We start from the raw sequence: 72,089 nt of genomic DNA on the forward strand, positions 1-72,089 counted from the left end.
CTGGACATGGTTCGTCAGGACTTCAAACAGCCGAAGCTAAGTAACATTAACATGATGCCTTCTAATTGCAGTCGTTGTACTTATAATATACAGGAGAACGATCGCCTTACGGCAAGGATAGCTGTGCTGCAAGCCCAGCTTCAGACGCGATCGTTAGGCAAGGGTAATTTCAGTGTAGGAAAGGATGAAACAGCGTCTGTGCCACCAGTAAGTACAGATAGTAACGTTAGTATAAACCCCCTCGCACGGGCTCCGCAGCCGGACATCTTTCTCATGGCTTCTGGAGGGAAACGCTGTAGGAATGCTCAACCGGTGTCGCTTATTCAGCCGACAGAAACTTTCAACCGGTTCTCCCCATTAAGCGAGTCGGAGTCGGAGGCCGAGACTTCTCTGGTCTCTACTCCTCCCGTTGTGGAGTCTGAGACGCCGACGGCTCCCACCATTAGCTCTGACAAATTGAAAACCCTAGTCATTGGCGACTCCATTGCCCGCAGTATTAGACTTAAAACTAATCATCCAGCGATCATACACTGTTTACCAGGGGGCAGGGCTACCGACGTTAAGGCTAATCTAAAGATGGTGCTGGCTAAAGCTAAAACTGGCGAGTGTAGAGAGTATAGAGATATTGTTATCCACGTCGGCACCAACGATGTTAGGATGAAACAGTCAGAGGTCACCAAGCGCAACATAGCTTCAGCGTGTAAATCAGCTAGAAAGATGTGTCGGCATCGATTAATTGTCTCTGGCCCCCTCCCAGTTAGGGGGAGTGATGAGCTCTACAGCAGAGTCTCACAACTCAATCGCTGGTTGAAAACTGTTTTCTGCCCCTCCCAAAAGATAGAATTTGTAGATAATTGGCCCTCTTTCTGGGACTCACCCACAAACAGGACCAAGCCTGGCCTGTTGAGGAGTGACGGACTCCATCCTAGCTGGAGGGGTGCTCTCATCTTATCTACGAACATAGACAGGGCTCTAACTCCTCTAGCTCCACAATGAAATAGGGTGCAGGCCAGGCAGCAGGCTGTTAGCCAGCCTGCCAGCTTAGTGGAGTCTGCCACTAGCACAGTCAGCGTAGTCAGCTCAGCTTTCCCCATTGAGACCGTGTCTGTGCCTCGATCTAGGTTGGGCAAAATTAAAAATGGCGGTGTTCGCTTTAGCAATCTCACTAGTATAAAGACCTCCTCCATTCCTGCCATTATTGAAAGAGATTGTGATACCTCACATCTCAAAATTGGGTTACTTAATGTTAGATCCCTCACTTCCAAGGCAGTTATAGTCAATGAACTAATCACTGATAATAATCTTGATGTGATTGGCCTGACTGAAACATGGCTTAAGCCTGATGAATTTACTGTGTTAAATGAGGCCTCACCCCCTGGTTACACTAGTGACCATACCCCCCGTGCATCCGGCAAAGGCGGAGGTGTTGCTAACATTTACGATAGCAAATTTCAATTTACAAAAAAAAACAATGACGTTTTCGTCTTTTGAGCTTCTAGTCATGAAATCTATGCAGCCTACTCACTCACTTTTTATAGCTACTGTTTACAGGCCTCCTGGGCCATATGCAGTGTTCCTCACTGAGTTCCCTGAATTCCTATCGGATCTTGTAGTCATAGCAGATAATATTCTAATTTTTGGTGACTTTAACATTCACATGGAAAAGTCCACAGACCCACTCCAAAAGGCTTTCGGAGCCATCATCGACTCAGTGGGTTTTGTCCAACATGTCTCTGGACCTACTCACTGCCACAGTCATACTCTGGACCTAGTTTTGTCCCATGGAATAAATGTTGTGGATCTTAATGTTTTTCCTCATAATCCTGGACTATCGGACCACCATTTTATTACGTTTGCAATTGCAACAAATAATCTGCTCAGACCCCAACCAAGGAGCATTAAAAGTCGTGCTATAAATTCTCAGACAACCCAAAGATTCCTTGATGCCCTTCCAGACTGCCTCTGCCTACCCAAGGACGTCAGAGGACAAAAATCAGTTAACCACCTAACCGAGGAACTCAATTTAACCTTGCGCAATACCCTAGATGCAGTTGCACCCCTAAAAATTAAAAACATCTGTCATAAGAAACTAGCTCCCTGGTATACAGAAAATACACGAGCTCTGAAGCAAGCTTCCAGAAAATTGGAACGGAAATGGCGCCACACCAAACTGGAAGTCTTCCGACTAGCTTGGAAAGACAGTACCGTGCAGTATCGAAGAGCCCTCACTGCTGCTCGATCATCCTATTTTTCCAACTTAATTGAGGAAAATAAGAACAATCCGAAATTTATTTTTGATACTGTCGCAAAGCTAACTAAAAAGCAGCCTTCGCAAATGGAGGATGGCTTTCACTTCAGCAGTAATACATTTATGAACTTCTTTGAGGAAAAGATCATGATCATTAGAAAGCAAATTACAGACTCCTCTTTAAATCTGGGTATTCCTCCAAAGCTCCATTGTCCTGAGTCTACACAACTCTGCCAGGACCTAGGATCAAGGGAGATACTAAAGTGTTTTAGTACTATATCTCTTGACACAATGATGAAAATAATCATGGCCTCCAAACCCTCAAGCTGCATACTGGACCCTATTCCAACTAAACTACTGAAAGAGCTGCTTCCTGTGCTTGGCCCTCTATCCACCGGATGTGTACCAAGCTCACTAAAAGTGGCAGTAATAAAGCCTCTCTTGAAAAAGCCGAATCTTGATCCAGAAATTATAAAAAACTTTCGGCCTATATCGAATCTTCCATTCCTCTCAAAAAATTTTGAAAAAGCTGTTGCACAGCAACTCACTGCCTTCCTGAAGACAAACAATGTATACGAAACGCTTCAGTCTGGTTTTAGACCCCATCATAGCACTGAGACTGCACTTGTGAAGGTGGTAAATGACCTTTTAATGACGTCAGACCGAGGCTCTGCATCTGTCCTCGTGCTCCTAGATCTTAGTGCCGCTTTTGATACCATCGATCACCACATTCTTTTGGAGAGATTGGAAACCCAAATTGGTCTACATGGACAAGTTCTGGCCTGGTTTAGATCTTATCTGTCGGAAAGATATCATTTTGTCTCTGTGAATGGTTTGTCCTCTGACAAATCAATTGTAAATTTCGGTGTTCCTCAAGGTTCCGTTTTAGGACCACTATTGTTTTCACTATATATTTTACCTCTTGGGGATGTCATTCGAAAACATAATGTTAAATTTCACTGCTATGCGGACGACACACAGCTGTACATTTCAATGAAACATGGTGAAGCACCAAAATTGCCCTCGCTAGAAGCCTGTGTTTCAGACATAAAGAAGTGGATGGCTGCAAACTTTCTACTTTTAAACTCGGACAAAACAGAGATGCTTGTTCTAGGTCCCAAGAAACAAAGAGATCTTCTGTTGAATCTGACAATTAATCTGGATGGTTGTACAGTCGTAGGACCTCGGCGTTACTCTGGACCCTGATCTCTCTTTTGAAGAACATATCAAGACTGTTTCAAGGACAGCTTTTTTCCATCTACCTAACATTGCAAAAATCAGAAATTTTCTGTCCAAAAATGACGCAGAAAAATTAATCCATGCTTTTGTTACTTCTAGGCTGGACTACTGCAATGCTCTACTTTCCGGCTACCCGGATAAAGCACTAAATAAACTTCAGTTAGTGCTAAATACGGCTGCTAGAATCCTGACTAGAACCAAAAAATGTGATCATATTACTCCAGTGCTAGCCTCCCTACACTGGCTTCCTGTTAAGGCAAGGGCTGATTTCAAGGTTTTACTGCTAACCTACAAAGCATTACATGGGCTTGCTCCTACCTATCTTTCCGATTTGGTCCTGCCGTACATACCTACACGTACGCTACGGTCACAAGACGCAGGCCTCCTAATTGTCCCTAGAATTTCTAAGCAAACGGCTGGAGGTAGGGCTTTCTCCTATAGAGCTCCATTTTTATGGAATGGTCTGCCTACCAATGTGAGAGACGCAGACTCAGTCTCAACCTTTAAGTCTTTACTGAAGACTTATCTCTTCAGTAGGTCCTATGATTAAGTATAGTCTGGCCCAGGAGTCTGAAGGTGAACGGAAAGGCTGGAGCAACGAACCGCCCTTGCTGTCTCTGCCTTGCCGGTTCCCCTCTTTCCACTGGGATTCTCTGCCTCTAACCCTTTTACAGGGGCTGAGTCACTGGCTTACTGGTGTTCTTCCATGCCGTCCATGGGAGGGGTGTGTCACTTGAGTGGGTTGAGTCACTGACGTGGTCTTCCTGTCTGGGTTGGCGCCCCCCCTTGGGTTGTGCCATGGCGGAGATCGTTGTGGGCTATACTCGGCCTTGTCTTAGGACGGTAAGTTGGTGGTTGGAGACATCCCTCTAGTGGTGTGGGGGCTGTGCTTTGGCAAAGTGGGTGGGGTTATATCCTGCCTGTTTCGCCCTGTCCGGGGGTATCATCGGATGGGGCCACAGTGTCTTCTGATCCCTCCTGTCTCAGCCTCCAGTATTTATGCTGCAGTAGTTTATGTGGGGGCTAGGGTCAGTCTGTTACATCTGGAGTATTTCTCTTGTCTTATCCGGTGTCCTGTGTGAATTTAAATATGCTCTCTCTAATTCTCTCTTTCTCTCTTTCTGTCTTTCTCTCGGAGGACCTGAGCCCTAGGACCATGCCTCAGGACTACCTGGTATGATGACTCCTTGCTGTCCCCAGTCCACCTGGCCGTGCTGCTGCTCCAGTTTCAACTGTTCTGCCTGCGGCTATGGAACCCTGACCTGTTCACCGGACGTGCTTGTTGCACCCTCGACAACTACTATGATTATTATTATTTGACCATGCTGGTCATTTATGAACATTTTAACATTTTAACATCTTGACCATGTTCTGTTATAATATCCACCCTGCACAGCCAGAAGAGGACTGGCCACCCCTCATAGCCTGGTTCCTCTCTAGGTTTCTTCCTAGGTTTTTGGCCTTTCTAGGGAGTTTTTCCTAGGGAGTTTTTCCTAGCCACCGTGCTTCTTTCACATGCTTTGCTTGCTGTTTGGGTTTTTAGGCTGGGTTTCTGTACAGCACTTTGAGATATCAGCTGATGTACGAAGGGCTATATAAAAATAAATTTGATTTGAAATTTGATTGATCAATTATATTCCAACAATGATTAAAGCATCACTTTCTAAAATATCTCAATTTATTTGTGAACATTCTGTGTACAATCAAGATTAGCAAACAGCTGGATAGGAAACACAGGGAGGTAGGACATGTAGTGAAAACATATGGAGCAGAGCAGAAAGTCGGAAGTGTGTAAAACGCACTAGGGAATTCTTGTCTGAACCCAACACTGTCAACCACAAATTTACTGAGTAAATATGGTCAGCAGTAACATAATGACAGGTTGTATGTTTGGAAAATTATTATCTGGGATAGTTTGTAGGTTACACGTTTCAGGGAGAATTGGAACATAGATATCAATGTATGCCATCTAAATAGCTGATTATGACTTATCACAAAATAATGTGACCATATGTGAATCAGTCATGTTTAGATGGAAGTCATGTAACTTTATTATTGAGATCATGCTAATGTATTTGTTAAAAACCATAGCGTAATCCCGGCAAGTCTGAGAAACAGATTAATTTGTGGGAAATGTGGATTGCCGATGGAATACATATGGGTTGAGTCAACATAATATTATTTGTTGATGTCAAAAGGTGTGCACCATATACCATCCATCATAAAGGCTTAGACGTGGGAAAGAGGAAGAGATCCATCAATACTAACTCCCTTGAATCATCACCCTCCAACTCTCTCCAGGATTACTAAGTGAAACTCGCCTGTGACCACATTCTTGTCTGCCTAGCTCTATGAATTAGGTAATGGACCGAAGTGTTCCTGTTTAGGGGGCGGGGGGAGGGGGTATGGGAAGAAAAAAAAAAGATTAACTTTTCTGCAAATGCTGCAGACCTTGGTTGATCTACTAACGCCACGCCACTGTAGACAATGTGCGTGCCCCCGGAGGATTAGGGTGTCTGCATCACACCCTGTTTGGGCCACTATGCCATTCAGGACCATGTCAGCCCATTCAGCGCTACAGAGTCAGTCAAGAGACAGGGCCTGTACTCACAAAGAGTCTCAAGTGCTGATATAGCATCTGTTTTAGGTTTTAGATCAAAATGAACAAGATTATATAGACAGGGGGGACCTGATCCTTGATCAGTACTCTTACTCTGAGACACTTTTTGAATATGAGTTCACGGCCCTGGTCACAGAATCAATGGCAAGCAGTCTTCCACACAGAATGGAAGATGTGTTTTCTGCAATCGATTATAGCAGGGTAAACTGTGTCAGCACAGACACAATTATTCTTCTCTGTGTCAGATTCAAACATCAAAGCTTTTCCGAGACTGTTGTTTCAAAATAGTAGACCCTGAATTCCATAATTGTATTATTTTTTTGCAAATCCATAATTATAAGATTTCGATGATGTATAATATTCTGGAAAAGCAGTCATGCTGAGATGACAAAATACAGACCAGCTGATTCATTTTTCATCAGTCACACAATGTCTGTTTTGTCTTTTTTAAGCTCCCCAACATTGTAGATGGTGTCCTTCACTCCTTTCTATTCACTTATAGCCCTGCACCTCCACCCATTCCATGACCTTTCATTCTGTCCATGAATATGATATTGGGCTGTGAAAGGAAGGAAGGACAGAAATTTTAGGACTCGATAAGATTCGGAGGAAGAAGAAAGACACAAACATGTCTCCGACATGTAAATATGCGGGTACTCATGAAGATAAACAGACAGCCTAGGAGTCGAGAAGGGTTATAATAAACCAATGATACTGCAGCCAAACTGGTCTAGTGCTCAGCTCTAATAAAAAGGCATTTTATGGACTCACTAGAGAGACATTCAGAGATTCAATCAGTTATCAGGATATCAGGATATCTCAATCATTATTACGCCTAAAACACCAGTAGCTTGGGTCTCTTTCCATCTCTAGGTAAATCAGGTATGCAGGAAGTGCGTTGGCATCTCTGACTCACAGTGGACATGTCTACTTCAATACACCTAGGCTGGGTTTAATCTGAGGTGTGCTATAGAGCAGCTCACTATAACACACTTTTAAAGGTAATTTACACTTCAGCTGGAATGCGCAGTATGAATGAAACTCTGCCATAGTCACTGATCAATGTTGAAATTTGTTTAATAAAATCTATCTAGTCATGCATAAACAAATCCATAACCGAAACCCAATTACTGATTACATGCTCATTACTTTTTTTTATTTTTTATTATCCAATCCACACAATAGCCAGCATCTGCCCTTCACAATCACACCTATCTTTGAAATAGCGAGCGGTGTAAATAGGCTGTACTGTGAGAACGAAATCCTTCCCTCCTACAAAGCCCATGGCAATGCCATTGCATGGTGTAGAGGTTAAACCATCCATTAGTGTCTAATCCAGCCAGATCAGCACTGCATCTGTGTAATTCAAAGTAAGCATGGCAACTGAGCTACAGTTCGTGTGCAATCTGGATATGATGACATGGGATCATGAAGATTTCTGCATCGATGACTGGGCAGATAGCTAGCTAGCTTCACAGTAAGCCTCAGATGTAGTTTTGTCTGTAAATAGGAGACATAAGCAAACAATTTAAGACTCCAAGGGACCTAAATTCATGCAGGTTATACATTTAACACTTTGACAGCCAAATGCAGAAAAACATCACAAGTGAGTAAACCTGTCAAACTCATGTGCCACGTTGGAGGGTACAGTGTAGGCTAAGGAACTATGGCAAAATGGTAGCAGCTCTGAAGGAGTTAAATAATGTATCCAGTCAAGCATACACTCATCATGTGGATGAATGAGCTAGTTGGATATTGAACAGGGTTGGCAAGAAGTGTGAGCTAGGATTAGACTTTTGAAGAGACATGCATGTTTGCATTACTTATGCTTTATTGGTCCCCATTCTCAATAAATTGCCTCGTGCATTGTCTACGATTTTTATCCAAGCTGTCTTTGTCGCCGTTTTAAATATTTCCCAGCCAATACAAACCCTCTAAGCTCCAGCAGCAGTAGGTGTGATGTCCCCTACAGTGGGGAGTTGAAAGCCCAGTTTGTGTCTGATTGAATGAGAGCTGTGTGTTCATTGCATGCAGCAGTGGAAAAGCACATAACTCATTTCAGAGGGCCTTAAGCAAATTTAATGTGGCTGCAAGTGTAGTAAGTGTGCCTAACTGAGATAAAAAATACTCCACTGAACTGATTAGTTCAATCAGACAAGAATGAGACATTCTGGAAGATAGTATTTAAGTAAAGACTTTATCCAAAAACACATTTTTCCCCCACCCAAATAAAAACCTCACAATTTCTTCACAATTATATTGACTTCCATCTAGATTGTTTACTGCTGAATACAATTGCAGCCAACATAAACGTGGGATGTTCTGACTTATTGAGCAACATCTCATATGAACAGAGTATGTAAAACAACCCCCTCTGTTTTCAGTTTTTTGGGCAAAAATATCAACTTAACAACAGCCAGTAGAACATTTATCCATCTACAGTATCAATAATTATTCCCAGCCAGTCCCATCCGTTATGTTTGAAGTGCTCATGATCAAGCAAGGCTTGTCCATGCCCAAAAGGTTAAAGTACTTATGTTAGTACAGTAGTCTGAGAACGGCTATTCTTATATTCTGCATTAGGAACTAGGCATGTTTTTGCTATTACGTGGTGAACAACAGGGACTGTGCTTTATTTCATTTCATTTTTTTCTTTCTTTCCTCTTTTTGGCAACTTAAGTTGATATTATTTTCCTTTGTGTGTGATGGATTTGAAGCACATTGATATATTTTATTTTGACATTCACGTCCCGCTGTTCCGAACAGTCTGATTTTGGAGTCATAAACCTATCATTAGGCATCATTAATCCCCAGGCCCCTCGTTAAAGTAGCTCTGCTACACTCTACCCTGGAGGTATTACGATGACCTTAACTACCGTTGGCTGATAGACTATGACAGAAATTATGACCTTAATAAAGTCTATTTTGTAATATTTGCATGCATAAAAAATATCATATCTGACATAAAAAAAGACTGTCTGACTCGGTTTTAGGGCTCCCTCAGGATGTCTCTTGGCAGGCGGAGCGATATGTGGCACTGCAACTTCGAGAGGGATTGCAGTGGATGTGCGTATGACTAAACGACCATTGCGGTCATTAACAGCGACTTAGAAAGTGCTTAGGGATCTCCGGTCAAACTGGACCCATCACACATGGATTGTGCTGCTTGTTATTTGCTTTCTTTTCCTGTTATACTGTGAAAATAAGTGTTAACTGTAGAAAGTGGTAACATTCCTTCTGATGCTCCAACTGAGATCTTAAATATATGGCTTATAGAGACTGTGTGGTCACCAAATTTAGTGTTCAAGAAAAACACTGTGGTCACATCAAGAATCTATAGACATCCGGGTTGGTGGGTTCAAATGATGGCATTAACTTATTCTAATCTTTGACATGTTACAATTTGACATAGAAGGTGCCAAATTATAGTAAAATTAAAAGTTGGCTTTGAATATGTCGAATAAACAATAAGAAGCTGATCAAGATGGTTGTTTGTTACTAGTGCTCTGCTATACAGTGTCAATATGTATGCTTTGGTACATAATAGATTCACCTATTACAAAAACAGGCAAACTAAAATCAAACGACTTGTACATAAGGTCCAAAAAGCCATAGGCATGCCATTTTGGACCAAATGTATGTAAATTGAAAGCTCCTAATAAGAATTTGCCCCCAACGTGTGCTTTGGAATGTGTACAGAGTTCTCGTTTTCCAAATTTAGATGTTTAATAGAACAACTGTAAAGAAAGTACAACAATAAAGCATGGCTATTATACTGTAAAACAGAACATGAGGGTGCGCCATGCTGTCTATATACACTACCGTTCAAAAGTTTGGGGTCACAGAAATGTCCTTGTTTTTGAAAGAAAAGCAATTTTTTTTGTCCATTAAAATAACATCAAATTGATCAGAAATAAAGTGTAGACATTAGAGGTCGACCGATTAGGATTTTTCAACACCGATACCAATTATTGGAGGACCAAAAAAAGCCCATAGCGATTAATCGGCCGATTTTTATATATATATATATTTGTAATAATGACAATTACAACAATACTGAATGAACACTTATTTTAACTTAATATAATACATCAATAAAATCAATTTAGTTTCAAATAAATAATGAAACATGTTAAATTTGGTTTAAATAATACAAAAACAAAGTGTTGGAGAAGAAAGTAAAAGTGCAATGTGTGCCATGTAAAAAAGCTAACGTTTAAGTTCCTTGCTCAGAACATATGAAAGCTGGTGGTTCCTTTTAACATGAGTCTTCAATATTCCCAAGTAAGAAGTTTTAGGTTGTAGTTATTATAGGACTATTTCTCTCTATACCATTTGTATTTCATATACCTTTGACTATTGGATGTTCTAATAGGTACTTTAGTATTGCCAGCTTAATCTCGGGAGTTGATAGGCTTGAAGTCATAAACAGTGCAATGCTTGAAGCAGAACGAAGAGCTGCTGGCAAATGCAGGAAAGTGCTGTTTGAATGAATGCTTACGAGCCTGCTGCTGCCTACCACCGTTCAGTCAGACTGCTCTTTCAAATCATAGACTTAATTATAATATAATAGCACACAGAAATACGAGCCTTAGGTCATTAATATGGTCAAATCCGGAAACTATCATTTCGAAAACAAAACGTTTATTCTTTCAGTGAAATACGGAACCGTTCCGTATTTTATCTAACAGGTGGCATCCCTAAGTCTAAATATTGCTGTTACATTGCACAACCTTCAATGTTATGTCATAATTATGTACAATTCTGGCAAATTAATTACGGTCTTTGTTAGGAAGAAATGGTCTTCACACAATTCGCAACGAACCAGGCTGCCCAAACTGCTGCATATATCCTGACTCTGCATGCACAGAATGCAAGAGAAGTGACACAATTTCCCTAGTTAAAAGAAATTAATGTTAGCAGGCAATATTAACTAAATATGCAGGTTTAAAAATATATACTTGTGTATTGATTTTAAGAAAGGCATTGATGTTTATGGTTAGATACACATTGGTGCAACGACAGTACTTTTTTCGCAAAGTGCAATGTAAGCGGCCATAATCGGTGTCCAAAAATGCCGATTACCGATTGTTATGAAAACTTGAAATCGGCCTTAATTAATTGGGCATTCCGATTAATCGGTCGACCTCTAGTAGACATTGTTAATAACTATTGTAGTTGGAAACTGCAGATTGTTTATGGAATATCTGCATAGGCGTACAGAGGCCCATTATCAGCAACCATCACTCCCGTGTTCCAGCGTTTATCATTTTAAAAGGCTAATTGATCATTAGAAAACCCTTTTACAATTATGTTAGCACAGCTGAAATCTGTTGTGCTCATTAAAGAAGCAATAAAACTGGCCTTCTTTAGACTAGTTGAGTATCTTGGAGCATCAGCATTTGTGGGTTCGATTACAGGCTCAAAATGGCCAGAAACAAATAACTTTCTTTTGAAACTCGTGAGTATTGTTCTGAGAAATGACGGCTACTCCACGCGAGAAATTGCCAAGAAACTGAAGATCTCGTACAATGCTGTGTAATACTCCCTTCACAGAACAGTGCAAACTGGCTCTAACCAGAATAGAAAGAGGAGTGGGAGGCCCCAGTGCACAACTGAACAAGAGGACAAGTACATTAGAGTGTCTAGTTTGAGAAACAGATGCCTCACATGTCTTCAACTGGCAGCTTCATTAAATAGTACCCGCAAAACACCAGTCTCAACGTCAGCAGTGAAGAGTCGACTCCGAGATGCTGGCCTACAATGCTTGTTTTGTCACATTGACTGAAATTAAGTGAACTATTAGAATTTAAGCAACCAGGAAATGGTAGAGCAATTTCTGCATAATGCACCTTTAATTTTTTGTGCGAGGCCTCTTTTATTGGTTATAAAGCAATTATTCTGTTTGGCATCAGTTCAGCTTTTGAACTCCAGTCTTCTCTCAGACAACATGAAGGGTCTGGACTGGGCACCGGTGCAGAAGAAGGCTCCGGCCATGGAGCAGGACTGGACGGCGTGCCTGGACATCGGCGCAGAGGAAGGCTCCCGCCCTGGAGCTGGACTGGACGCCGTGCCTGGACTGGGCACTGGCGCAGAAGAAGGCTCCGGCCTTGGAGCTGGACTGGACGCCTTGCCTGGAAGCTCCGGACCGTTGACCGTCGCAGGAGGTTCCGGACCGTGGACCGTCGCAGGAGGTTCCGGACCGTGGACCGTCGCAGGAGGTTCCGGACCGTGGACCGTCGCAGGAGATTACGGACCGTGGACCATCGCAGGAGGTTCCGGACCGTGGACCATCGCGAGTGCGAGGAGCAGGCACAGGACGTACCGGACTAGGGACACGCACTTCAGGGCGAGTGCGAGGAGCAGGCACAGGATGTACCGGAGACACGCACTTCAGGGCGAATGCGAGGAGCAGGCACAGGACGTACCGGTGACACGCACTTCAGGGCGAGTGCGAGGAGCAGGCACAGGACGTACCGGACTGGGGAGGTGCACTGGAGGCCAGATGCGTGGAGCCGACACAGGTTTCACCAGACTGCTAACCGGACGTTCTGGTCGAATGTTGAGCAGAACACACTTGCACAACATCTCTCTCATCTCTCTCCCAACTTCTCCATTGCCTCCCTGACAGTCTCTGGCTCTTCCATGTGCCCCCCCCCCCCCCCCCCCCCACGACACGCTCTTCCAGAGTTTGCCATTCGGGCTCTGGCACTCTCCTCAGCTCGACCGGCCACCCCTTGTGCCCCCCCCCCCCAAAAAAAAATCTTGAGGTTGTCCTTGGGCTTTCATTATTACCTTCCGTCTGCCGCCAAGGAAGGGTTTCGCATCCACCCATCACTTCTTCCCATGTCCAAAACTCCTTTACCTGGTGAACATGCTGCTTGGTCCTGGTTTGGTGGGATATTCTGTCACGTTCTTGGAAATGAGCGGACCAAGGCCCATCCTGAGTATAGTTCCACATATTTGTTTAAGTGAAACTAACAAAACTTACAAAGACTGTGAGGACATAGTGCCCAAACACACTAAGAATCAATCAATATCCCACAAAACACAGGTGGGGAAATAACTACCTAAATATGATCCCCAATCAGAGGCAACGATAAACAGCTGCCTCTAATTGGGAACCATATTAGCACCAACATAGAAATAAACATACTAGATCATCCCCTAGCCACGCCCTGACCTACTACACCATAGAGAACCAAGGGCTCTCTATGGTCAGGGCGTCACAGGGGTGGATTTCAGCAATCACAGATTATTAATTTCCTCATAACTGACTGAAAAGAACAGCCTGGTCCACTGAGGAAAACTAGAGGAAAAAAGGACACTCTCTTCAGACTTGCTTCTGAAAGAGTCATTACTGTGTGCAGTTCTTATACAAAACCTTATTAAAAGAAAATTCATATTTTTATTAAGCTTGTCATTTATTCTACGTTTGTCATTTCGTTCTACTCTCACTCTCATTCTCTTATTCTATTGTCAGAAATACTCTGGTTGATTTGATGGGTATCTAAACAATTTTGGTATCTAAACATTCTGCAACACTTAGGTAAGCGAAACAAGTGTGCTGACTGTTATTCATCACTGGGAAAGAGAGCGGGAGAGCGTGAGAGAGATTGATGGAACTATGAGTTTCCTATTACTAAACAACACTTTAAGCATGATCATTCCATGTCATGCAAGATTGGTTTATATGAGGCCAGTTCTGGTGTAAATAATACATCATCTCTTATAGGTGGATTGGTGGGCCAAAACTCATTAGAAAACTTTCCTGCTCCTTATTAGTGAATAGCACAGACTCTCGATCTTGCCCCTCTGCAAAATAGAGAGGTGGTAGGAAGGAAATATGTGGGGAGTGTTAAGAGATACATGACCGAAGTACACAATATTTAGTTTAAAAGGGCCCAGGGTTGTGGAGGTATATATAATATTTGCAACTTTTCTGTTGAGATTGTGTTTATTTTGCTCTCTGACTAGGTTAATTATTGTTCATGACAATAAGTGCAACATTTTGGGAACTCAATGGCTTATTCAACATTTGCTATGACTCCAGGACCACTCTGCCTACTGGCCCACACAGTATAGCCTACATTTAATAATGCCCTTCTGTCACAGTTCTATAACTTTATCCAAAACAGGTGGTTTTAAATACGTTTTTGAACATTAGAAAAGGTAGTACTTTTAGACCATATTATAAAGGGCAGATCATTTTAATTGTATTTTATTTATTTATTTAACCTTTATTTAACTAGGCAAGTCAGTTAAGAACAAATTATTATATACAATGACAGCCTACACCGGCCAAACCCGGACGACGCTGGGCCAATTGTGCGTTGCCCTATGGGATTCCCAATCACAGATAGGCTACCAATTGAGACAAATGAACTAACCTTGCTCTTCGAAGTCATACTGTATGTCCTAGTCATGCCCATGTAGCAGTTGCTTCCATCCCTCCTTGCCTTTTTTTTCTACCTAAAGACAAGGACAATTCATTTAAGATAATGATTGGCAATCAGTGGTGTAAAGTACTTATTTAGAAATACTTTAAAGTACTACCTAAGTCATTTTATGGGGTATCTGTACTTTACTTTACTATTTATATGTTTGACTACTTTTACTCCACTACATTTCTAAAGAAATAATGTACTTTTTACTCCATACATTGTCCCTGACACCCAAAAGTACTCCTTACATTTCAAATGCTTAGCAAGACAATAAAAATGTCAAATTCACACACTTCTCAAGAGAACATCCCTGGTCATCCCTACTACCTCGGATCTGGCGGACTCCCTAAACGTTGGATTGTGCCCTGGCTATCCATAAATGAAATAAAACAAGAATATCATGCCTTCTGGTTTGCTTAATATAAGGAATGTGAAGTGATTTATATTTTTACTTTTGATACTTAAGTATATTTTGGCAATTACATGTACTTTGATACTTAAGTATATTTAAAACCAAATACTTTTAGACTTTTACTCAAGTAGTATTTTACTGGGTGAATTTCACTTTTACTAGAGTCATTTTCTATTGGTATCTTTACTTTTACTCAAGTATGACAATTGGGTACCTTTTCCAACACTGTTGGCAATCAATATTACTTCAGCAAAACTGGACACTTGAAAAGAATCAAACATACTTCGACATATAAAAGACAATATTATTTGTTTGGCATTTTTCACCTTGTTCACACTAGCGGTTCTGGGGGGCAGGGGAGGCCAGTGCCCCTGTGACAACAATTTTGGACTCCCTTGTGGCCCCCCTAAATGTGGAGTATGAAATCATTTTTACATAAATACATTTTGCTATCATTCTTTTTCTTGCATCCGTTATTAGACAGTGGCAACAATGACGGTTATGAACATGGTCTTTTGCCTGCTAATGCCTGCAATGCAGTGAAGAAAACGATATGACAACAATAACGTCTAATGTAACTGGCCCCTCTAACAGTACAACTGGCCCCAGCTTGCCCCCCCCCCGTTTGAAATGGTCTAGAACCGCCACTGCTTGTTTGCACATGGCGCCAAAACGTCCAGTTCTCGCGCTCTTCTTTTGCACACATGTCGGCAAGCACCTGTCAAGGAGAGTTAGTGTTATCAGCTACTGCAAATAAAATGACAGATGCACAACCACCATGGACGATATATTTTGGCTACTATCCTAGATAATAAAAGAAAGGTAGCACTTTCGGTAAGTTACAACTTTTGTATCCTGTATAGCCTAAAGGCTATGAGTAGAACACGTTGCCCCTCAAAGTCATACAGTACTGTATGTACTCTAGTAGGATTTTAGGATAGTAATAGCATAGTCTACCTACTGTAGTAACCAAACGTTTTACCTCAAATCAATACTATTTCATTGAACAATTCCAATTGCCAGTTAATATTAGCCTAACGCAAATATGGCCAATTCAAAAAAAAATAAACAAACAGCTAACTCAACATTTGAATGGTGATTTCGACTTGGGCAAAGTCTACCTTTCTTTTGCATTCTTTGCACGGTCCTTACACTGCGCCAAAACTACACGTTCGCGCCCTGGCAGGAAACACCTGTCAAGGAGAGATATGCATAATCAAATTGATTCAATAGTCTTATTAGTGTAGGCCTAGTTGTCAGTAAAAACGACTAGACCTACGCACAGCCACTGAGGATGGTGTATTTAAATGCAAGGTCAAAATATGTTATCTTAGGAAGAAAAATATTATCATTAGAAAAGTCGTTTGGCCCGTAAAATAAGATTGTAGCCTATCAGTTGTCGTAATAGCCCTAATTTAAATGCCTCACGTTAAGGGTAAACCAATTCAGCTGGGCAAGGCTTGATGGCCGAAAGTTACGGGTATTTTTTCGTGCTTCATTACAACACAGATTAGAGCTAATGGTATTTAACAAGATTTGTTGATAAAAAAGAAACAGCACAACCCAACTGTGTTCCACCTCTGGTTTTTCGTTTCGCAGTCTGTGTGAGTTTGAGGGGTGGGGCCAACTCAACTTCATGCATGCGGAGACTCCTGCACTAAATGGGGTTGGATGCAAATACCCCAGGATTGTGAATGACTTGTCTGGGTTGGAAGGTTTCCGACGCTTAAAATTGGATTTATGTGGAAATTGCATCAAGTGAGTGATTTACTAGCACGAGCCTTCTTATAAATAACTGCGCTGACTGAAAGAAATAGCAAAAGTTATACAAACATTTTTCAGCGGATTGCAATTGAAAGATTAGTTTCTCATTTTATTTGAAATGAGTTGCAGATTTTTGAATTTCCATAAATAATGCACACGGAGAGCTCAAATGTTTGATGGCAACATAAATTGCCAGCTGATAAAATACAACAAAGGGAATGATTTGTTTCTCTATAATGATCTAATATCTCTTTCTCATCTCATGTGAAGGTGTCATGTAGGAGGAGTTCTTTGAAACCAAACAAGTTACGAATTCTCCCTTATAAAAAAGGAAATTGAGACCCGACAACTCACTGGATCTCATCATAAGAGGTTTGCAATGCACAGGTAGGTCGAATTTCCAAGCTGTTATTCTGCTGTGGATTCTGTATGACTGGAAACTGATAATGCATTTTGGAATAGTTTAGATCTCTATAATTCTCGTTTTAGTAATATGGGAAATAAATAAATCTAAATTACTCATTTTGTAGGCCAGCCTATTAGCCTACTATGGCTTAATTAACTTTTAATTAATTACGAATAATAGGCCTACCTCTAATAAACAACCCTTATTTAATTGTCAAAATGAAAGTATTTTTGAAGTGTTATTAATCTTTTTTTTTATTATTAGGTTTTTTTCATTATTGAATGATTTTAGTATTCAACTTTTTAAATGTCAGTGACATTGAAATTGATCTTGTTTTATTTTGTGAAATGCAACATTATGGAATTTGCTGTTATTATGCAGAACCAGGTCAGTGTCAGGAAAAAATTGTTTTTGTCTGAACAATATATTACTGTCATTAACATTCAGAAATGCATGTCGGAAGAGGAATCATCTGATTTCCAGTAACCTGTGTGCATAAGGAACCCCATGATATTTAATAAAACATATTTATCTCACTTTTTCTGGAGAAAAAAAATCTGAAATTTGAGACATCCTAAATGCTCCCGTTTGTATCCATTAGGGGTGCCCTGATTGTACGAAGGCATGCTTTTGGTTCTGCTGGTCGCTTTTCAAGCATATTTAGGGAATAGAGTGTGCAGAAATTGAGCATTTATTTTGGAACTCCACATGTGGCAGCAGCAATTTGGCAGTTAATTAAAACAGCACTGGCTCCTTTTATCTCTCCTCTCTCCCTCTCGCTCGCTCTCCTTCTTGCTCTCTCGTTCTCACTCTCTCGTTCTCGCTCTCTTTCTTTCACTCCGTTTTTCTGTCTCTGTCTGTATCTGTCTGTCTCTGTTTGCTTCTCCGCCAGTCTTACATTAACACTGACCACTTGAGTTCCTCTTCAAAAAGAGAGTGATAGGCAGGTAGGGAGACAGACATTTGTAGACTGAGATTATGGGAGAGAGAGATGCTGGAGTGGACTGGGGCAGGTGGGGATCTCCAATAGATTTTCCTTTCTCCTCAGAAGACCAATGTAGGCAGCTGTAAGTCAGCATGGTGTGCTAGCATGTGCGGCATGCAGACACACAGCGCGGCTAACCCTGACTGCTGGCGCCCCATAGACTATGGGTGCGTTTGAAAGTGCAGGGTGGTGATGGGAACACAGAGGAATTCTCCTCCTTGTACAACTCAGTGGGAGAGATCAGACAAGGAGGTGGAGGAGGAAGGAAGGAAGGAGAGAGATCTACTGTACTGTACAGAGCAGTCAGTCCTATAGTGTTGTAGTCTACATCTGTAGCACATTTTACCCAGCTTTCCCTGCACAGGAAGTGATTACCCAAATGGGCTGTGGAGGCTCCTGAAGCATTCCAGTGGCAGAGCCAGGTGTTTTTCAGCACACGTGCACATGCAGATGCCCTGCATGGTGCTACTACTACCTGCTGCTTTAGATTAGAGAGTGTCAATGGTGCTGAGCAGTCTATGGGGCCTAGAACATGAAGGAGAGTGACTACTGAAAACGCCTTCCTACCACCTATTTTCTCACAATCATTGCCTCACTCACTCTCTCAATTAAATTAAATTCAAAGAGCTTTATTGGCATGGGAAACACATGTTTACATTGCCAAAGCAAGTGAAATAGATAAACAAAAGTGAAATAAACAATAAAAAAACGAACTATATACATTGCACTCATAATGGTGTTTATTCTGCACTTGTTGCCCTTTTCTTGTGGTAACAGGTCACAAATCTTGCTGCTGTGATGGCACACTGTGGTACTTTATCAAAATTGAATTAGTTTTTTAATTCTTTGTGGGTCTGTGTAATCTGAAAGAAATACAGTGCCTTCGGAAAGTATTCAGACCCCTTGACTTTTTCCACATTTTGTTAGGTTACAGCCTTATTCTAAAATTGATGAAATTGTGTCCCTCATCAATCCACACACAATACCCCATAATGACAAAGCAAAAACAGATTTTTAGAAATTGTTGCTAATTTATTAAAAATAAACATCTGAAATATCAAATGTACATAAATATTCAGACCCTTTACTCAGTACTTTGTTGAAGCATCTTTGGCAGCGACTACAGTGTTGAGTCTTCTTGGGTATGACGCTACAAGCTTGGCACACCTGTATTTTGGGAGTCTCTCCCATTCTTCTGTGGATGGGGAGCGTTTCTGCACAGCTATTTTCTCGGTCTCTCCAGACATGTTCGATCAGGTTCAAGTCCGGGCTCTGGCTGAGCCACTCAAGGACATTTAGAGATATATCCCGAAGCCACTCCTGCGTTGTCTTGGCTGTGTGCTTAGGGTCGTTGTCCTGTTGAAAGGTGAACCTGCGCCCTAGTCTGAAGTCCTGAGCGCTCTGGAGCAGGTTTTCATCAAGGATCTCTCTGTAATTTGCTCTGTTCATCTTTGCTCGATCGTGACTAGTCTCCCAGTCCCTGTCACTGAAAAACATCCCCACAGCATGATACTGCCACCACCATGCTTCACCGTAGGGATGGTGCCAGATTTCCTCCAGACAGTGGTGTAAAGTACCACTTAAAAATACTTTAAAGTACTACTTAAGTATTTTTTTTTTTGTATCTTTACTTTATTCTACTATTTTTATTTTTGACAACTTTTACTTTTTAAAATAATGTACTTTTTACTCCATACATTTTCACTGACACCCCAAAGTACTTGTTACATTTGAATGCTTAGCAGGACAGGAAAATGGTCCAATTCACACGCTTATCAAGAGAACATCCCTGGTCATCCCTACTACCTGATCTGGCAGATGAACTAAACACAAATGCTTCGTTTGTAAATGATGTCTGAGTGTTGAAGTGTGCCCCTGGCTATCCGTAAATGAAAAAAAAACAACAACAAGAAAATCGTGCCTCTTGGTCTGCGTAATATAAGGAATTTGAAATAATTTATACTTTTACTTTTGATACTTAAGTACATTTTATCAGTTACATTTACTTTTGATACTTAAATATATTTAAAACCAAATACTTTTAGACTTTTACTCAAGTAGTATTTTAATGGTTGACTTTCACTTTTACTTGAGTCATTTTCTATTAAGGTATCTTTACTTTTTCTCAAGTATGACAATTGGGTACTTTTTCCACCACTGCCTCCAGACGTGACGCTTGGCATTCAGCCCAAAGACTTCAATCTTGGTTTCATCAGACCAGAGAATCTTTTTTCTCATGGTCTGACAGTCTTTAGGTGCCTTTTGTCAAACTCCTAGCGGGCTGTCATGTGCCTTTTACTGAGGAGTGGCTTCAGTCTGGCCACTCTACCATAAAGGCCTGATTGGTGGAGTGTTGCAGAGATGGTTGTCCTTCTGGAAGGTTCTCCCATCTCCACAGAGGGACTCTAGAGCTCTGTCAGAGTGACCATCGGGTTCATGGTTCATGGTCACCTCCCTGATCAAGGCCCTTCTCCCCCGATTGCTCCGTTTGGCTGGGCGGCCAGCTCTAGGAAGAGTCTTGCAGGTTCCAAACTTCTTCCATTTAAAATGTATGGAGGCCACTGTGTCCTTGGTGACCTTCAATGCTACATAAATGTTTGGTACCCTTCGCAAGATCTGTGCCTGGACACAATCCTGTCTCGATGCTCTACAATCAATTCCTTCGACCTCATGGCTTTGTTTTTGCTCTGACATGCACTGTCAACTGTGGGACCTTATGTAGACAGGTGTGTGCCTTTCCAAATCATGTCCAATCAATTTAATTTACCACAGGTGGACTCCAAGTTGTAGAAACATCTCAAGGATGATCAATGGAAACAGGATGCACCTGAGCTCAATTTCGAGTCTTATAGCAAAGGGTCTGAATACTTATGTAAATAAAGAATTTTTGTTTTTAATAAATTTGCTAATATTTCTAAAAACCTGTTTTTGTCTTGTCATTATGGGGTATTGTGTGTAGATTGCTGAGGAAATTGTTTAATTTAATACATTTTAGAGTAAGGCTGTAACATAACAAAATGTGGTAAAAGTCAAGGGGTCTGAAAACCTTCCGAAGGCACTATATGTGTCTCTAATATGGTCATACATTTGACAGGAGGTTAGGAAGTGCAGCTCAGTTTCCACCTCATTTTGTGGGTAGGGTGCACATAGCCTGTCTTTTCTTGAGTGCCAGGTCTGCCAATGGCATCCTCACTCAATAGCAAGGCTATGCTCACTGAGTCTGTACATAGTCAAAGCTTTCCACAATTTTGGGTCAGTCACAGTGGTCAGCTATTCTGCCACTTTGTACTCTCTGTTTAGGGCCAAATATCATTCCAGTTGCTTTGCTTTTGTTCAATTCTTTCCAATGTGTCAAGTAATTATCATATACATTTTTTCATGGTCTAATTGTGTTGCTGTCCTGGGGCTCTGTGGTGTCTGTTTGTTTGTGAACAGAGCCCCAGTACCAGCTTGCATAGGAGACACTTCTCTACGTTAATCACTCTGTAGGTGATGGCTTTGTTATGGAAGGTTTGGGAATCGCTTCCTTTTAGGTGGTTGTAGAATTTAACAGCTCTTTTCTGAATTTTGATAATTAGCGGGTATTGGCCTAATTAATGGTGTGGTGTAGAAGGTCCTTCTTGCCTTGTGTTTCAGATCGTTCACATGTTTGTGGAAGTTACCTGTGGTGCTGATGTTTAGATCGAGGTAGGTATATTTTTTTTGTGTGCTCTAGAGCAACGTTGCCTAGATTAAATGTATATTTGTGGTCATGGCAACTGGACTTTTTTTGGAACACCATGTCTTACTGAGATTTACGGTCAGGGGCCAGGTCTGACAGAATCTGTGCAGAAGATCTAGGTGCATCTGTAGGCCCTCCTTGGTTGGGGACAGAAGCACCAGATCATCCGCAAACAGCAGACTCTCTCTGTCTCTACCCCTCTCTGTTTATGCTGGACTGTTGTCTCGAGGCAGCTGGCCATCGTGTTTGTCTCCCCTATCATCGACCTGTGGGCGGGTTTGGCTAATGCGACGAGAGCTTACAGCTCGGAGGCAGAGATGGGAGTATAAGAAAATAAAAGTAAATCAAACATTGATGTACTGTATACCTGGGTGAAAGTGCACATAACTTCCCTGTTTCTTCACTGCCTGCAGTTGTGGAACCAAATAATCTGGATCTGAATCCAAAGAAAAAGGCTCAGTTAAAAGCCCTTACGCTGGAGCCAATCTCTCCATTCGGTGCCCATGTGGCAGGCACCACCTAGCAGTAATTTCATTATATTACAAAAACAGGAGGATAGGAGGTGTGTTGGAGTACATAAGCAGCACCAGAGCAGGCTCTGTTGGCTGCCACAGTTTTTAGTTGTTTCCCTGTGCCTGTGTGGAAGCAGAGGAAGGCAAGGCAGCTTGTGGCGGTACTGGGGAGGACAGGGCATGAAATGTGGGAGTGGAACGAAACGTTTGTGTGTACTCTTACTTTATTCAGTGCTTTACCACCGGTTGTGTTTATGGCCTGTTTACTGCTCTGCTCTTTTGCATTGTCCCACTCACACTTGCTGGTGATTGCAACTGCTAGTGTTCTGAGTTTAAAAGTGCGCTATGCAGAAATCTCTCTGCCATTTCCTGGTTGCTAAAATTCTAATTGTTCACCTAATTTCAGTTTATGTGACAAAACAAGCAAGTATAGTGTAGAGAATCATTGTACCATCTAAACCTCTGTGAAATATATTTTCCATAACCTAAAATATTTTATTTTAAGCCATCTAAAGGTAAAGATGCAAAAACTATATTTAAGAACAGGAAGCATAGAAATGGTGCACAGATCCACCGCTTCTTAAACTTGCTTTCAATGAGAATGATAGCTAGAACTCATATTTCTATGTGAATTTGGTTGGGTGGCCCAAAAAGCTAGATATTGCAGCTTTAAAATGGCTAAATACGATAGAGAGCTAAAGACAGCTTTTTGAAATATTGCTGGATTTACGTGCAGTTTAGGGAGATTTTTATTTAAAAAATGTACATAGAAGTTGATAGTGGAGATGGCTGTTTTGGCTTCATGATTCTACAGTATAAGCAGTGCTTGATTTGGGCAGGAGCTCACCGGAACTTAGTACCGGCACCTCTGATTTTCTATTGCTTGAGTTCTTGCACCTGTTATAGATAGTATTATTAGCTCAAAGTATTGCTGAGTTCCTGCACCTAATTCAGTCCAAGTCAAGAACTAAGAATAAGTGTGTCTGATTTTAGGACCCCAAAATGTACAATGTTCTCGGAGTCACAATCAGAACATTGGTTTTGGCTAACCATAATAAACAGGACTATTTCAATGCACTTTTGGTCTCTTTAATGTTGTTGCATTAACTTAATTTACATTAGGGTATGCAGACAGTCCTGATTTTTGATTGGCTGGATGCAATAGAGTATGATACAGTGTCACTCCATTATTGCTTTACCGAGCTCACATTTTTCTTGTACTGCTCCTACCACATCAGCCAGTGAATTAGGCCTCTGTGAGATCTAAATTACGTTATTTTGACAGGTTCATCGATAGGCTAAGTTTCTGACTCTGAGCTCTGTGTAGTGGCACTTTCTCACTTTCAACAAATTCCCAGAACGGGAGCTCCCTTTCACTGGAGCCTGCCTGATTTAATAATTGATTCATCAAAAGGACTTACAAAGCAGGGCAATTGAATCTCCTGACTATTTGATGAGGGAGTTCAGTTCCATTCAGATGAATGGAGCCGGCAGTGAAGAAGAGGCCATAGTGCTTGTGTCTGTTTAATGGATGAGGGAACCGAGACAGAGCACATAGAAAACTGTCAAGAAGTGCCACTGTGACCCCAGAGCAGCTCAGTGAGATGTTCCTCATATCCAGAGGACAGGTCAGCTGTCATGTGGAAGGATGATACTTATGTTGTCATGTGAGTTTTGTGCCCATCTTGCGCTTGATCTGCCTTGCTTTCTTATCACTAGACATATTTTCAACTATTTTGTCTTTCTTCATCATATCTCTCTCGCTCGCTCTCTCACACACTACACTCTCTCTCTCTTCATCTCTCTCTCTCCTCCTCTCTAGCCCCCCTTCTCTCTCTATCTGAGTAGGAGTAGTGCATAGCCACTTCTAGGCTTATCGCCACGCTGTAATATAAAGGTCCGATACGGATGGATGGGACAGAGTGGCAGGTAGTAAAGAGTCGTAGGCAGATTTTGGTGTGAAACCGTCTCTGGCACATCTCCTAAATGACTCAGCCCTTGTCTGGACGTGTTGTTCTAGGTTGTTCATTCCCCTGGTCCAGGGCATGTCCTCCTCGCTCTCAAAGCATCCTTCTCAATTAACAAACCTTAGCGTTTTTGGCTCTTGACAGTAAATATAGAGGGAGTTGTTGAAGAAATGTGTCTAATATTCACCACAAAAGGCAAATAAACCCGGGCGGCAGCAGCAGCGGAGAAAGCTGGGGTGCAGGTGGGTGTGCGGGTGTTTTTGGAGCTAAAGAAGTCCCCCTCTTTATCCTTGTTAGGTTGTAATTCTCAGAGTAAGTATATTTCATATTCTCAGAACCCAAGATCCTCTTAAGCTCGTTAACTGAGATCTTTGACATGGCTTGGCAAGGCAGTCTGCCTAGAGGAGTATTTAGCGTGTCAAACTGTTTGTCCGTATGCATGTGGACCACAGTATGTGCGATAGGCTATACACTGTGTGCTGCTGTGGTGTGTTATTGTGTGTGCTTGTTGTTGTTCTGTTTCAGCTTCTTTACTTTGTGTGTTTTTCAAGTTTTATTAGTCACATGTATAGGATACACTTGGTATACACCGTCCAACTAAATTATTACTTACAGGTTCCTTCTCAACAATGCAACAACATTAATAAAAAACTAAATATAAGAATATGAACATAAAGTAAATGGCTCAGTAGAATATAATAAATATTTTAGCATAAGTATAAAACAGGAAGGCTCAATTTCTAGTCCAATATTTACATGTGTTTTGGTGAGAAAGTGTTTAAATTGTGCAGTATATAGCAATCATAATAAGAGTCTATTAGCAGCAGTGTGTGTGTGTGTGTGTGTGTGTGTGTGTGTGTGTGTGTGTGTGTGTGTGTGTGTGTGTGTGTGTGTGTGTGTGTGTGTGTGTGTGTAGCATGAAGGTGTGTGTTTGTATGTGACTTCTTCACATACTAACTCGCCGCAACAGAGGGACCCAGACAGCGGCCCTTAATCTCAGAGACTCCCCTCAGAAAGACACTCTTATTCAGCATGATGGACGAGACCCTGTAATTAAATACTGTCCCTGCTCACATTAATATTGTTTTACAATAGCAAGACATTTTTACACAAATGGGCTCACTGGAAAGGGGCTGCCTGGTCGATCTCAGCCACGCTGGCTATCAATCTGTATTCATTTTCTGCCATGTAGTTAATGACACGTGGATGAATGCTTTGTTATTTTTCATTCCAGTCCTCCTTAGTTTATTACAGAGTTCAGTGGATTACTCTCTGATTTTGTAATCTATCTGGATTCCTTGCACAGCCACTTGAGTTTAGGGTCAGAATTGGAGGCTAAACTGCCTTGCGGGGTTGTGGCAGTAATGTAAGACAAGCATGGTAAGATCTAGCTAGGATTCTTGCAGGTTTGATTCCAGCTTTCTTTAGGGACGCTATAGTGCAGTTTAGGGACATTGTAGTGGATTGTAGGGACGTTATAAGTCCTTTTGGAATGTTAAAGGGTGTCTGCACTAGAGGTCGACCGATTATGATTTTTCCACGCCGATACCGATTATTGGAGGACCAAAAAAAGGCCGCTGCCGATTCATCGGCCAATTTTTTTTTTCTTTATTTGTAATAATGACAATTACAACAATACTGAATGAACACTTATTTTAACTTAATATAATACATAAATAAAATCAATTTAGCCTCAAATAAATAATGAAACATGTTCAATTTGGTTTAAATAATGCAAAAACAAAGTGTTGGAGAAGAAAGTAAAAGTGCAATATGTGCCATGTAAAAAAGCTAACATTTAAGTTCCTTGCTCAGAACATGAGAACATATGAAAGCTGGTGGTTCCTTTTAACATGAGTCTTCAATATTCCCAGGTAAGAAGTTTTAGGTTGTAGTTATTATAGGAATTATAGGACTATTTCTCTCTATACGATTTGTATTTCATATACCTTTGACTATTGGATGTTCTTATAGGCACTTTAGTATTACCAGTGTAACAGTATAGCTTCCGTCCCTCTCCTCGCTCCTACCTGGGCTCAGAAATTATGACCTTAATAAAGTATATTTTGTAATATTTGCATGCAGAAAAATATCATATCTGACATAAAAAAGACTGTCTGATTCGGTTTTAGGGTGATATGTGGCACTGCAACTTCGAGAGGGATTGCAGTGGATGTGCGTATGACTAAACGACCATTGCGGTCATTAACAGCGACTTAGAAAGTGCTTAGGAATCTCCGGTCAAACTGGACCCATCACACATGGATTGTGCTGCTTGTTATTTGCTTTCTTTTTCTGTTATACTGTGAAAATAAGTGTTAACTGTAGAAAGTGGTAACATTCCTTCTGATGCTCCAACTGAGATCTTAAATATATGGCTTATAGAGACTGTGTGGTCACCAAATTTAGTGTTCAAGAAAAACACTGTGGTCACATCAAGAATCTATAGACATCCGGGTTGGTGGGTTCAAATGATGGCATTAACTTATTCTAATCTTTGACATGTTACAATTTGACATAGAAGGTGACAAATTATAGCAAAATTAAAAGTTGGCTTTGAATATGTCGAATAAACAATAAGAAGCTGATCAAGATGGTTGTTTGTTACTAGTGCTCTGCTATACAGTGTCAATATGTATGCTTTTGTACATAATAGATTCACCTATTACAAAAACAGGCAAACTAAAATCAAATGACTTTTACATAAGGTCCAAAAAGCCATAGGCATGCCATTTTGGACCAAATGTATGTAAATTGTAGAATCTCCCAAGGCTCCTAATAAGAATTTGCCCCCAACGTGTGCTTTGGAATGTGTACAGAGTTCTCGTTTTCCAAATTTAGACGTTTAATAGAACAACTGTAAAGAAAGTACAACAATAAAGCGTGGCTAATATGCTGTAAAACAGAACATGAGGGTGCGCCATGCTGTCTATATACACTACCGTTCAAAAGTTTGGGGTCACATAGAAATGTCCTTGTTTTTGAAAGAAAAGCATATTTTTTTTGTCCATTAAAATAACATCAAATTGATCAGAAATAAAGTGTAGACATTAGAGGTCGACCGATTAGGATTTTTCAACGCCGATACCAATTATTGGAGGACCAAAAAAAGCCCATAGCGATTAATCGGACAATTGTTTTATATATATATATGTGTGTAATAATGACAATTACAACACTTATTTTAACTTAATACATCAATAAAATCAATTTGGTCTCAAATAAATAATGAAATATGTTCAATTTGGTTTAAATAATGCAAAAACAAAGTGTTGGAGAAGAAAGTAAAAGTGCAATGCCATGTAAAAAAGCTAACATTTAAGTTCCTTGCTCAGAACATGAGAACATATGAAAGCTGGTTGTTCCTTTTAACATGAGTCTTCAATATTCCCAGGTAAGAAGTTTTAGGTTGTAGTTATTATAGGAATTATAGGACTATTTCTCTCTATACGATTTGTATTTCATATACCTTTGACTATTGGATGTTCTTATATTGCCAGTGTAACAGTATAGCTTCCGTCCCTCTCCTCGCTCCTACCTGCGCTCGAACCAGGAACACATCGACAACAGCCACCCTCGAAGCAGCGTTACCCATGCAGAGCAAGGGGAGCAACTACTCCAAGTCTCAGAGCGAGTGACGTTTGAAACGCTATTAGCACGCACCCCACTAACTAGCTTGCCATTTCACATCGGTTACATCAGCCTAATCTTGGGAGTTGGTAGGCTTAAAGTCATAAACAGCACAATGCTTGAAGCATTGCGAAGAGCTGCTAGCAAACGCACAAAAGTGCTGTTTGAATGAATGCTTACGAGCCTGCTGGTGCCTACCATCGCTCAGTCAGACTGCTCTATCAAATCTTAGACTTAATTATAACATAATAACACACAGAAATACGAGCCTTTGGTCATTAAAATAGTTGAATCCGGAAACTATCATTTCGAAAACAAAACATTTATTCTTTCATCTAACGGATGGCATCCCTAAGTCTAAATATTGCTGTTACATTGTACAATCTTCAATGTTATGTCATAATTAATTATGGTCTTTGTTAGGAATAAATGGACTTCACACAGTTTGCAATGAGCCAGGCAGCACAAACTGCTGCATATACCCTGACTGCTTGCACGGAACACAAGAGAAGTGACACAATTTCCCTAGTTATAAGACATTCATGTTAGCAGGCAATATTGACTAAATATGCAGGTTTAAAAATATATACTTGTGTATTGATTTTAAAGAAAGGCATTGATGTTTAGGGTTAGGTACATTCGTGCAACGACAGTGCTTTTCTCGCAAATGCGCTTGTTAAATCATCACCCGTTTGTCGAAGTAGGCTGTGATTCAATGAGAAATTAACAGGCACCGCATCGATTATATGCAGCGCAGGACATGCTAGATAAACTAGTAATGTCATCAACCATGTGTAGTTAACTAGTGATTATATTAAGATTGATTGTTTTTTCTAAGATAAGTTTAATGCTAGCTAGCAACTTACCTTGGCTTCTTGCTGCCCTCGCATAACAGGTAGTCAGCCTGCCACGCAGGCTCCTCGTGGAGTGCAATGTAAGGCAGGTGGTTAGAGCGTTGGACTAGTAACCGGAAGGTTGCAAAAACGAATCCCCGAGCTGACAAGGTAAAAATATGTCGTTCTGCCCCTGAACAAGGAAGTTAACCCACCGTTCCTAGACCGTCATTGAAAATAAGAATGTGTTCCTAACTGACTTGCCTAGTTAAATAAAGGTGTATAAAAAAAGTTAAAATGTAAATTAAAAACAAATCGGCAAATCGGTGTCCAAAAATACCAATTGTTATGAAAACTTGAAATCGGCCCTAATTAATCGTCCATTCCGATTAATCGGTCGACCTCTAGTCTGCACTTCCTGATTTGGCCTCGTTTTAGATTTGGTTCATTAAGAAATGCTAGCGGCCATGACTGAATTCAAACGCGAGTTGGTTTCAGGGTGGGGATTAATGTGCATGTCTCGTGTTTGTTTGCAGGTGGGAAGAGATAGCTAATTTATTTAGACAATTGGCTTCAGTCGGCTGGTGTGAAACTGTGGCAAAATTGGTTTGACTTTGGATAACCTTGGATAACCTATCTCTGAGGCTAGTTAGGGACCGTCAATACATTACACAATGTAAATGAGACAATATTTGCACACCTTTTTTAGTTTTTTCATGAAATGCTTATCATTTTGTATATGAATTTCTACAATTTATAGTTGGTTTGAGGTTTTTAAGTCATTGGAATTTGGAGCTATTGGAATCTTAACAAATGTCCTATGTACATTTTGTAATTTACCCGATGGTCCCTAACTAGCCCCATAGGGATATCCAAAGTCAACCATGCAGCTAGCTGCCCCCAGTATTGATGATTACTTGTGTGCTGTCGGCATGTGACCTGGATTGAAACAAATCCAACTTTAATTTATATTGTGATGCAGTCACGGCCACAAGTAATAAAAACAACAACTATGTTTTGTTCAAGACTGACTATGACCAAAATTATCCTATTTACACTTTGTAGTACATTTTGACAGTAGAATACATGTTTCTGACTCATATCTATGCCACATAGGCTGTTTTCTAAATGAGAAGTTGTTTTTTTAGGGGAAGTTGCTCTTTAAGAACTGTCTTTGTAGGCCTACTCTGTATGATTCACAAGCCACAATAAGTACAACAGCCAAATATGGCCTTGTTTTGCTGTTTCACCCTTGGGGTAGGAGACCCTGTTTGCACTGTTCCAGACAAGCTATGCCTTATGTCTTCCGTGTGCAAGAGCTGTAAATATAGCTTGACATTATCTGAGAAGATCTCTGCACCAATGTTACAAGGTTGTTCATTCCAAGTGTTTGTAGAAGGACTATTGTGTTTTTTCATTATTTTATTTTATTTTAAGAATGGAGCAAACACATTTTTCAAATCAACTCTCTTCTCCAAAGGCAACTGGAAGTGTAGCAAGCGACCCAAAACTATTTGTGGTATTTTGTTTCATTGTGCCATAGCTGCTAATAATTTGAATGAATCTGCATCGATTTCAAAGCTTGGAAATGACTGAGGTCCATTTAAATCTGGAAAGAAAGTGCATTATCTTATGCTTTGATTTCAGGTCAAAAGACAAATGGATGCTGATTGCCCTAAACAAGTCTTTTACTTATCAGATGTAATACTGTGTACTTTGGAAATGTTTCAATACATTTTCCCTCAAAGTAGTTTAAAAAAAACAGAGGAATCAAATTACTGTCTTTGAATTCCAGTACTTATCATTGGTTCACTGTTGGTTGGAATTTATATAATTTCCGTTCTTGTTACAAAATCTTTTATCTGTTTCAGTCTTGGCCAAGAGGTGGATTTTCTCTTGACATGCTAACTTAATGGCTTGGTGTTTTAGAGCTCATGTCTTCTCTCCCTGTCTCTCTGTCTCTGTCTGTCTGTGTGTGTCTCTCTCTCTGTCTGTGTCTCTTTCTCTCTCTCTGTCATGCCCTGACCATAGAGAGCCCTTGGTTCTCTATGGTGTAGTAGGTCAGGGCGTGACTAGGGGGTGATCTAGTGTGTCTATTTCTTTGTTGGTGCTAATATGGTTCCCAATTAGAGGCAGCTGTTTATCGTTGCCTCTGATTGGGGATCATATTTAGGTAGTTATTTCCCCACCTGTGTTTTGTGGGATATTGATTGATTGTTAGTGTGTTTGGGCACTACGTCCTCACGGTCTTTGTCAGTTTTGTTATTTTGTTTTGTTAGTTTCACTTAAATGAATATGTGGAACTATACTATACCTTGGTCCGATCATTTTCAAGAACGTGACAGAATATCCCACCAAACCAGGACCAAGCACCGTGTTCACCAGATAAAGGAGTTTTGGACATGGGAAGAAGTGATGGGTGGATGCGAAACCGGGAGGCAATGTCAGGGAGGCAATGGAGAAGTTGGGAGAGAGAGAGATGTTGTGCAAGTGTGTTCTGCTCAACATTCGACCAGAAGATCCGGTTAGCAGTCTGGTGAAACCTTTGTCGGCTCCACGCATCTGGCCTCCAGTGCGCCTCCCCAGTCCGGTACGTCCTGTGCCAGCTCCTCGCACTCGCCCTGAAGAGCGTGTCACCAGTCCGGTGCAATCTGTGCCGGCCCCACGCATCAGGCCTCCAGTGCGTGGGGGGGGGGGGGTGGTACTGTCACGCCCTGACCATAGAGAGCCCTTGGTTCTCTATGGTGTAGTAGGTCAGGGTGTGACTAGGGAGTGATCTAGTATGTCTATTTCTATGTTGGTGCTAATATGGTTCCCAATTAGAAGCAGCTGTTTATTGTTACCTCTGATTGGGGATCATATTTAGGTAGTTATTTCCCCACCTTTTGTTTTGTGGGATATTGATTGATTGTTAGTGTGTTTGGGCACTACATCCTCAGTCTTTCTAAGTTTTGTTAGTTTCACTTAAATTAATATGTGGAACTATACTCACGCTGCGCCTTGTTCCGATCATTTTCAAGAACGTGACACTCTCTCTGCCTGTGTGTGTGTCTCTCTCTCTCTCTCTGTCTGTCCTTTCTCTTCTTCTCTTCTCTTCTTTTCTCTTCTTCTTTTCTCTTTTCTTCATATTTTCTCTTCTTCTTTTCTCCAGCAGGTCCTGGCACAGACAGATGTGTTGTCACGCGTAGGAGTCCAGAACCTTTCTCCAGCTTCTATTAGCAGCCCCACTCCTCTCCCTCCCCCCACGCCTCCTCAGAGCATCTTTAATAAGACACATGCTCCGGGGCTCGGGCTCTCATTCACACCAAACGCTCCTTGGCGATCCTCCAACAGGCTGCCTGCTCCACTTCTAGCCCCGCCGAGTCTTCATGGGTTGAACCGACAGGAGTGCCACACTCTCCTCTCCTCCTTTTTCCTCCTCTCCTCTCATACACCACGCATCGCTCCTCCATTACATCGTCAACCGACCCCCCCCCCCCCCCCCCCCCCCCCCCCCCCCACACACACACACACCACCGTTATGGCTTGTGCCCCGGGCATGTTTGGATTTGCAGCTGCAGCAGCATAATCCTCTACTGAAGGGATTTGTGGACGCAGCAGCCCGTAGAGAGAGACAGTGAGAGACAGAGAGTGGGTGAGAGAGAGAGAGAGAGAGAGACCCAGTGGACAGAAGCAGCGGAGGGAGGGAAGCAGCAGGGAGGAGCAGCAACAGCAGCAGCGGCGGCAGAGTGATCCACCTGTCACAGAGTGGAAGGGGCCCCCCGCCTGATCCGTCTGCCTGCAGGGGGGACCCCGCGTGGCCGGTCAGCACCAGGGACTATGCAGCTGGGACTGGTGGCTCTGGCGATGGTCTTTCTCGGTTCCATGGGTCACAGCGACAGCGGACTCAAGCTCTCAAAGGGACGGAGGCAGAAACGGAGTGAGTTACCAAATCCCTTTCTCTCTTTCACACTCACTCTTTCTCTGGTTTCCATGCAGCCTCTGAGAGCCACAGTGGTACATTTCTTATAAACATTTAATGGCCGCAGTAAAGATTACATGTTGTTTATTTTTCTAGATCCTCATTATTTGTTTTGCCAAGATGGATTATGGTAGCCTCAGTTGTCTTTGAGTGACCCTCTTTTTATGATTATGCCTTTCTTGGTTTATGTTGAGCTTTTATGGGTATTAAGAATGTTTATAGTCGGGTTTTAGGCGGATTCACCCTGGGTTTTATGGCTAGAGCTTCAGCACCACAGTTCTCTCCATGTCTGCCTCTGAGGCACTGAGTGGAACAACTCTGACACTTCAGCTCATGGTTGTTGGACCATGTTGCGTTGTTTGGTTTTCAAGTAGTTTTATAAACACTTTTCTGACCTCATGCACCCACAAAGACAGAGCTTACTCTCAGCTTCAGTGTCTGCCCTCAGAGCGGGGTGAATCTCAGTGCAAGGCATTACCACTGGTTATAATATAATGCCTTTTCCCTCAGAAGAGCTTTTAGAGGATACCAGCCTCTGCACCCCTACACCCCCACCTCACAAAAACATCCAAGCAGTCAGGAGAGGTCAGAATTTTATTGAGCTTGGCTTTGGTAAATAGAGCTTGGCTTCGGCGTGGCAATAGATGTCCAGAAGAAAGGCTAATCAGATGGGTCTTGCTCGAATTTTTGTCTTTTCATTACACAATAAATATATATTTCTGATGCCCAAAGTGTGTTTTACCATACCTTACGAGTTAGCAATGACCTATGAATCATGTGTCAATTGTCATGTAAGAGCTTTATCCCAGGTGAACAGTGTTCCCCCTTGAATTTTGAAGCGATTTTTCAAGTTTATTTTCTGGGTTATTTAAAATATACTAGAGCGCCCTTTATAGAGACTGAGAGTCTCTGTGAGATTGTGAGATTGTGTGAGATTGACCCGGCATGGTTTAACCCACAGACTATGTTACCCACTGCTGTTGGCTGGCAGGTAGATAATCATGTGGTTGAAGTGTATAATTTAGGGTAACTCATCTTGTAGGAGTTAGACTCAGGGAAACAGGTGCTTCAACTTTGCCACGCGCAACAGCCTTTATATGTTAGGACCGAAGCTGTTTATAGATTAGAAATGAGAAATTGACATATCTGCATTGAATTTACAGAACATATTTTCATCACATCATCTCCGTATGTTCTGTGCCCGTCTGTCCTGGTTCGACAACACTTCATCCAGAGTAGTAATATGGCTGCTCATGCTCTAGTACGTGACCTCTATCAGCAGGGTCAAAAACTGTCCCAACATACAGTGAGGGGAAAAAAGTATTTGATCCCCTGCTGATTTTGTACGTTTGCCCACTGACAAAGAAATGATCAGTCTATAATTTTAATGGTAGGTTTATTTGAATAGTGAGAGACAGAATAACAACAAAAATCCAGAAAAACGCATGTCAAAAATGTTATAAAATGATTTGCATTTTAATGAGGGAAATAACTATTTGACCCCTCTGCAAAACATGACTTAGTACTTGGTGGCAAAACCCTTGTTGGCAATCACAGAGGTCAGACGTTTCTTGTAGTTGGCCACCAGGTTTGCATACATCTCTGGAGGGATTTTGTCCCACTCCTCTTTGCAGATCTTCTCCAAGTCATTAAGGTTTCGAGGCTGACGTTTGACAACTCGAACCTTCAGCTCCCTCCACAGATTTTCTATGGGATTAAGGTCTGGAGACTGGCTAGGCCACTTCAGGACCTTAATGTGCTTCTTCTTGAGCCAGTCCTTTGTTGCCTTGGCCATGTGTTTTTGGTCATTGTCATGCTGGAATACCCATCCACGACCCATTTTCAATGCCCTGGCTGAGGGAAGGAGGTTCTCACCAGGTTCTCACAAGATTTGATGGTACATGGCCCCGTCCATCGTGCCTTTGATGCGGTGAAGTTGTCCTGTCCCCTTAGCAGAAAAATGTTTCCACCTCCATGTTTGATGGTGGGGATGGTGTTCTTGGGGTTATAGGCAGCATTCCTCCTCCTCCAAACACGGCGAGTTGAGTTGATGCCAAAGAGCTCCATTTTGGTCTCATCTGACCACAACACTTTCATTCAGATGTTCATTGGCAAACTTCAGACGGGCATGTATATGTGCTTTCTTGAGCAGGGGGACCTTGAGGGCACTGCAGGATTTCAGTCCTTCATGGCGTAGTGTGTTACCAATTGTTTTGTTGGTGACTATGGTCCCAGCTGCCTTGAGATCATTGACAAGATCCTCCCGTGTAGTTCTGGGCTGATTCCTCACCGTTCTCATGATCATTGCAACTCCACGAGGTGAGATCTTGCATGGAGCCCCAGGCCGAGGGAGATTGACAGTTCTTTTGTGTTTCTTCCATTTGCGAATAATCACACCAACTGTTGTCACCTTCTCACCAAGCTGCTTGGCGATGGTCTTGTAGCCCATTCCAGCCTTGTGTAGGTCTACAATCTTGTCCCTGACATCCTTGGAGAGCTCTTTGGTCTTGGCCATGGTGGAGAGATTGTAATCTGATTGATTGCTTCTGTGGACAGGTGTCTTTTATACAGGTAACGAGCTGAGATTAGGAGCACACTCTTAATCTCAGCTCGTTACCTGTATAAAAGACACCTGGGAGCCAGAAATCTTTCTGATTGAGAGGGGGTCAAATACTTATTTCCCTCATTAAAATGCAAATCAATTTATAAAATTTTTGACATGCGTTTTTCTGGATTTTTTGTTGTTGTTATTCTGTCTCTCACTGTTCAAATAAACCTACCATTAAAATTATGAACTGATAATTTTTTTGTCAGTGGGCAAACGTACAAAATCAGCAGCGGATCAAATACTTTTTTCCCTCACTGTACATGGCATTCCATTCCCAGACAATAGTGCCACAACCCGAAAACACCCCCCTCACCTTTTGGTTAACTATTACACAGTGTGATTGTTACTTTTATCATTATTAAATTGTTAAGAGTCTGGCTGTGTCATGGCTACATCCCCATGCGAGGTTACCATGACTCAGGCATGGTGTACTTGATTTGCGGGGAGAACATTTTTAAAGCTTTTACCATCCCAACTTATCTCTGGGAGACAGGGATGGCAGATTGATTGCAGTGTGAGTGTGTGTATATTTAGATGCTGATATCACATAGGCCTGAAAATCAACCGGGATGAACGCCATTTTGGCACCAAATGGCCCCTAGAAACAGGATGTGGATATTGACACGCTTTCTGAGCAATCATTTACATTTACATTTTTTACATTTTAGTCATTTAGCAGACGCTCTTATCCAGAGCGACTTACAGTAGTGAATGCATAAATTTCATAAATTTCATACAAAAATTTTTTTTGCTGGCCCCCCGTGGGAATCGAACCCACAACCCTGGCGTTGCAAACACCATGCTCTACCAACTGAGCTACAGGGAAGGCATTTAAATTACTGGCTGTAGCAGAGCAGAGTGTCCGAGTTCTAGCCTTTTGGGAAGATGAGGGAATAGGGATATGAAGTATGATCATGGGCTTATATGTGGATGAGAGCCAAATGCAGATGGGGTGCTTTGAGACAGCGTTTTGTGGCTCAGTAGAATTCTTAGATTGTTATATTCAGCTTCGTGGGCGGATGGTTAAAACACCAAAACATGTTCGGCTCTGTATAGAAGTGTTGGGAAGAAACTTAATGCATTTTTGCGCATTTCCCTTTTTGTCTGGCATGTTCGTGTAATTGGCGAGATCCCGATGGCTGAGTCACTTTTAGTTGACCCCGGGGGGGCCCCTGCTGTGTGATGTCATGGCATGATGTGGAATCGATCATCGCGGGATGTCAGTCCCAAACACCCGGGCTTCTTCAACTAAAATCTGTTTAGGATCTCCGGCGAGCAGTTTCAAGTAAACAGTGAGAAAACTGTTCAAACAAAGATGTTTGGCATGGCCCCTGGTTAGATTAGCTGCAACATGAACTACTGCCAGGTTTATGGCTATGTGGTGCAAAAATAGAAAAGGGCCATGTCCTCACTGATACTGCCAGTGTTGAATCTAGTGTTTGTAGCCAACAGATAAACACTTCTCTTTATTCACTTTGTGGTAACTGGACCTTATATGTTGGTTTTTAATGACTGTTGTCTTTCTCCCTCTCCTTCTCTCTTTCCCCTCATCTTTCCACAGTTAGCACTGAGGGGCCACCATCTTGCTCAAATGGCTGTGAGCGATGTTCCGAATACAATGGCTGTATAAAATGTAAGCCCAAACTCTTCATTCTCCTGGAGCGCAATGACATCCGCCAGATAGGCGTGTGCCTCGCCTCGTGCCCACAGGGATACTTCGGCATGCGGACTCCCGATACCAACAGATGCATCCGTGAGTTTGGATTCTTGGACTTTGTTGTTCGTTTTTTAAATGCATTGTGTCATAAGTAGGGCGAGGAGTTTTTCGTGACTATGATGTGAACTGACCAGGAAAGCCCCAGTAAGAAGGTTTCCAATATTTGTATTGACATTTTTTCTGTGTTGGACAAAACAAACCACATCCAATAATATTCCACCGTACAACATGTATATCATCTCAATGTTTCACCATAATGGTAAACACACAATGGGCACTAATGTGGTCCAGTGGGAAGTGAGGTGTAATTTCCATTTTGAACTGCTGTGCCATGTGTGGAAGGAGCTCTCTTCACCACATGACCACAGCCACAGCAATGACATGCAACACGACAACACACTCATAAAGACCAGCAAATAGTATCTGTCAAGCTGGAGATGGGCCTTGAACTGAGACATGATTTGTTTAACACTGTTTTGGTTGCTACATGATTCCATATGTGTTATTTGATAGTTTTGATGGCTTCACTATTATTCTACAATGTTCTAAAAAGTTTGACCGGTAGTGTACATGGGACAATATTTGAACATTTCAATAGCTCCAAATGTCAATGACTTAAAAACCATTAAACTGATTATAAATTGTAGAAATTCATATTGAAAGAATTCAATGAGAACTAAAACATGACATTTACATTGGGTAATTTATTGATGATCCCTAACGAGCCCGTGACATAGGCTATCCAGTCAAACCACTTTTTCAATGGTCGCACACCAGCCGGCTGAAGCTAATTGGCGAAAGAAGTTGGCTAGCACTAGCTAGCCTAGGCTAATTCCAGACACAAGACCTGGTTAGACTGTTTCAAGTTATCTAGAAGGGTGAGTGACTGTAACTGTGTGTAACGCTCGTCGTTCGAAAGAGAAGTGGACCAAGGCGCGGCGTGGTAAGTGTTTATGATTCTTTATTTTCACAACACACTCAAACAAAATAACAAAAGGTGAAAAAACGAAAGCGCACAGTTCTGTCAGGCAACAGAATGCTAAACAGAAAATAACCTCCCACAAACACAGGCTGAAAACAGGCTGGCTAAGTATGATTCCCAATCGGAGACAACGATAGACAGCTGCCTCTGATTGGGAACCACACTGGCCCAAAAACAAAGAAACAAAAACATAGACTTCCCCACCCGAGTCACACCCTGACCTAACCAAACATAGAGAATAATAAGGATCTCTACGGTCAGGGCGTGACAGTACCCCCCCCCCCCCCCCAAAGGTCCGGACACCGGGCCGCAAACCTGAACCTATAGGGGAGGGTCCGGGTGGGCATCTCCTCTTGATGGAGGCTCCGGTGCAGGACGCAGATCCCCCTCCGCTTGGGGCTCCCCCCACTTTTGTGAAACTGGACCGTGGATCGTCGCCAGAGGCTCCGGACCCTGGATCGTTGCTGGAGGAACCGGACCGTATATCGTCGCCGGAGGCTCTGGACTGGGAACCCCCACTGGAGGCTCTGGACTGCCGACCGGCGCTGGAGGCTCTGGACTGCCGACCGGCGCTGGAGGCTCTGGACTGCCGACCGGCGCTGGAGGCTCTGGACTGCCGACCGGCGCTGGAGGCTCTGGACTGCCGACCGGCGCTGGAGGCTCCGTGCCATGGATCATCACTGGAGGCTCCGGGCCATGGATCATCACTGGAGGCTCCGGGCCATGGATCATCACTACATTTTGGGGGGGAGCTGCCTCTCGGGCTTCCGTTGTTGCCATGCTAATTCTTCGTAGCGTCGCTGTTCCTCCTTTGCTGCCTCTATCTCCTCCCTTGGATGGCGATACTCCCCAATATGCGTCCAGGGCTCTTTGCCGTCCAGGATCTCCACCCATGTCCAACTATCCTGGCCACGCTGCTTGGTCCGTTTTTGGTGGGAGGTTCTGTAACGCTCGTCGTTCGAAAGAGAAGTGGACCAAGGCGCAGCGTGGTAAGTGTTCATGATTCTTTATTTTCACAACACACTCAAACCTCTGATTGGGAACCACACTCGGCCCAAAAACAAAGAAACAAAAAACATAGACTTCCCCACCCGAGTCACACCCTGACCTAACCAAACATAGAGAATAATAAGGATCTCTATGGTCAGGGCGTGACACTGTACTGTTTTTGCAGAGTAAATGTACTAACACTTCCCACATGCAAACACACACCCACATTAAACCACACCCACAAGACAACTCTCATTTGGCTTCAGTCAAGGCAGCTGCATTTCTTAATGAGCAAGCAAAAATACAGAGAACAAATCAGTAGGTCCAGCCCTCCTTTAAGGGGTGTGGGTTGAAATAGGGTGGAATAGGGTTGGTATACATGTGTACATGTTAATGTTTACAAAACTACTCCATGTTGGTTCTGGTGGCGCAAACACCTTTTTTCTGAACCAGGGGTGCCAAGAGCCCGGCTCGTGGTCTGTTTTCTCTTACTTGTGGGTGGAAAACAGGAATGGAAGAAACTCAAAAGAAAAACATTTCTAATGCACTGTTGTTTGTCTGTTTCTTTCAAGGATGTCTTTTTTTATTTTGTCTCGCGAGCCAGGGGTTCATGCCAGTTCACAGTCCCTATTCATTGAGTTTTACCATTTATGTATCAAAACATCCATCTTTTTAAAGTAAATTTTAATTTTCTGGACACAACTGAATTATTCATTTGGCAAGTTCCCTTGTGAATCATACAACTAAACTTGCCTCTTCAAAGGTAAATTATATCTTCTTCTCATTTTTTAGGAAAGTGACTATGATGATAGGCAATTAGAGAGCAAGGCAACTAACTTGTAGTCATATTTTGTTACAGGAAGAACATGCAGGTTGTTTTGGTGTATGAAAGTTGTTTTGTTAGATAGGTTGTTGCAACATCATCTAATAGCAGATGTCTGTAATGTTTCGTTTATTTCTATTAAAAACAAACTTCCTAACAGGTAAACTCATGATGCAACACAAATATGGAACTGAAATGGTTCAGGGGTATTGCCCTTTAGTTTTTCTCCATCAGTCATAAGGCACATGTCTTTGAAAACAGAATCATAAGTCATGTTCATTAGTCACCAAATTGAAGAAATATGACTGAAAATGGGAGGGAATAACTGGACTTGTCCAAATAAGAAACACCCATTTTCGTTTTCTGTTGCAAAACATTTTAAAATGTGAACATGACCAAGATTTGCTAGTAGTCTCGAAACAAACAGAGGTGTCCTGTGGTTCTCCATATTACAGTACCAGTCAAAAGTTTGGACACCTACTCATTCCAGGGTTTTTCTTTATTTTTACTATTTTCTACATTGTAGAATAATAGTGAAAACATAAACTATGAAATAACACACATGGAATCATGTTGTAAACAACAAGTGTTAAACAAATCAAAATATATTTTATATTTGAGATTCTTCAAAGTAGCCACCCTTTGCCTTGATGACAGCTTTGCACACTCTTGGCATTCTCTCAACCAGCTTCATGAGTTAGTCACCTGGAATGTATTTCAATTAACAGGTGTGCCTTGTTAAAAGTGAATTTGGGGATTTGCAATAGCCTGACAAACATTTGTACATGTACTGTATGTGAACATTATCATAGGGCCATAAACTCAGAGCATGTCTGTCTGCTAGGTACTCAGGAAGTAGGTTTGGGAAAATAGTCAAATTTGGATAAAAACAACAAAACTTCTGGCTTACTCTAATCCCCACATTTTTGTTAATGTTTTACTGTCACTTGAAATTAACTTAACCTTAGCCGTTATTGTTTCAATGTTGTCCACTGAATCCTGAAAGGCCGCTGTGCATGCTGGTTAGTCTCCTCCACCTCCTTCTCAAGCCTCTCCGTGGCTAACCTGCTGTTAGTATCCAGTCAGCCGCTTCCATTTAGGACATATCGAAATCCCCAAGATGTCTTGTTAGCCACATTTGTTTTACATTATGTCTGCATTTGTAAAAGTATTTTCTCCAAACATCACTAAAGTCAAATTTAGCTGTCAAGAGCTTAAAGTAATAATTGAGGTTAGGTCATTAAAATCCCAACGAGGATTCTTCCCTTTAGCTCGTTTCGAACTCCTGGCAAGACTCCAGCCGACTAGACATTATTTATTTTAGTTGTTTATGGGAAAGGTGTCTAGTGTTTTGTGACTGGATATTCACAGATATTCCAACCCAGAGATGTAAGGATTACATCTGTGACCTTCGCTTAGCGTGCCTCTGTTTCTCCACTCTGGTTTTGGCAGAGAAAATGTTATTATTTCAGAATAAGATAATGATGGTAATGAAAAAGGTGGGCTAGGAGAAGGGTTGGGATGAGAAAGGGGGGCTCTTGGTAGTCCTCTAAGGTGTCTGTTTTTCATTCTCCCGTGCCCATAATTACCCTCAATTTAAAGTAGTTGTTTGTTTGACTGGAGAAGCTGAGTTTTTAACGAGGCAAAGGTGCGTGGAGACCTCTGGAAATCCGCTGACGTGCTTTCTACTCTTGGCCCGTACTCGGGGCCACCCGCTTTCCAAAAAATGTAGCCGTGGTATGCATATGCTTTTAAGACATGGGTGTTATTCATGCAGAATCCCCCCAAGAGTCTCTCCCCATTGTTTTATCACTAATAAATCTCTCATAGGAGATAAAAATCAGGCTACATTCTTGTCCTCCCCCGAGGAGAAGAGGATCCTTTCGTGCAGCAGAAAGGCTTCACATTTTTTAAACATACTTTGCTGTTTTTGTATAGTAATACTGTATTATTCTGTATTAACACGGAAGCTTGAAGCCAGAACAATTAACAGTGATGTGTTATGCTGTCAGTTAATGCAACGTGTACATGTATACTATGTTAACACAATGAATATGAACTCAACTAAGTGCGCTTTAATTTTCTCATTCTCTCCTCTCTTTGTCTCATGGTCCCCCCCCCCCCCCCCTTTTCCTTTCAGAATGTAAAATAGAGAATTGTGAGGAGTGTTTCAATCGAAATTTTTGCACAAAATGTAAGGAGGGCTTATATTCACACAGAGGGCGATGCTACCCCAGCTGCCCTGAAGGCCTCAGCACCACCAACGGTACCATGGAGTGTGTAGGTGAGTGACCTCTGACCTCTCTTCCTTTCACCCCCTGCCACAGCTTCACTCACAGCTGACACTGAACTGGATTATGAACTATGAGTTTAAGGGCATGTTGCCTTTTGGCACATATTAGCTTTTGAATAAGATGGCTAAAATGTTAGTTCACTATCTCAATGGCTCAGAGAATATTACTGTAAGTCCCACACTACCCATACATTGAGTGTTAAGCATATAAAGTTAAGTGTGATGAATTTTTGTGTTGAGAGCCTGTCACAAAGTCTTAAATGTTTCTCAGGTGCATATTTGACCCCATCATGCACCCCCGTTCACCCTAACCCATCGCACATGGTATACTAAATACCCTTCAGCTATCAGCAGCCAAGTATGTTCTGCCTGTCGGATGAATATCGTCTGCCATATGAGAGTTAAGTTCAAGACTTGATTGACGTGGAGAAGCTGTGTTCTGTTGAGCTCTCCTCCTCCTCTGTTCTTCTTTCTCTGTCTGCTGTTTCTCAATCACCAGCGAGCGAGCTGAACTTCTGAGGGAGGCCTGCTGGATGATAAGGACATTTTATTGATTTCTTTTGAAATTATTTCTGTCACAAGTAAGCAAATAGAGCACTAATGGCATTACTCTGCAAGGCTAATTTCCCTGTCATTGTTTTTGGCAGTATGAAGTTTGCTTGCTTCATCCCCTCCCACCCCCCAGCCTTTCACAAAAAAGTCAAAATATTTTCCCAGAAAAGGTAGAAATTTCCCCCACGATTGAAACCAGCTCCTGACAGATGGAGTCATGACTTAAGCTCAACAGCATGTCACTAGGGGTAAAACAGTTGAGGTCTCTAGATAAACTGGACAGACTTGGTAACATAGAGGCTTTGGGCTTGATAAGGCCAAATGGAGGATGTCTGATTTGGGTGAGATAAGTTCCTCTGCATTATTTTCTCACTGTGAACATGTAAGACCTGTTGAAATCTAAAGCTTACTGGGTTTCACTTGGGGCTTGTTGCATGTCATCTATGTGTGTGCATCTAAAACTGTATTTAACTTCTGTCCTCTTTTCTATCCCACCTGTAGAATGTGAACTGGGCGAATGGAGCCCATGGGGTCCCTGTATGAAGAAGAACAAGACGTGTGGCTTTAAGAAAGGCACACAGACCAGAATGCAAGAGCTTCTTCATGCCTCCAGCCCTGACACGGTCTCTGCGTCCTCCCCCCGGCCATGTGCTCCACAGACTGAGAGGCAGAAGTGCACAGTGCAGAAGACACCATGTGGAAAAGGAGGTGAGGACTAACACATACCTACAGTAGGGGAGTGGCAACGAGAGGAAATGGAGTAAAACAAATAATTAATATATGGATGGATAAAGGACAGGAATGAGACAGTAGATGAAAGATGACAAAACAACACTTCAACACAACTACAAAGTCAATAATATTGTGATTAGCACCTTTTCTGATGAAGTCATAAACTCCTTGCTCTAACCCCCTGTATGACCATGACCTGGAACCTCAAAAGTGTTGGCTCAGTAAGGACACTGAGCCTCTGACTGCGAACCATGTAAACAAACACTCCTAAAGAGCCAAACAGGCAAGGTAGATGGGAGGGTGCCATGCAGTGCACTGCAGAGTTGGACGACGATAAGAGCTGGAGTTGGACTGTTTGTTTTGAAGCTCAACGAGGCGTGAGGTTTACATGGCTCTGACATGTTTGCTCTAGCTCTTATCATTCATCCACCATCTTGTTTCAGAGCTGGCTAATGTTGCTAAGCTAAATATCTGCCCGGTAACACTCAATTTGATAACACATTAATCATGCTTTAATTAGTACTACTCCGTTGTTGTTCTTTGGCACATAACACTTTTTTAGTAGAATTTGGTTTTATAAGATGGAGTTTATTCAAGTAGTCAAGAAACCAAAAGGCCTCTCCTTTGGTCAGTAAGTGTTTTTATTGTATTATTTTTGTATTTTGTATTATTTTTGTACTTTTCTCCCCAATTTCGATCTTGTCTCATTGCTGCAACTTCCCAATGGGCTCGGGAGAGGCGAATGTGGAGTCATGCGTTCTCCGAAACATGACCCGCCTAACCGCGCTCCTAAACACCCGCCAGCTTAGCCCGGAAGCCAGCTGCACCAATGTGTCAGAGGAAACAACGTTCAACTGGCGACCGGGGTCAGCCTGCAGACACCTGGCCCTCCACAAGGAGTCGCTAGAGTGTGATGAGCCAAGTAAAACCCCCCCGGCCAAATCGTTCCCTAACCCGGACGACGCTGGGCTAAGTGTGTGCTGTCCTATGGGACTCCCAGCCACAGCCGGTTGTGGCACAGCCCGGGAATGAACCCGGGTCTGTAGTAACGCCTCTAGCACCGCTGCGCCACTCGGGAGGCCCGGTCAGTAAGTTTCAATGAACTCTGCCTTATAAAATAAAACAGACCAGTCAAAACTTTATTGACCAGCATGGCTGAGATGCTTAGCCTTGTGATCGACCCAATAAAAAGGTAGAGAAAGGTTTGGAGTCGATTTGTAAATGTTGATTTGAAGTGAAAGGAGTTGTTTTGTATGGCTTGGATCGGCTGACAACGGGCCCATTTGGCCACTGTTTCTATCTCCTACTTTTCCCACTGTAATTCCTGGTTTTAATCCATGTGAATATTTTATTTGGCAGCTAATTAATGTACATGTTGAATCAAAGTTGGAAGCTTCCATTTCTTTACAAGGACTTAGTGTGCAGTAAACAAACAATATTCCCAAACTTTATGAGCGGGTGGTACGCTTATTGGATTTCAGGGCTGCTACTATTTTGATTAACAGTTTTCAACAAACGTCAGTTTACCCATTGTAAAGAATCAATGAAGAATCATGTCAGTTATGCAATATGTAACAGATGGAATACGTGAAAATGCACACAGAAACAACATTATACAACATTAGATGTAGAAATCCTTAGAGGGAGGATATATACGAGCTCTTGCTTGTAATTCTTCAGGGAGGAGTGGGCTTGCTTCACACTGGACAGGACCAGGACAGCACTGTTTGAGAAATGAGAGGCAAATTTACACTGCTTGACGCCTGCATCCTGTAAAGAATTTCCACCATGGATTGAGAAGAGTAATTAACAGTGAAATATTATAAACTGCCCCATAAATGTGTAGTGCGGAATGCCAAATTTCTAAACTTAGCGAGTGGTGTTGTGAAAGGAGGGAAAATGAGGGAACGGGCTGCCGTGTTGGAACAATTGACTGTGGTGTGTCAGGACTCAGGAGTCTGAGACGTATGATTGAGACGTATGATGTGACTCCAGTTGTGAAATGTTGACAGCTTGACATTGAGAGATGACAGGCATTAGCTTCGACTTGTTTTCCTTATTCTGGTGTCAGAATACACTGTTGTGAAAATGAGTAAGTATCTCCTGTCAAGGCGCATAACAAATAAATGTTCTTATGTGAATTAATTCATAGGCGATGGGTATCATGACCTTGACTAAGCCCTTTTTCATGTGCTTAAAAAAACTTGCCATGTGCTAAATTAGCGAGGATGCGAATCCATCTGCAAGACTTGGCCGACGGGGCCGCTGTAAAAAAACACAGGGTGCAGTGCTTGTATAACACCAGTGATTTACTGGTCTGCAGATCTCACGCTTTGTGTCGATTTGGCCAAGCTTTCCCCTTTTTCTTCCTGCAGCTTTTTACAAATAGGCCCGCACGAAAACAGAATTTGCTAAATGCGTGATTGCTTTTGTCAGGCCATAGTTGTTTAGCTTGGATGGAGTGGAGCTTCAATCATGGCTGTCATAAATTGATGGAGTCCCCCTCGGTCCATTAGCGGGCTTGTCACGGGTCTAATTAAGTCCTTGCACAGTGAGAGAATCAGCCCAGGTCCTGCTGTACACACTCACACAACGGCCCTTACTGTAACTCCCCAGGTTCACTGACAATAGCACATTACTCTAAACAGAAACAAATGTCTTCCAAATTCAAATGGTCTCCATTTTGTTTTCATTAGGGGGAGAAATGAATCTCCCAGAAATGGTTTATTTACTCAAGGCAGTCAACACATGCATACTTTACAAAGCTAGTAATCAAGTCTTGTCAACACTCCCCTAAGAAATGTGACACAGCCCCCAATGTCAGGAGCCAACTGGCCAATAGGGCCCTACAGAGACAGATGCTTTAATGACTTTGGCCCTGCGTGTCTCAAGAAAAGTAACATCAACTACTTCTAGTTAGTGGACTACTGTATTAGGTCTGCCTCTGCCTGTTTTCTACCGAACAAAGGGAAAGAAACTGCACACCTGTGCTCCTGCCAGGTCCTCGTTAAATAAATGATAGGAATGCTTATTGAAACTCATTTAGTTTCAGGGGTCTCTTTATTCAAAATATGCGCCATTAAATACGTAAATGTTTGCAGGTCTACTAAATAGGGATTTTCATTGGTTTATACTGAGATGGAGCATATTTGAGTAATATCAAGGCTTTTTGTCTTTGCCTACTTTCAAATACATTCAAATAACAAACAAATTACTTAGAAAACAAGCTAACAAAGCACGTGGTGCAGAATGGAGAAAATAGGCGTAGGCCTATTACAACAGTTATATAATTTAGCAATAAGGCCCGAGGAGGTGTGGTATATGGTCAATATACCACGGCTAATATACGGTCTGATATACCATGGCAGCCAATCAGCATTCAGGGCTCGATGCAATGCGTCGTGCATAAGAACAGCCATTAGTCGTGGTATATTGGCCATATACCACACACCCTCGTTCCTTATTGCTTAATTATATAACTGTTCTAGCCCTAAATGCTCATTGGCTGACAGCCATGGTATACCAGACGGTATACCACGGGTATGACAAAACATGTATTTTTACTACTCTAATTACGTCGGTAGACAGTTTATAATAGCAATAAGGCACCTCGGGGGTTTGTGGTATATCGCCAATATACCACAGCTAAGGGCTGTGTCCAGGCAGTCCGCGTTGCGTCGTTCATAAGAACAACCCGTAGCCGTGGTATATTGGCCATATACCACACCCCCTCTGGCCTTATTGTTTAAATATAATATAATATTATTAAAGCAAACAAACAAGAATGCTCCATGAGCCTCCTGTTGTCAAACAATTAGCCTTGGCGAATGCTGTCCAGCCCCCTTAGTGAGTGTTTTGAGTCTCTGTTTCTAGGGAACGTGGAGACTCAACACACAAGTTCATAGAAAACATCCCTCAGCCTAACTGCCCAGTTTCCTCTCATCGTGGGAGTACTCATCAGCCCAGTATAAACAACCACTGTCTGACACCTGACACAAACATCCATTCCCGTTTATGTGCGTGAAAGATTGTTTATACCCACGCCTGATCGAACACACGAACAAGCCACACACACACACGTAGACACACACCCACACACGCTGTGATTAGAGCTCCAACATGTTAACCTCATTGTGGCTTAGCGGTGTAGTGGCGTAGCGCAATTTACATCAACAATGTCAAGAGGATGTCAATGAGTGCTCGCATGTTGAACAATCTATAGCTGTATGTACAGGACATGAAGGACTCTTTCACTCCACTTCAACCGTGTTGATTTACTTTCATTCCTCTGTTTTATCCTCTCCTGAATGTTTTTTCTGGAAAGCTACTCTTAATGGATGTTTGTATTTAGGGAGCAATTATGCACTTAAACTGTGTGCCAGGTGGAAGTCCAGACAACAGCCTGCAGCAAGAGTGAGAGAAAGAGGAGGGGAAGACGAGGGTGCGGGGGGAGGTGGAGTGGAGAGGGAAGGGAAGGCAGACATTAAGAAAGGAGCTCACCTCAACCGGCTCCCAACTGTTTACATGAACTATTATGTTCCATCAGCCATTGTCTCTGCGAGTGTTAAGACGTGTCCGGCTCGGAGTCGCGGCCACACTCCTCACAAAGGTTTGATTACTGTTTTCCGGCCTGTCGTTATGGCACTGCTGTGTGTTTCCTGTCAGCCCAATGCAGCACTGTGTTGCGTCATGGTGGCTTTTATGAAAGGCTCTGGATCCTGAGCTGCATACCTGGGGCTTTGTGGCAATTTGCCGGTATTAAAAGGGCCTGATAGGAAAGCTAGGAACCGGGGTATCCACACAATGCCACTTGTTGTTGAACTGTTGTGAATATGGGTTAATGTCAAGGTCTACCAACCTCATTCTGACTCTACTGTACTTAAAACACACACCATCAAAGCCCTGTTTATAAAAGCTGAGCCCAACTACCCTGTTATTTTGGTGTCGTAGTCGTGTTATAATGCATTTCAATCTGTTTTTCTATCCAGATGGGAATAAGAATAAGGGCGAGCGACGAGACCAGCAGAGGAGGCGAGACAAAGAAAACGTCCGAGGCCATGGCCACGAGGGCAAAGAGGGTGGCAAAGAGGGTGGCAAGAAGGGTGGCAAAGAGGGAGGAAAAGAAGGAAGCAGAGAGGGGGGCAAAGAGGGAGGAAAAGGAGGAAGAGAGGGTGGCAAGGGAGGCGGCAGGAGGAAAAAGGGCCAAAACCAGGCCACCACCGCGCCCAGCCTTACCCCTAGCACAGTAGCCTAGGCCTTACTCACGTTGGGACTTAGTGGGGACAAGGAGGGACAAAAACAAGGCGACTAGGCAACATCCACCTGCATTGGCCATTATTAAGAGACAGACAGTGGACAGAGGAGACAATATCAAACTGATGAAGAAAAGGATTAATGCTGCTATGCATTCTAGAAGATGCTCTAAGAGAACTGGAGGATTGCTGCAATAAATGAGGATCAGGACTTGGACTTATCAGACTTGGAGGGAAGAAGGTGAATGTGTAATGTGGAGGGTTCCACTGTAAGCCTTGCAGTAGGGTCAACATGTTTAATTTCACCGCTCCCAGGTTTATCATGGAGTTGGCAGATGGAGATCCCAGTGGCTGAACAGTGGAAGACACTGAATATGAGAATTTCAAGATGGAGTCTTCACAATGATCAAGGATCTCTACATTCCATTAGAATCCCTGATGTGCTTTTCAAAATCTATTTTTCAATGTTGACGACTCATGTTTTGTGAATGGTAGCAAGTAGATATTTCTAAGGAGATGTTGTTGTGATATAGAGAAAATGAACAGTATTAAGATTCTTTATTTTAATTCTATTTTATGATTAAACAAAAGAAAGGCACTGGAACAAATGTGTGGTTTTGAAGGAAAACATATTTTAATGAAATTTTTGGTTTGTAGAGAATCCACTCCAAAACAAACCAGCAACAATATAGAGAAAGTTTATACGGCTTTAGTTCAAATCCTGATCTGGTGTTAGACAAAGGTTACCCACATAATAGCTTAGTTCTTAATTTCAAATAGAATAATGTTTTGGTATCTTCAGCATAAAAAGTTAAGGATGAAAACTGTGTATGTGTGTTGTGAGTGTCTGTGTGTGCATTCGTGCCTGTCTGTATGTTTACAAAATTTCAGCAAAATGTTTTTGTGAAGTAGTGGTCAAACAAGTGTATGTATATTTGTGTGGGTATATATGTGTTTCTGCACATAAGCTTAATGTGTGTGTACGTATCAATCTGGTAGAATGGGAAATTTTATATAAACTCAGCAAAAAAAGACACGTCCCTTTTTCAGGACCCTGTCGATCAAAGATCATTCGTAAAAATACAAATAACTTCACAGGTCTTCATTGTAAAGGGTTTAAACACTGTTTCCCATGCTTGTTCAATGAACCATAAACAATTAATGAACATGAACCTGTGGAACGGTTAAGACAGTAACAGCTTACAGACGGTAGGCAATTAAGGTCACAGTTATGAAAACTTAGGACACTAAAGAGGCCTTTCTACTAACTCTGAAAAACACCAAACGAAAGATGCCCAGGGTCCCTGCTCATCTGCGTGAATGTGCCTTAGGCATGCTGCAAGGAGGCATGAGGACTGCAAATGTGGCCAGGGCAATAAATTGCAATGTCTGTACTGTGAGACGCCTAAGACGGCGCTACAGGGAGACAGGACGAACAGCTGATCGTCCTCGCAGTGGCAGACCACATGTAACAACACCTGCACAGGATCGGTACATCTGAACATCACACCTGCTGGACAGGTACAGGATGGCAACAACAACTGCCCGAGTTACACCAGGCACGCACAATCCCTCCATCAGTGCTCAGACTGTCCGCAATAGGCTGAGAGAGGCTGGACTGAGGGCTTGTAGGCCTATTGTTAGGCAGGTCCTCACCAGACATCACCGGCAACAACGTCGCCTATGGGCACAAACCCACCGTCGCTGGACCAGACAGGACTGGCAAAAAGTGTTCTTCTCTGACGAGTCGTGGTTTTGTCTCACCAGGGGTGATGGTCGGATTCGCATTTATTGTCGAAGGAATGAGCGTTACACCGAGGCCTGCACTCTGGAGCGGGATCGATTTGGAGGTGGAGGGTCCATCATGGTCTGGAGCGGTGTGTCACAGCATCATTGGACTGAGCTTGTTGTCAGTGCAGGCAATCTCAACGCTGTGTATTACAGGGAAGACATCTTCCTCCCTCATGTGGTACCCTTCCTGCAGGCTCATCCTGACATGACCCACCAGCATGACAATGCCACCAGCCATACTGCTCGTTCTGTGCGTGATTTCCTGCAAGACAGGAATGTCAGTGTTGTGCCGTGACCAGCGAAGAGCCCGGATCTCAATCCCCTTGAGCATGTCTGGGACCTGTTGGATCGCAGGGTGAGGGCTAGGGCCATTCCCCCCCAGAAATGTCCGGGAACTTGCAGGTGCCTTGGTGGAAGAGTGGGGTAACATCTCACAGCAAGAACTGGCAAATCTGGTGCAGTCCATGAGGAGGAGATGCACTGCACTACTTAATGTAGCTGGTGGCCACATCAGATACTGACTGTTACTTTTGATTTTGACCCCCCCCCCCCTTTGTCCATGGACACATTATTCAATTTCTGTTAGTTACATCTGTGGAACTTGTTCAGTTTATGTCTGTTGTTGAATCTTATGTTCATACAAATATTTACATATTAAGTTTGCTGAAAATAAACGCAGTTGACAGTGAGAGGACGTTTCTTTTTTTGCTGAGTTTAGACGATGAGCGAGACCATTGTAAAGGCACAGTTATATATCAACGCATCAATATTTCCATAATCATATGCCTCTGGTTACATGTAAACCGTCTACAGCTGCTTAGTAATCATGTATTTTTGCAACAGGGTCCGACATATTGCACAGCCTTTATGTTCTGTGCTATATACAGCTTTGTCAGTGGAAATAATCATTGCATTATTCAACTACTGTCAGCCTGATACGACAGAGCAACTAAAGCTTTTGTACCGTTTGACACTAATCTATGAGCAATCATTGTCACATTTTGTTTAGCTTTCCCTGGGTCTATTTGCTTTACACAAAAATATTAGCTTCATGAGAAGGTATACGTTAAATACGCGTTCATATTGTGGATATTGTGGATAGAAAATGCCGACGTCAGTATATCATTGATCATAACGACTATTAGTATCATTATGATATATCTTATTACTTCTGTGAAAGCTTGAATAAAATTCAGATTCAGTAAACATGGCAGACACACTAGCATGATCATTGTATATTTTACAGTAGTCAGTTTCTTCCTGTGTAATCAAATATTATTATTAGTCTTTCCATTTCCATGTTTCCATTTCCTTTTTGTTCTCCGTGGTCTCTCAATGGTTTTTACTTTTCACACATACAGTAGTTGGCCTGTATATGCCATAGATATACAGTACAGTAGCCTACATTTATACCAATGATCTGTATTTGTGTACTATACCAGTAAGTATACAGTCACCATAATAATTGACACACATATTAAGACTGCCTTTCACGGGCTCTTTAAATTTATAATGACAGCACCTGAGGAACTCAACATTCACGGCATATGTTTGTCATTGCTGAAGGAAGTGCACAAATCTCATGTAATGTCTCCATAAAAACTGAACCACGATGCACAAGCCCAAATTAAAATAACATAAATCTGACAACATTGCACATTCCCCACAGTCAATCTCTCCAACCGCTCTATTATGTCTCCATTATGTCTCTATTATAATGTTGATCTCATTCAGTGGCACAATAACAGTAGAACAACAGAGCAGGGTTGGGAAACTGGCAGCTCACGGCCTGGGGATCAATTTCCCAAAATGTTTCATGGGAAATCAAGTTGAGTCTCAATTTACTGTTGAGAGTTAGAATAGTAGAATACACAAGGTGCAATTCCGAAATGTGGTTGTGCATCAGAATTTTTTCTCTTGTTATGTGAATCACTGACAGTCACTCAATTAGTCTGTCAGCTAAAATGTTTTAGATTTGTAAGTTAGTCTAGACGGCTATCTAAACTTGTAATAATCATGGTGGATTTACTGATCGTGGGCCCCCATTGATTTTCTTAGTCACTTTCACTTAGATATATTAAAGAATGCAAACATTTCTCTCCACCCTATGGCAAATTGTGTAGAATTGCAGGAAATCAGCTGTAAAACTGCAAATTTTTCTCTCTGTTCCATGGCAAAATGAGTAGATTTGCATGAAATTGGTTATAAAATTGCTAAATATTTTCCGCCCTATGGCTATATTTGTAGAATTGCAGCAAACTTACTTAAAAACTGCAACATTTTCTCTACGGCCCAGGCAAAATGTGTAGAATTGCAGGAAATTAATGCGAAAACAATGTTTTTTTCTGCTGTCAAGAGGGAGACCCCCAACAAAATGTAACTTAGGGCCCCCAAAAGGCTCAGACTGCATATGTGGGTATGGATGTGGGTATGCAACCCCTAATGATGAGTTCAGATTTTTTTTGTGGCACCCACCCCATCAAAGTTGCCCATCCCTGACATAGAGTATAATCACTCTGGGCAATGGAGGGCTGTGTTGGTGGTACATTCAGTGCTGGACTGTTAACATAGGCTGTATAAAATGGCTGTGAGTGGCCATATGGAGACAATACTGTATTTATTCCATTGAAGCATGGGAAAATGGCTTGAAATGTGGGGCAGGTTGGGGAATTTCAGTTCATCCAGGTGATGACGGTTTGGAGCAACAGTATGGAAAGCCAGCTTCCGCACTGCATGCCGCTGGGAGCAACGGGAGGCCATCTTGGGAGGTGGAACGGGAATGACCCAGCTAGTGCAAGCGGGGCGGCAGTCTCTGAGTACTGGGCCAAACGCTGGAGCCTGGGCAGGGGCTATAAAAGCAGGGACAGAAATAAAAACGAAGGATGTGTCATAGCTAGGGGGATGGGTCTACTCTGGTCTAATCTACCAGGCCTTCATCCTGTGCAACAAAAACAGCCGTTTCTCATTACAAGAGGGGAGGGCAGGGGAACGGTAGAGTTTGGACTGTAAATTACACTTTCATCCCTCTTCCTGACCATAAATTCTCAACCCCGGCTCCATGGACTGAGCTCTCCATCACAGTCAGGCTCCCACTCTCTTTTTTCTCTCTCTCTCCCTCCGTCTTTTCCAGGGAGAGAAATTGATGGTAAGTCTCGAGTATATAGGTGCCCTCGCTTTTCCAGGATCATAAACACTTGATCTCATTACTTTTGCTTGGCTTTTAGGACACAGTCTCTGTGTGTGAAACCTCATCGCCACGTCTGTGCTTGCTCACTTTCCCTTGTTTGTACTGTACCTGTCACCCCTATTAGGCCCTGCTAGCCAAGCCAACCCCCTGCAAACTATAGAGATGGGAATCCTTCCTGTTGTCATTTTCATAATTCACTGAAAAATAGGCCCCGGGGCCCTGGTTAGTTCCCATAGACTGAAGCAAGAGACCGGGGGCCTTTCTGAGCCACTGCTGCCCCCCTCCCCCTATTGTGTCATCCCATTCACCAATGGGGGTGAATGGGGGGTTGGGGCCACATGAGGCCACTGCACTGCTAGAGTCACAGCCTCAGTCACAGCAGCAACTCCAACAGCGGTGCACTACATTAGGGTTTACACTGTTATTACCAATTACCCATTGCTGTCCTCCATTCAAAGCCTCTCCCAAAATCCAGTGGAGCTCGCGGCTTCCATCCAGCTCTCCTAAGATGAACCCACTGAGACTTCCCCCCCAGAGACTACACTGATCCATGGTTTCCATCTCTGGAGCACAGCAGTCTCTCTCTCTCTCATGGCTGCAGATCTGAGAGGTAGACCATTAGGGGCCAGAGGGAATGTTCAAAGGGAGGCCTTGATTACTCCAAAATATATAGTGGGAAATGTGTCAAGCCAGAAAGAGACTGACAGGCCACCCACTTGATTTAGAGATGGCCATCCATTGATAGGGAATCCACGCTATTGGAGCTGAGGAACAATATCACAGAGAGAGCATAATGTCTGTGATCATTAAAGGCCATCAATGCCAATGCCTTAGCCCTACCCACAGCGAGTACTCTCATTGATTGAAGAAACGGACTGACAACATTACATAGTACACATATGAATCTGATGACAATTACAATTGAGACTACAAGTATCATTTATGAGTCAATTATCCTAAGGGATGAAGACTGAAAACCCCAAAGTCTTGAAAACATCCTCGTTGCTTTATGTTACTATACTGCCCCCCTTTGGGGTAAACCCATATTGCATCAATATTGATACAGTAGACCTAAACTACAGGTAACTGCCAAAATAAAGGAAACACCAATATAAAGTATCTTAATAGGGTTTTGGGCCACCATGGGCCGCAAGAACAGCTTCAATGCGCCTTGGCATAGATTCTACAAGTGTCTGGAACTATATTGGAGGGATACAACACCATTGGTGTTTGGTGTTTTGTTGATGGTGGTGGAAAACACTGCTTCAGAATCTCCCATACGTGTTCAATTTTGGTTGAGATCTGGTAACTGAGACCACACACACACACACTTTAAACCCTCTATGCCCCTTTGAGACCCCTTTTTCAAAGTCATTGAGATCTCTTCTTCTACCCATGGTAGCCAAAAATAATGGGCAACTCAGCATTTTTATACATTAAACTATAGATGGTGGGCCGAAGCCTTAAAACGTGAAGTTGATTGATCCCCGTCGAGGGAGTTGCTGATTTTTTTGTATATGGCAGTAAAACATTCTTACTATAAAATGTCTTGGCACCTTCAATTCTTGCACATTTTCTCATAAAAAGTATATTTCAACACTCGGCCGTTCAGGCAAATTTGCTGAACTACTAAACTTGAAACCAATCAAACTCCCGTGCATACCCCTCGTGATGAAGGCAGCCAATGGCCGGATTCTATCTATGATGTAAACACAACCTCATGAAAACGCCAGCTGCTGTCTGATGAAGAGGAACAGATATAGTTAGCTAGCTCCCAGACTGAAATGAGATAAATATCTGTTTTTGAGTTCACTTAAAATATGCATCATGCAATACGAATTGTCTTGATCATATGAAGAGGTAACTCCATTAACTATTTACCCAATTTATTGAAAGCTAGCCAATGTTACAGACTAGCCAGCTACTGTACATGTAAATCTCAGTTCCTGTTTCATTAGTTACCTCTGTCAGTGAATTCATTTGTTGAATCATGTTTTGGCATGATTATATGTCTCATTTAAAGTAACTAGCTGCAGGCTTAAAGACACATTCAATCATATACTTTTCATAGAAACCCAATAAAGGCATGCAGATAGAAAGATGTGTGTCATGTACGCTAGAATGAAGGTTTAAAAACAACAGCTGCAGATGCATATTAGCCAATACATAACCCACACATATGGCAATACCTTGTAATACAATATTTTCTAAAAACAGTTGTATAATGTGCTCTGCAATAAGATAACTAATTTGGTTTAGAAATCAAACTCTGGTCACCAAAGAACAACAGCCCAATATTTGTATTTATTTAACTAGGCAAGTCAGTTAAGAACAAATGAACTTATTATTTTCAATGACGGCCTAGAAACAGTGGGTTAACTGCCTTGTTCAGGGGGAGAACGACAGATTTTTACCTTGTCAGCTCAGGGATTCGATCTTGCAACCTTTCGGTTACTAGTCAAACACGCTAACCACTAGGCTACCTAGTGGTGGACATGCATTTTGTTGGGTGCATTGGAATATAAGGTATGGCGAATGATAGAGCCTGTAGGATTATATAAAAAGCAGTTACTAAATGTTCAGTGAATGTGAGTATATTTAGGTGGTTTAAATTATAAACTTTCCTACTAACCTTCTAAATGTTGAGTGCCAAAGTCTTGCCAATGCATTCATTATTCTACTAACTATGACGGAGTGTGAGACATTTCCATCATGTACGTTTCCTGCATATACTGTACATACGAATAAAAAAAAAACATCACAATTAGTGATTCACCATTTATTGAGTAGAGACAAATAGCAAAGGTGTTTCATGCAATATTTGGACTATCTACAGTACATTATTTTGTCTTTTAGCAGACGCTCTTAGCCAGAGCGACTTACAGAAGGAACTAGGGTTGAAGAACTAGCGTTAAGTGCCTTGCTCAAGGACACGTCAACAGATTTTTTTACCTAGTTGGCTCGGGGATTCAAACAACCAAACTTAAGTTACTGGCCCAACACTCTTAAAAACCCACAAAGAAAAGACAACAGACAAATGCATTTGTGGTCTCAATGTCCAAATAGAACGTCAGTGCTAGTTCAAACTGCAGGACTTAGTGAATAGATCATGGGGGACAAAAGTGAGAGACAATGCTCAAACAAGCACGTGTATCTGTGCTGGGTGTTCTTCAACTATAAAATGTAAGACAAAATCCAGAAAAGACAACAGGCAAAAGCATACAGTATGTGGTCCCAATGTCTAAATTATAATGGCAGGGCCAGTTCAAACTGCAGTAGGATGGTTCTCCTCACAGAATGAATCAGTCCATGCTTGGTGAATTGAGTACCACAGTATGAGTCATAATACCCATAAAACCTAGTGGTAAAACCCAGAAATTGTTCCAATCATTTTCCACCATTCATATTTCTGTAGGGGATTTTAGAACTATTTAATTTAAGGTCTGTGTTTTGTGCAGGCTTACCCTTGCGTGACATTTTGATAGTCACGCAAATCTCTCTCGGACAAGGTAACTTTTATCAATATATTTGCCTGTAATTACCCCTGGCCTTCTGGGCAGAGTTGCAAAGAAAAAGCCATATCTCAGACTGGCCAATAAAAAGAAAAGATTAAGATGGGCAAAAGAACAGACACTGGACAGAGGAACTCTGCCTAGAAGACCATCATCCTGGAGTCGCCTCTTCACTGTTGACGTTGTCGTGTCTTTGGCATCATTAACATGAAGACTTATTTTATCAAATCAATTCTCTGTAATTATTATTACGTGATTAAACTAATCACGTAAATGTAATTAACTAGGAAGTCGGGGCACCAAGGAAAATCTTCAGATTACAAAATTATAATTTTCCTAATATAACTTTTCAGATATTTTAATATCTGATCAATTAGTCTTCTAATTAATGAATTATTCTTTACCTCACGTTAGTCTCATTCCAAACGTCGTAAGTTGTTGGTTATCTGCACGAACCCAGCCTTCATTATGGATCATCCATACATCAATTGCCTTAATCATTTATTTACTAACTAACTAACTAAATAATCACAGAAATGCATAAACAAACAAACAAACAGTAGATAGGTTACAAGGAAATGATAGGTGATGTTCTCTAAGCCGATATGACTGCTTGGCGGACAAAGGGAAGTGGGTGTGGACTGAGAAGGGCGCGAAAGACAAAAGTCACTACAACGTTGATAATTATATTGATTGAAATGCTAATCCTTTGCACATGAACGCTCACTCATTCGGGAATAATTGCAATCAATATATATATTTACGCTCAGTGTGTCATCGTGATCTCTGTTGGAATCGTCCGTCTTTCTGTTGGAAAGTTCATCCGCTTGTCTATCCATCTGCTTCCAAGGAGTCTTTCGTGGTTAGAATGGATACTTCAGAGTCCCATTCAGAAATGTTCTTATAGAATAGATGTTTCGGTGGTCGGTCTTCGCATTCAATGGTACATAATTCCTTGCTGCAGAGTAGTAATTAGTATCGAAGAGTTGCTCTTATTCTGTCGGAATCGATAGTCTCAGAGTTTCAACAACCATTATAACCTTAGCTTATACTGAGATTCTTGTGGTCTCTACTCAAACCTTAGCTCCCTCAGCTGACCGAGATAGGCATGGTCTGAAGGAAATTTCTTCAGGTGGGGGTTATATTCATAACAGTAGGAAAGGGCTGTCCCATGACGCCAGATCAGTGTCTGTGCTCATGGGACGGGCCAATGACTTAGTTAAACCTTAAACAGAAATACAATTCTCTCACATTAGCGGTTCAACATCACCTTACATAATTTCACAAATAGTTTCATCTTTACTCATTCATTTTATACAATAATTAGATGCAAAACCTCATAACTGAGGCTCCTGTATAAACATAGTTATGGTAATGTGGCTGTATTGTCTTTCCTGATGTCACAATCATAAAACAAAATGGACCAGTCGTAGCTGGTTTCTCCACCGACCCTTTACACATTCTCCAAAACATGGATATTGTTCTGTGATGTAGAAGAAGTTCCTTTGTTCTCTCTGTGTCTCTTTCTGCTTGCTATACTGCCTGGCCCTGAGGAGAGTCTCCTCTAGGAATTTATGACCTGAGATAACAGAGCCTGGGTGTAAGAGGGAGAGAGAGGGGGAAGGCACTCGCTATACCCAAAGAGGGCCACGCCATGACAATGTTGAGACTGGTGTTTTGCGGGTACTATTTAATGAAGCTGCCAGTTGAGGACATGGGAGGCGTCTGTTTCTCAAACTAGACACTCTAATGTAGTTTTTCTCTTGCTCAGTTGTGCACCGGGGCCTCCCACTCCTCTTTCTATTCTGGTTAGAGCCTGTTTGTACTGTTCTGTGAAGGGAGTATTACACAGCGTTGTATGATATCTTCAGTTTCTTGGCAATTTCTCACATGGAATAGCCTTCAATTCTCAGAACAAGAATAGACTGACGAGTTTCAGAAGAAAGTTCTTTGTTTCTAGCCATTTTGAGCCTGTAATCGAACCCACAAATGCTTGTACTCCAGATACTCAACTTTTCTAAAGAAGGCCAGTTTTATTGCTTCCTTAATTAATAAGCACAACAGTTTTCAGCTCTGCTAACATAATTTCAAAAGGATTTTCTAATGGTCAATTAGTCTTTTAAAATGATTAACATGGTTTGCTAACACAACGTGTCATTGAAACACAGGAGTCAAGGTTGCTGATAATGGGCCTCTGTACACCTATGTAGATATTCCATAAAGAAATCTGCCATTTCCAGCTACAATAGTCATTTACAACATTAACTATGTCTACACTGTATTTCTGATCAATTTGATGTTATTTTAATGGACCAAAAATGTGCATTTCTTTCAAAAACGAGGACATTTCTTGTGAGCCCAAACTTTTGAACGGTAGTTTATCTCACAAGAGAGATCGAGCGAGCGAAACAGTGCCCCTCTGTCTCTCTGTGTCATGTCTGCTCCTGCTCCCCCTCTCCGGTGCTTGAGGTTACCAGTTCACTCATCATTACACACACCTACCACCATCGTTATGCGCACCTGTGCTTAATTATGGGACTCACCTGGACTCATCACGTCATTTACATCCCGTTGTCTGTCACTTCCTCAGTTTCATTCCCGAGCCAGCATTGATGTTGTTTTGTTTCTCCTGTCCAGACGCTGTTCTTGTTTTGTTTCATATCTATTTATTATTAAATCCACACCCTGTACTTGTTTCTCGTCTCCCAGTGTCTGTCGTTACAGAACCATTACACTATGTGTAGACCATCTATCTGATGCTGTCTGGTCGAAACGAGTAAGACATTTTTGCCACCGGTAGCATTGAAGGCAAGGGAAGCCTACGAGCATCTGGCCCCCGTGACAAAAAAAAGTTAAAAAAAATATGCCAGTCAGCGTTGAGCTAAACTAAGTGAGCTCAACTGTGAATGGTCCTGGTGCAATATGTAGCTAGATGTAGAAGGCTAATGTTAAGTGGCTAACGATGCCCATGAATAACCTAGGACAACAAAAAATAAAAGTGTGTACTGTATGACAGAGTGATAGACCGCTTTGTCAACATGAAAGAGGGGAGAATGACATTGGCGTTTCTCAACAAGTAGGGTGAGTCAACATGTTTTTCTACTTGCACGAACACACACACACACACACACACACACACACACACACACACACACACACACACACACACACACACACACACACACACACACACACACACACACACACACACACACACACACACACGTACACACACGTACACACAGAAATCAGAACCATGGACAGCCACATCATATTTAGCTTACATTGATTGGACTAAATTGTTTTCGGTATCTTTTAGTTGTCAATGTATTAGACTAAGTAGAGGTGATTTGATGATGCCTACCCATGTAGAATGCCGCCGGAGAGGATGGCTGATGTTTTACGTGCTCTTAACCAGCTGTGTTAATTAGTTCATTTTTTTTGCATTGTTTGTAACTTATTTTTTTACTTATTTTGTACATAATGTTGCTGCTGTCTCTTATGACCGAAAATAACTTCTGGACATCAGAACAGAGATTACTCACCACGAACTGGTAGAAGTTTTCCTTTAATCTGTCTGACGAGTCCGACGTGAAGGATATACTGCTTTCCCAGGAACAGGCCCAAATCCCCGTCATTTGCGTGACGAGAAGACAGAGAAAAAGGGCCGGAGGTTGCTGCTGTTTTCTGAGAATTTGTAGGTGAGCAAGTAAACCCCCACTGCCATCCGTTCTATTGGCAAACATGCAATCATTGGAAAACAAAATCGATGACCTACGAGCAAGATTAAACTACCAACGTGGCATAAAAAACTGTAATATCTTATGTTTCACCGAGTCGTGGCTGAACGACGACATGAACAACATACAGCTGGTGGGTTTTACACTGTATCGGCAAGATAGAACAGCAGCCTCTGGTAAGACAAGGGGTGGCGGTCTATGTATATTTGTAAACAACAGCTGGTGCACGATATCTAAGGAAGTGTCGAGGTTTTTCTCGCCTGAGGTAGAGTATCTCATGATAAGTTGTAGATCACACTATCTACCTAGAGAGTTTCTGTATTTTTCGTAGTTGTCTACATACCACCACAGACCAATGCTGTCACTAAGACCACACTCAATGAGCTGTATACCGCACTCAATGAGCTGTATATCGCCATAAGAAAACAGGAAAACGCTCATCTAGGCGCTCCTAGTGGCCAGGGACTTTAATGCAGAAATCCCGTTATGCCCACCGACAAACCATCAAACAGGCAAAGCGTCAATACAGGACTAAGATTGAATCGTACTACGCCGGCTCCGACGCTCATCGGATGTGGCAGGGCTTGCAAACTATTACAGACTACAAAGGGAAGCACAGTCGAGAGCTGCCCAGTGACATGAGCCCACCAGACGAGCTGAAACATGCATGAGAGCATCAGCTGTTCCAGACGACTGTGTACTTACTCTCCCTGCAGCCGATGTGAGTAAGACCTTTAACCTCTTGGGGCTATGTGGGACGCTAGCGTGCCACCCGTGGTGCACCCTATCAACAGCAGGTGCATTTCAAGAGCGGCAAATTTGAAACCAAATAAATGTCAAAATTCAAATTTTTCAAACATACAACTATCTTACACCCTTTGAAAGATAAACATCTCCTTAATCTAACCACGTTGTCCGATTTCAAAAAGGTTTTACGGCGAAAGCATAAAGTTAGATTATGTTAGGAGAGTACATTGACAATAGCTGTGTGTAATGTTTTGTCAATTCAAAGACAGGCGTCACCAAAACCATAAAACCAGCTAAAATGATGCACTAACCTTTGACAATCTCCATCAGATGACACTACTAGGACATTATGTTAGACAATACATGCATTTTTAGTTCTATCAAGTTCATATTTATATCCAAAAACAACGGTTTACTATGGCGTTGATGTTCAGGAAATCGTTTCCCTCCAATAACCGGCAGTCAAGTCAGCACCACAAATTAAATAATTAAAATTAGAAAACATTGGTAAAATATTATATTGTCATTTAAAGAATTATAGATTTACATCTCTTGAACGCAATCAACTTGCCAGATTTAAAAATAACCTTACTGGGAAATCACACTTTGCAATAATCTGAGCACTGCGCCCAGAAAAAAACGCTTTGCGATACAGACAAACGGCCATGTTGGAGAGATCTAAAATCGAAAATACTATGTAAATAATCCATTACCTTTGATTCTCTTCATCAGATGTCACTTCCAGGAATCCCAGGTCCATAACGAATGTAGTTTTGTTCAAAAAAGCTCATCATTTATGTCCAAAAAGCTCTGTGTTGTTAGCACATGATCTAAGCCAGCCGGACTTCTCGTCATGAACGAGGGGAAAAAATATATTTACGTTCGTTCAAACATGTCAAACGTTGTATAGCATAAATCATTAGTGCCTTTTTTAACCAGAACATGAATAATATTCAAGGTGGACGAATGCATTCTCTTTTAAAACGAATTGGAACGAGGGTACCCAACATGAACTCGCGCGCCAGAGTCTAATCGGCCATCACCGTTCCAAGGCTCTTGTTCGGTCAGATCTCACAGTAAAAGACTCAAAACACTTTGTAAAGGCTGGTGACATCTAGTGGAAGCAATAGGAAGTGCCAAAACATTAATCAGCCCCTGTGTGTTTCAATGGCATAGGCTTAAAGGTAATTCAACACATCAGGTATCCACTTCCTGTCAGAAAATGTCTCAGGGTTTTGCCTGCCAAATGAGTTCTGTTATACTCACAGACACCATTCAAACAGTTTTAGAAACTTTAGGGTGTTTTCTATCCATATATAATAAGTATATGCATATTCTAGTTACTGGGTAGGATTAGTAACCAGATTAAATCGGGTACGTTTTTTTATCCAGCCGTGAAAATACTGCCCCCTAGCCCAAACAGGTTAAGCAGGTCAACATTCACAAGGCCTCAAGGCCAGATGGATTATCACTACGTGTACTCCAAGCATGCGCTGACCAACTGGCAAGTGTCTTCACTGACATTTTCAACCTTTCCCTGTCTGAGTCTATAATACCAACATGGTTCAAGCAGAGCACCATAGTCACTGTGCCCAAGAACACTAAGGTAACCTGCCTAAATGACTACCGACCCGTAGCACTCACGTCTGTAGCCATGAAGTGCTTTGAAAGGCTGTCCATGGCTCACATCAACACCATTATCCCAGAGACCCTAGACATACTACAATTTGCATACCGCCCTAACAGATCAACAGATGATGAAATCTCTATTGCATTCCACACTGCCCTTTCCCACCTGGACAAATGGAACACCTATGTGAGAATGCCCCAAGCCATAAGACTCCGGAATAGGTCATCAAATGGCTAGGCGGACTATTTGCATTGTGTGCCCCCCCCAACCCCCCCAAACCCTCTTTTTACGCTGCTGATACTCTCTGTTTATCATATATGCATAGTCACTTTAACGATATATTCATGTACATACTACCTCAATTGGACTGACCAACCAGTGCTCCCGCACATTGGCTAACCGGGCTATCTGCATTGTGTCCCGCCACCCACCACCCGCCAACCCCTCTTTTACGCTACTGCTACTCTCTGTTCACCATATATGCATAGTCACTTTAACCATATCTACATGTACATACTACCTCAATCAGCCAGACTAACCGGTGTCTGTATGTAGTGTCGCTACTTTTATAGCCTCGCTACTGTATATAGCCTGTCTTTTTACTGTTGTTTTATTTCTTTACTTACCTATTGTACACCTAACACATTTTTTGCACTATTGGTTAGAGCCTGTAAGTAAGCATTTCACTGTAAGTATTCGGCGCACGTGACAAATAAACTTTGATTTGATTTGATTCATTGACTACAGCTCAGCGTTCAACACCATGGTGCCCTCAAAGCTCATCACTAAGCTAAGGACCCTGGGACTAAACATCTCCTTCTGCAACTGGATCCTGGACTTCCTGACGGGCCGCCCCCAGGTGGTAAGGGAAGGTAACAACACATCCGCCATGCTGATCCTCAACACGGGGGCCCCTCAGGGGTGCGTGCTCAGTCCCCTCTTGTACTCTCTATTCACTCATGACTGCACAGCCAGGCACGACACCAACACCATCATTAAGTTTGCCGATGACGCAACAGGGGTAGGCCTGATCATCGACAATGACGAGACAGACTAAAGGGAAGAGGTCAGAGATCTGGCCGCGTGGTGCCAGGACAACAACCTCTCCCTCAACGTGATCAAGGCAAAGGAGATGATTGTGGACTACAGGAAAAGGAGGACCGAGCACGCCCCCGTTAACATCGACGGGGCTGTAGTGGAGCAGGTTGAGAGCTTCAATTTCCTTGGTGTCCACATCACCAACAAACTAACATGGTCCAAACACACCAAGACAGTCGTGAATAGGGCACAACCAAACCTTTTCCCCCTAAGGAGACTCAAAGATTTGGCATGGGTCCTCACATCCTCAAAAGGTTCTACAGCTGAACCATCGAGAGCATCCTGACTGGTTGCATCACTGCCTGGTATGGCAACTACTCGGCCTCCGACCGCAAGGCACTACAGAGGGTAGTGCGTACGGCCCAGTACATCACTGGGGCCAAGCTTCCTGCCATCCAGGGCCTCGATACCAGGCGGTGTCAGAGGAAGGCCCTAAAAATTGTCAAAGACTCCAGCCACCCTAGTCATAGACTGTTCTCTCTGCTACCGCATGGCAAGCAATACTGGAGCGCTAAGTCTAGGTCCAGGAGGCTTCTAAACATCTTCTACCCCCAAGACATAAGACTCCTGAACATCTAATCAAATGCATACACAGACTATTTGCATTGCCCCACCACCCCACCCCCTCTTTTACACTGCTGCTACTCTCTGTTATTATCTATGCATAGTCCCTTTAATAACTCTACCTACATGTACATATTACCTCAATTACCTCGACTAACCGGTACATTGACTCTGTACCGGTACCCTCTGTATATAGCCTCGCTATTGTTATTTTACTGCTGCTCTTTAATTATTTGTTACTTTTATTTCTTATTCTTTTTTTTACTGCATTGTTGGTTAGGGCTTGTAAGTAAGCATTTCACTGTATGTATTCGGCGCATGTGACAAATACAATTTGATTTGATGTTCAAATGTTGAAGTTGAAATGGTGCTGTAATAGTGGAGGAAGCTCCTGTTTTCTTTGCGACTTGTGGTAGCTCTCTGTGGTACTAAATGGTCATGTTACTGTACATGCAATATGCTTTGTAGACTTCACTGGGCAGAGATTGCTATCCGGTTTTGTGATATATTTATATGTATATACTCTTATTCCATTCCTTTACTTAGATTTGTGGAATTGTTAGACTACATGTTAGATATTGCTGCACCGTCAGAACTAGAAGCACAAGCATTTCACTGCACTCGCAATAACATCTGCTAACCATTTGTATTTGACCAATAAAATTTGATTTGATTTGAAGTGTAGAGGCAACTCCGGGATGCTGGCCTTCTAGGCAGAGTTGCAAAGAAAAAGCCATATCTCAGACTGGCCAATAAAAATAAAATATTAAGATGGGCAAAAGAACACAGAAACTGGACAGAGGAACTCTGCCTAGAAGGCCAGCATCCCGAAGTCGCCTCTTCACTGTTGAGGTTGAGACTGGTGTTTTGCGGGTACTATTTAATGAAGCTGGCAGTTAAGGACTCTAATGTACTTGTCCTCTTGCTCAGTTATCACCGGGGCCTCCCACTCCTCTTTATATTCTGGTTAGAGCCAGTTTGCGCTGTTCTGTGAAGGGTGTAATACACAGCGTTGTACGAGATCTTCAGTTTCTTCGCAATTTCTCGTATGGAGTAGCCTTCATTTCTCAAAACAAGAATAGACTGACAAGTTTCAGAAGAAAGTCTCATTTGTTTCTGGCCATTTTGAGCCTGTAATCAAACCCACAAATGCTGATGCTCCAGATACTCAACTAGTCTAAAGAAGGCCAGTTTTATTGCTTCTTTAATGAACACAACAGTTTTCAGCTGTGCTAACATAATTGCGAAAGGGTTTTCTAATGATCAATTAGCCTTTTAAAATGATAAACTTGGATTAGCTAACACAACGTGCCATTGGAACACAAGAATGATGGTTGCTGATAATGGGCCTCTGTACACCTATGTAGATATTCCATAAAAAATCTGTCGTTTCCAGCTACAATAGTCATTTACAACATTAACAATGTCTACACTGTATTTCTGATCAATTTGATGTTATTTTAATGGACAAAAAATGTGCATTTCTTTCAAAAACAAGGACATTTCTTGTGACCCCAAACTTTTGAATGGTAGTGTACACTATGTAAAAACTAGCTGCTCCCTCTACAGAGAACGATTATAAAACAAATAAAAATAAGGCAGCTACTAAGCATGATGGGATCTTCATTGCTTAATTAACTCAGGAACCACACCTGTGTGGAAACACCAGCTTTCAATATACGTTGTATCCCTTTGTATGTTTTCTTTATCTTGGCAGTTACCTGTATATTGAAGAAGTAATGTTTGCCTCTCAATTAGGCATAGGAAACCCTATGATAGTAACGATATTATATATAAATAATCTGTCTACAGGTTAATTAAAGGTAAGTAAGGTATATTCAGAAAAACTGACCAGAAAACACCCCCAATTGTATCACTTTGATGGCCTGGCATAAATTATTGAAATTACATAGGCCTATAGCACCCCCTGTGGGTTGTCAACGGAATAATCAATTACTTGCATAAAGAAGACTACATCACTGTGGCTTTGTTTATGTTTTGTGCTTTACTGTGGCATTAGCCCTGTACTTTCTCTGTACATTTTAATGCATAGTCCTTGGCATAATTGCAATAATTATACAAAACAAAACGTTGGCATGCATTGCCTAGATTCGCCTAATGTAGGCTGCCATATATAGGATCCATACTGTTGTGCTCCATGTGACTCTGCATCATCACCCTGCAATCTGGGGAAGAGAATGATAGAGGCCTCTAGCGGAGTCATGTCAAACGGGGTCATCAGGAGGGATCAGCCAATCGTGAAGAATTCAATTGACTACTTCAAAATGGAGATAAAAAATCTATGAAAATTGCATTTGTAATTTGCGTGCATTAATTATTACCTAGATTCAGTCAGATCAAGTGTTAACTGGTGATAGCCGACACCCGTCTAGCTGATGTTTTGAGGGTGTCTGCGTTTGAGCTATCAAATCGGTGAGCAGTTGCTCTTGATCATTGTCACAAAGCCACACCCATCCAACTCTGTTAATAGTACAGAACGAGAAAGTGTACGCTATATTGAAATAATGAAATAATAGTCATTAAACAAAATAAAAAAGATTACTATCAGCCTAATTGAGGTGTTCCACATTCTAGTGTTCGAACTTTTAAACAAGACTGCATGTGATTTCTCTGAAAGCCAGGCATATTTTTTCATGTATTTATCAATTTGGAGATTTCTTGGTATTTTGGTTCATTAATTAGTCATTTCAAAAAGTTAAAATACAAATGTAAAAAAATGAATGACATTTTTTATTTTATCATAATATCGTCATCAAAATATCATGAATTGTAACCACTTTTAAAATGGACATACATCATTTAAAAGTCAATTTCATAGAGAATGTTACAAACTGGACTATTATGTAGTAACTTACTTTGAAGAGATCGTGATTAGGTCTAAATGTGTATTTGGCATTTTGTAGTCTAAATTCAGTATACATTTACATTTTAGTCATTTAGCAGACGCTCTTATCCAGAGCGACTTACAGTAGTGAATGCATACATTTTTTTTTATTTTTTTTTCTCCGTACTGGTCCCCCGTGGGAATCGAACCCACAACCCTGGCGTTGCAAACACCATGCTCTACCAACTGGGCCACACGGGACCCATATACAAATATACTTGTCTTTTTGACTCAATATGAATTTAAAATTCAAATATCTCTCACATGTTTTAAGTCATGCCCCCCTCCGTCCTTGACCTTTCATAAATATGTGTATTTAACACACACGTCTTAAGAATGTTTCATATCACAAACAGAATGTGTTATAAGCAGTTTTAAAAGGAAATGTTTTTCACCAGAGTGCCACTTTTTCACATCCTCCTACAGAGCCACATGCAGGTACAATGTTTTGATTTCTAAATATTATCAGAAAGAGCAGTTTCTGAAGTTTCCAAAACCCTTACCACTATCAAATAACTCTCAAAATGGAAGAGATGAGCACTATTTCCATAGTCTTTTTCCAATACTTAATCATTACAATAATTGCAGCAATAACACTTCATTTTAAGGGGTCCTTAATACAATGTAATTACATACATGTAATTACACTGTAACAAGTATTGTCATTAATTGTAATAATTAATTGTTACACTGTAATAACAACATGTAACTGCAATGGTTATGAAAATAAAATAAATAGGAAAAAGATTGGAAAAACATTCCTATGTCTAATTATAAGATTCCTATGTCTAATTATTTTAGATTCTAAAAATAAATTGATTTTTCGGTCTTTTCACTAACTGCAAATAGCTGCATTCTGGTTAATATGCTTCTCATCATATCCCCCAGTTGCACAAAATACTTAATTGCCAGCATGAAATACAATATTTCAACTGCTAACAGATGAACAGATAAATGTGTGTATGGTCTAAAGTTTGCGGGGTCGTAAGCACATTCTCACATCAAGATCATTTGTTATAAATGCAAACTTTTTCGTGAAAACTAACGCACACACATTTTGGAGTATATTATGTACATACGCACATGGTTTATAAATGAGGCCCCTGCCCATCTGAGCAAAATGCCTTGGTCAGGTGGATTGGGATTTCAAGAGGAAGCAGGAGAAACAAGCCAGCCCAAGGAGGGTCGCTAATGTTTATCAGATAATAAGAATGAAATTCAGTGTTTGCTATTATATGTTAGCTTTCCAAATACTATCTGAAAGATGGGGCAAAAGAAGAAAAAGAAGGTGGAAGGCTCAGACGATATGCTCGAGGTTAAAGGCCGGCTGGCTGCACCAGCTGAGCGAAAAATAGTGTTTTATAGTGCGAATATGGATAGTGAGGAAGAGAAAGAGGAGTTGAATTCTGAGGGAGGTGGGTGGGTGAAGGGTGTCATGTACAAGCGGGGTGAGCAGTACTCCAGTAGCTCTGAAGGTGAATTGGATGATAGTGAGGATGAATTACTTGGGAAGGGAGGTGTGGCGAGGGCTTCTGAGCCCGAGTTGCTGGGGATCAGAGGTGTCCGGTGCGAGAGAGGCAGGTTGAGGATTCCAGGGTTAGAGTTGTACAGAAGGTGTCATATGCTGAGGCAGTGAAAAAAGTAGAGTAAGATGGGATAAGGGGGAGGGATCATAAGAGGCACCTGGGGAATAGTAGAATTGTGCCCGTACAAAGTGATTGGCTTAGCGTTTATTGCTACAGTTATCAACTGTACTGCAGGTATGGAACGTAAGTCACAGAAAATAGCTGTTATGGTGGCAGCTGCAGAGAAATGCTTGGGTTTACGAGATTTTACTGCAGAAGAGTTACAGGGGGTGTTTAGTGGTGGTGTTCCGTCCTCCCAGGCCGTTGGCCTGGTGTAGGACCAGATAGGGTTAAATAGTGTAATAGGGTGGTGGGTTTTATAATGGATTAATACTCCAGTCTAGTTGGTGGCGGTAATGCAACATATGTTGGATGCCAACCGCCATTAAAGCTCATCGAAGAAGAATCTGCACAACACGCTCAAAATAATGACGACCTTGAACGTGCCCACACTGACATCATGTGACACTCCGCAATGAACGGGGTAGAGAAGAAGGTCAGTGCAAAATATAGACATGAGAGATTGAACCTTGTTCTCAAGGTATCCGTACACCAAGGGTATTTATTACTAGCGACAGATTGTTACAAAATATGTGATTTAGTCAGAGATTTTTGGTATCTATTACTGGGAATTACAGGTTTGCCTATTTAAAATGTCGGCAGAGATTTTTAAATTGACCTGGTATTGGCGATACTCTCTTCGTTCTCGAAAATGTCATTGTCCAGTTGCAGGTGGTGCGTCTGAACTTAGAAAAAGCTCCGTTATTAAAATTCATCCATGAAGTAATCCAACAATGTGTACGCCACAATCTTGTCTATTTCAAATCTCTCATTGATTGAGACAGGTGTGTCCACCCCAAAGTGCTGCATGCATGATGACACTCACCATCCTTGCTTAACCCCAATGGCTACTGGTCAACTATAGGATTGACTTTAAAATCGTCCTAGTGTTTCATAAGAGTAGATGTCCGTGGCCCTGTAGAAATCTAATTGTCATTAGAAAACAATCTGCATCAAAAACCATCAGTTTAAACTAGAGATATACGTTTTTTGCATGGGCTGCATTTTAATCCACTGCATCTGCCGATGTCGCCCTTCCACATCTGCAGTGAAAGGTGGTAGAGCTAGAGCGGTGTTTGTCAGATCATGAGACATCCCGAAAATTGGTCTTCTCACGAAAATGTCTGTAGTGCCGAACGGTTTGGCCTAGAAAACTATTTTGACTGTCACGTCCTGACCAGCAGAGGGCGTAATTGTATTAGTTTTGGTCAGGACGTGGCAGAAGTTTTGTGTTATGTGTTAGTTAATTGGGGTTGGACTCCCAATTGAAGGCAGGTGTGTTGAGTTGCGTTTGATTGGGAGTCCTATATAGTAGTGTGTGTTTTTCCTTGGGGTTGTGGGTAATTGTTTCTGTTCAGTGTGATATGCTGTCAGTACTGTTTAGCTGTCGGTTGTTTATTGTTTTGTAAGTGTATAGTGTTCCGTTTTTGAATTAAAATTATGAACACTAACTCCGCTGCACCTTGGTCCACTTCTCTCCATGATGACAGCTGTGACAGAATTACCCACCACCAAAGGACCAAGCAGCGGTGGAACGAGGAAGAAGGATGGACGTGGACAAAGATAAGGATGAGCGTTTCCAGGGCTATGGAAGAGTTAAGTAAACTCGAGAGGCAGCCCCAATAATTTTTTTTGGGGGGGGCACAAGGGCAGTTTTGCGGGGCAAGAATGGAGCCCCAGGCCAGCTCCCCGCACTAGCCCTGAGGTGCGTGTCTCCAGGCTGGCACGTCCAGTACCAGCCCCACGCATCAGGCGTCTAGTGTGTCAGCCCAGCCTCGCCAGTCAGGAGCTGCCAGAGCTTCCCGCCAGTCAGGAGTCGCCAGAGCCGCCCGCCAGTCAGGAGTGGCCAGAGCCGCCCGCCAGTCAGGAGTCGCCAGAGCCGCCCGCCAGTCAGGAGTCGCCAGAGCCGCCCGCCAGTCAGGAGTCGCCAGAGCCGCCCGCCAGTCAGGAGTCGCCAGAGCCGCCCGCCAGTCAGGAGTCGCCAGAGCCGCCCGCCAGTCAGGAGTCGCCAGAGCCGCCCGCCAGTCAGGAGTCGCCAGAGCCGCCCGCCAGTCAGGAGTCGCCAGAGCCGCCCGCCAGTCAGGAGTCGCCAGAGCCGCCCGCCAGTCAGGAGTCGCCAGAGCCGCCCGCCAGTCAGGAGTCGCCAGAGCCGCCCGCCAGTCAGGAGTCGCCAGAGCCGCCCGCCAGTCAGCAGTCGCCAGAGCCGCCCGCCAGTCAGGAGCCGCCAGAGCCGCCCGCCAGTCAGGAGCCGCCAGAGCCGCCCGCCAGTCAGGAGCCGCCAGAGCCGCCCGCCAGTCAGGAGCCGCCAGAGCCGCCCGCCAGTCAGGAGCCGCCAGAGCCGCCCGCCAGTCAGGAGCCGCCAGAGCCGCCCGCCAGTCAGGAGCCGCCAGAGCCGCCCGTCTGCCCGGAGATGCCAGAGCGGCCCGTCTGCCCGGAGATGCCAGAGCGGCCCGTCTGCCCGGAGATGCCAGACCAGCCCGCCAGTCAGGAGCTGCCAGAGGCGCCCGCCAGTCAGGAGCTGCCAGAGCCGCCCGCCAGT

The 72,089-nt window shown here is 42.3% G+C and overlaps 1 protein-coding gene and 1 long non-coding RNA gene across 2 annotated transcripts; both read left to right on the forward strand.

Moving 5' to 3' along the window:
- The first annotated feature begins 16,612 nt into the window (after positions 1 to 16,612).
- On the forward strand, positions 16,613 to 32,261 carry LOC106605180 (uncharacterized). The gene is made up of 3 exons (XR_001328805.3): positions 16,613 to 16,721; positions 16,998 to 17,114; positions 31,933 to 32,261. It is a non-coding gene; the product is annotated as an uncharacterized LOC106605180 (long non-coding RNA).
- A 35-nt stretch (positions 32,262 to 32,296) lies between these two features.
- Positions 32,297 to 51,697, forward strand: LOC106605132 (R-spondin-1). The gene is made up of 5 exons (XM_014200478.3): positions 32,297 to 32,700; positions 36,912 to 37,103; positions 42,003 to 42,146; positions 43,209 to 43,415; positions 48,428 to 51,697. Exons 1-5 carry the CDS (start codon positions 32,601 to 32,603, stop codon positions 48,691 to 48,693), a joined length of 909 nt encoding a protein of 302 aa, XP_014055953.1. The 5' UTR covers positions 32,297 to 32,600; the 3' UTR covers positions 48,694 to 51,697.
- The last annotated feature ends 20,392 nt before the right edge of the window (positions 51,698 to 72,089 follow it).

Source organism: Salmo salar, chromosome 05, assembly GCF_965601325.2.
Source record: "Salmo salar chromosome 05, fSalSal1, whole genome shotgun sequence".
NCBI lineage: Eukaryota > Metazoa > Chordata > Actinopteri > Salmoniformes > Salmonidae > Salmo > Salmo salar.

Bases quoted from the DNA above. Each gene is read 5' to 3' on its own strand.
- LOC106605132 (XM_014200478.3), top strand. From the start codon at position 32,601: ATGCAGCTGGGACTGGTGGCTCTGGCGATGGTCTTTCTCGGTTCCATG. The intron at 42,147-43,208 runs GTGAGTGACCTC...TCCCACCTGTAG, and splicing joins CGGTACCATGGAGTGTGTAG to AATGTGAACTGGGCGAATGG. The intron at 43,416-48,427 runs GTGAGGACTAAC...TTTTCTATCCAG, and splicing joins GACACCATGTGGAAAAGGAG to ATGGGAATAAGAATAAGGGC.